General features: G+C 44.6%; 2 protein-coding genes across 3 annotated transcripts; one reads left to right on the top strand and one right to left on the bottom strand.

Annotated features, from left to right (window-relative positions):
- Positions 1 to 6,184: 6,184 nt before the first annotated feature.
- On the bottom strand, positions 6,185 to 11,835 carry LOC135373633 (sterile alpha motif domain-containing protein 3-like). 2 transcript variants are annotated; one of them, XM_064606729.1, is made up of 10 exons: positions 11,600 to 11,835; positions 11,197 to 11,283; positions 10,964 to 11,034; positions 10,555 to 10,647; positions 9,734 to 9,821; positions 9,443 to 9,610; positions 9,183 to 9,386; positions 8,936 to 9,107; positions 8,652 to 8,737; positions 6,185 to 7,296 (listed from the first exon to the last, which is right to left on the bottom strand). In XM_064606729.1, exons 1-10 carry the CDS (start codon positions 11,750 to 11,752, stop codon positions 7,015 to 7,017), a joined length of 1,404 nt encoding a protein of 467 aa, XP_064462799.1. In that variant the 5' UTR covers positions 11,753 to 11,835; the 3' UTR covers positions 6,185 to 7,014. The 2 variants fall into 2 exon arrangements, with proteins under 2 accessions (XP_064462799.1, XP_064462798.1); XM_064606728.1 differs by having other exon boundaries at positions 10,555 to 10,710; positions 11,600 to 11,834.
- A 7,291-nt stretch (positions 11,836 to 19,126) lies between these two features.
- On the top strand, positions 19,127 to 50,889 carry LOC135373636 (uncharacterized). The gene is made up of 8 exons (XM_064606731.1): positions 19,127 to 19,212; positions 19,480 to 19,520; positions 31,571 to 31,688; positions 39,919 to 39,990; positions 40,325 to 40,454; positions 42,145 to 42,255; positions 44,906 to 44,938; positions 50,624 to 50,889. The coding sequence occupies exons 1-8, from the start codon at positions 19,193 to 19,195 to the stop codon at positions 50,741 to 50,743; spliced, it is 645 nt and encodes a 214-aa protein (XP_064462801.1). The 5' UTR covers positions 19,127 to 19,192; the 3' UTR covers positions 50,744 to 50,889.
- The last annotated feature ends 21,200 nt before the right edge of the window (positions 50,890 to 72,089 follow it).

Here is a 72,089-nt window from a genome sequence, read left to right as displayed (position 1 = left end):
GCTCTTTTCCCTTTACCGCTTTCGTGCCACTACACCCATACTGTCTCTCTCTTTGACGTGCGCTGGTTGGGAACGCGCACCATTCAGTATCGCCGGCTAGCACCACTCCACCCGTTATGCGCCTTTAGACGCAAAACATACCGATCACTTGGTAAGACGATGGCAAAAAGTGAATGAACTGAAAAATTACTATTTGGCAATAGAAATCGATATCGATTAGCTGTAGTCCGTTCCATCAAATTAACGCATCAATGTAACTCATACCAAATTTTATTTTCACTCATAATTCACTTCCGGTCATAAAAATCCTAATATCTGCATAAGAACGAATCCTGCACCAATGGCGGGAGAGTACAAATGTTGTGCTGCTGTACAACTGTTTATGCACGTTGGCCCCACACAGTTCCCATTGAATCCATTTCACGAGGCGCACTTAACCTTCAACATGACAAACAAATAGGAGCTAGAGTAACACGTAAATATGAGCAGAGTGCCACTGATGCTTTCATATTCAATTACAGCTACAAGGCGTCCCCCTGACCGACGAAGAACTGACTAAACTGGCTGAAACGCGTCCTATCACAGTCCTCTTCGTCGGTGACCGCAGCTACAGTACGATATCGAAGGAACAATTCCTGATATATGCACAAAGCCAGCTTAAACATGGTAAGTGTGAAATAGATGTACGTACTGCGTATGGTGGGAATGTGTAGAGAGAAGGGTATGTTTCTCACATTGTGGGAGAGGTTGTCTTCATGATAGAGCTTGCTGTGAAAGCTATAGAACTCTGTACTTTTTTTTAAGCAAATGGATACGAAATACTTGATTGAGTCCACTTCCTGAGGTTCACCGGACCCCAAACTCAACAAAATGAACTTGTCCCGAATTCATCCACTAGGATGCATTCTACTTGCTGGGTGATTGTCCTGCTTGTCCTACCGTTTCAGGAAAACAACTTGATTTGATCATGATGATGATGGTGATTACCCAGCCAAATACGCGCCCTCCACTATGCAAAAAAACACCAGAGTACCTAAAGTCAGGTGTAGCAGGGATGCGTCTGCTCTACAGGGTGTTTAACGAAAGGACCTCGGCTGAATAATTCGTAAACAGGTGGTACCAAAGCGGACCTTTCTTTTTGGTTAAGACATCTGCCGTGAACTGAGTTGTGAGCGGCTCATTTGCATACTCTCACGAATAAAATACACATCCCATTTTTCAATTTTATTTCACACACCTACGGTATATCTGTTTTATGTATGGGGACCTTCAGCGAGAAAACATTCGTTAAAAAAAAAACTCGTCGACGCATAGGACTTTTTCGAGCAATTAATCGGTTTCGGTTTACATATTTCTTGCGCGGAGTAGTGCACCAATGTGCTCTTTCAATCAGCTATCCGGCTGTCTATGTCGTGTTCATCCGATTAGTACATAACACGGGGCGACGGAAGATTAGGAACAGCAGCAAGATACGCATTGCTATGCTTGGCATTCTATATGAACGTGACACGTTTGTTTTTTGTTTCTTTGAATATGTTTCGCTGAAGGTGCCGATACGGGAAACAGTTGTCTTGAATGCGTGCAAAGTAAACTTTAAAAATTAGGATGATTGACTACTTAGTGAGCGTGTCCATATGATCCGCTCACGACTCAGTTGATGACCCATGTCCCAAGCATGTTTACGAAAAAGAAATTTCTTCGATGGCCCCACCTCTTTACGAAACTATCAAGCCTGGGAGACCTTCGTGAATCAACCGGTATATGCCGCACTGCAAGAATGCCGTCTACTCTACACCCTTTCTTCCTGTAGGACGATATATGTGCAACTGACTTCCCGCTGTCTTAATGACCGGCTTCCTGACCATAAACGAAGCGAGAAAAGCAGAACTCCGATGTCTACTACCTTCATCATCTAAGTTTCCCGGTCATGTAGACTAACACGAGTACTGTTTGCCATGAGACCATCGACAAACAAACAAAAACTCTTGCATTTAATAAGTTCTTTGCTTCTGTATTTACGCGTGAGGACGCGTCTTCTGTGCCGTCTCTCCCTCCTCTTACTCATGAAATGATGCCACCCGTCGTGATTAATGCTGATGGAATAGTGAATATCATTGACAGATTAAAGCCCTCTGCCGCAGGTATTGACGACATTAACGCAAAAGTACTCAACAGCATTAAAAACCCCTGCAGTAGGCTTCCTGTCCCTCATTTTCTCCCAATCATTACTAACTGGAAGCCGTGCCCAGGACTGCAAGGTAGCAAGCTCGCCCCGATCTTTAAATCTGGCGAACGTAACCAGCTGACGAACTATCGTCCCATTCGCCTTACTAATGTCTGTTCAAAAATAATGAAACACGTCCTATTTTCAAACCTAATATCATTCTTGGAAACTAATAACCTTCTCGCACCATTCCAACACGGATTCCGCAAAAATTTCTCGTGTGAGACACAATTATCTAGCTTTTCTAATATCTACTTTCTAACATGGATCATAACTGCCTAACTGACGCCATTTTTATAGACTTTTTCAAGGCCTTGATCGTGTGCCTCATGAACGATTACTTTACACGTTAGCCCGCCTACGTATAAACCCGCCCGTCGTTGCTTGGATTCGCGATTTCCATGACAGACATGAATACACATCTGTCAATAATTGCTTCTTCCCCTGGGTCACGCGTTATCTCAGGCGTCCCACGGAACTGTCTTGGGCCCACTCCTCTTTTTGATCTTCATTAACGATCTACTGATGGTCTGTCTATTGCCGACGACTGTGTCATTTACAGAAAAATATCTTAACTCCTCCGATCAATCACTGCTTCAGGACGACCTTCGCCGCGTTCAGAACTGGTGTTCCGGATGGCAAATGAAACTAAACAGCTCGAAGTGCAAGGTCGTTCATTTTACGAGAAAACGTTCCTAGCTTTGCTTATTACATTAACGACCTCCCCATTGAGTCCGTAACCTCCTTAACTTATCTTGGAATCACCTTCACCTCTGATATGTCCTGGAAGGAACACAGAACCAAGCTCACCGCCAACGCTAACAGAACCCTCGGCGATCTCAGGCGCAATCTTAAACATGCTCCCATCACAGTAAAGAAAGTGGCTTACGAATCACTCATCCGCAGGTAAGTTAGAATAGCCTCATCCATCTGGAACCCTCACCAAGACTATCTTTCGCGTGAGCTCGAGTGGTTCAAAACCATGCCTGTCGCTTCATATGCTCTAATTATTCTCGTCATTCCAGCATAACAGAAATGAAATCTAGTCTTCATGTATCTCTACTTAACATCCGTCGCAAGGTCGCACGTCTCACACTACTGCACAGAATTTACCATCACCTTCAATCCTTAAGGACATCCTCATAACACCGCCTGACACGTGTCATCTCGCATTGATCATCCATACAAAATAAGACGTCCTCAATGCAGAACATTAGCTTACTCTAACTCATTTCTGTCTCTCGCAATAAGCGAATGGAATGGTCATACCCGAATCACAATTAAACATATCAGGACAGTGCTTCATTTGGGCGCACAGGTTTGTCATCATATCTCCTTTGCTAATGTGTTTTTACTACGATGTTCACTTTTGGATTCATATTTTTTTTTTGCATTAATGGCTTATTATGTACGGTGGTACTTTTTGTGGCTCTCATTTATTTTGAATTATTATTTTCTTTTTTCATGTAAATTCAGGTTTGCATCATGTTTGTAAATGTTCATATTTTGTCAATTTATCCACTCCCTTCTGTAAAGCCCGCATGGGCATTTAAGGTGAAATAAATGAAATTAAATGAAAAAAATTCCGCATAGCATTGGCGATTGTGTCGACGGCAGGTTGTGTCAGGCAGGTTGTGTCAGTCTCTCTGTGGTCCTCGCCCCGGGTGCTTCGCGACTTCGTTTGTCTTTTTATTCTGTCCTAATTGAATGTTCCGCAGATTTCCCTCTCTGCACTAGATTATCTTTCTACTTCAACATTCGGGGGAATAACTGTACCATAAGGGGAAGCGAAAAACAAAACCGTAAAACAAACCTTGTCTGGTGCGGAGTTTTCTTCCGTGTTTTGTTCATTTCTAACAGTTCAATGAATCACAATATCGGCCGACATATTCTCTTCTGAAGAGCTGTCTATGCGACTTCCTCCTCCCCGCTCCAAATCTCTTGACCATTTATCAGACATATTGCAGGGGTAGTGATTTCTGAGCCGATTGCGCATTTTTGCGCCGGGCGATGTCCTCCCTACATCCTGTTAAAAAAAGTCAAAATATTTAATTTCCTGCGCCGCTGTGCACCAATTATTCCCCCCATATTGAACAGCAACAATGCTAAAACAGAAGTGCGTGCTTGCACTTGCGATAACCTAGCTCACGCGCTCACCTAACAACAGTGGCTTTGTCGACTATCGAGTCAGTTCAAGCCATACTACGCTATTTATCTAATCCAATCCGAGTCCACATGGTTCCGGTTGTGCTTTCTGGTGATACACGGTCTGCGGGCCGCGCTCAAACACGTATTGCGGGTACCTACATGGCTTGTGGTATTGTCGAAAGTAACAGGTAACACAGCCCTGGAAGCTGATATTACAGTCGTACCCACTGAGAGAGACTCCTTCATTAACACATGCCGTTGATCTTCACCCGCCATCTCTCGGTTCTCTGAGAAATATTTCTACTTCTAACGAATCGTGTACGTAATACGTTTCTAACAAACGCTAGAGAGTCGTTGAGAACGCTGAAGCGTCATAACAACAATCCGGCTCACAGGTGCAGCGGCACAGTGAACTACGCAATGGCCAGACTGGGCCCGACCGAACCCCAAGCGCATGCTCTCTTAATCTGTCATTCACCCACCTCGCAGCGGGCCAATATGGCATCATCCACACGACAGGTTGTATCTAATACACTACTACTGTCTGCACTAAACAAAATCCCCTGCATGCTTCTTCCCGCAACACGGGCGTTAAAAACTCGACACCGTCTATGAAGCCTGGCACCACTGACGCGTCCTGCTCCTGACTTATCTTCTTAGGTTGATGGGATAACGCATGCACTTACGGTAAACCCTACCATCTCCTCTCCCAAGCTCACGCTACGCTTCCCTCCCTTCCCTTATCAGATTGTCGTAAGCCTTCTCGCTCACACAATTCAAAAATTCTGAGTGTCAGCCCGAACGAGATCAGGTCCTTCTGTCCGAATAAAATTAAAAAGGAATAAGGTGCAAAAAGTGCTGCAAAAGTTTACTGGACGGGCAGAAGGTGTCACACAGAAACAAGCGCCCAGTGTGTTTTCAGTGTTATCTCTTTCCGAAGCGCAAAACAGATCCTATTAATTGCTTAGAAACTCGACCAACCGTAAATTCGAGTGCCTGCCTCGCCTGCGACACAAAACCAAGGGGTGAGCTGTACATGTTTTCTTTCGATTACGGTGGGGGGGGGGGGGGGAAAGAAAAAGGAAATACATCGAAGCGAGGAATGATCGAAGTATTAGCTCTGGATCACTATGTCTATGTTTCTTGCAGTGCAACATAACCGCGTCGTTGCTGTACTTTCCACGATAAATACTCCATGTATCCTCAGTCATCCTTTTTGAAGCCAGAGAGTTGGTACGTTGGAATACTCTTTATTTAAGAGAAATGTCATCAGGTCTCAGGTTCGGCCGAAAAAGGCAAAACAGAACAAATGTGTTAGGGAGTCTGAGCATGTAAATTAAACGAAGTATCATTACTCGCCCCGCTATCCACCTATAACTCTAAACCTTTTTACACCTTAAAGGGTGTAAACCCAAATGTGCAGGGCACGCACCTTTTAAGGTGTAGTTTAACACCATGAACATTGCGGGGGTGTAATCACGTGCGGGGGTGTAATCACGTGCAAGGGTGTAATTATATGGAAGGGTGTAATTCACAACGCAGAATAAGAAAATACACAGAAAGAGTTGTCAGCTTGATGCAAAAAAAGTACTTTTTTTCGCATCGCGCTGATAACACTTTCTGAGTATATTCCCAGGACTATCTTGGAAAGAAGAGCATTTGTATGTCATTTTGATTATCACAAAATTTTACTGCATCTAACCTATTCAGTAAAAGCTGCTCTGCTCATGCAGCATGTCTATAGGAAATTCATAACTATAATGCGATCATCTACGTGTACAAGAATACATTACACGGCTAGAGGCCAGCATGACTAGAAAACTTATCCTTTATTAGTATGGCTATACATAAAGTGTGGCTATACATAGGAAATATGGCTATACACAGACTAGATGAAGGGACTAGAAAACATTTCAATGAGCTATATGAGCTGTGTCGTACTCCGGCACGTACATGACACCACCAGCACTTAAAAATGGTATGCGTGGCTTATATACTCTGAACAGTCTTTTGACTGAAAATTTGCGATAGCAACATGTACATGCCACCTTTGCACATCTGTAATGTAGCAGATTATTTATGAATGTACCCTACCCAGTGCCTTAGCACTAATACTTTTTTTTTTTGTTAATGGCTTTCATTGAAACGTAAGACCGCTACTCCCGTACTCTTCAGTGAAAACCAGTAATTCAGAACAGAATTACTGTTTGCTTTTTTGCGAGTTCGCTTATGCACATATAATCTACTTGGCTGCTTAGCGCACCGCCCGAGGGAGCTCTGATAGCCTCAAAGAAGCTGCTGAATGTATAAAAAGCTGAGAGCTGCTCTGAATTTTTATACAAAGGTCCTGTAGATTACGTTAGAAATACTTGCAATATAAGAACAACAGGAGTAGCAAACTGGTCTGTGGCTGAACAACTACTTGTGTTCATTCGTTCCTGAGGCACTCTGCTTTGAATGCATTTTGATTGAATGCGATACAATAACTATGCACTGAACATGACTTTGTTCAGAGTTACCGCACCTCACAGTAATAGCCATGCTTGTGCCATGCACTGGACAAGATGCCGTAGATTAAATTTGCAATTACGTGCTTGTCACGGTAAAGTTTCCAGGCTGCTGTTTGTTGAAAAAGATGGCTATTACCGCAGCGCATTGTACTTTTTCAGAAATGACACTACAGGCTTGCAAAGGGGTGTTGCCTGTAATCCTACTACATTTTCAAAAAAACTTATCGTCTTCAAGTGCTGCTGGCAATAGGACGCATTGAATATCCAGTATGCCGAGATAATGCTGGAGATGCCTTCCATTCCCTCAACAACATGGTAAAGGGGGACGTTTTCCACAACAAGCTTGAGCATGCTGCCTTCTTCCACAGATGACCCAGTATATGAGATATGGGGTGTTGGCGGGGCATTTGCAGTCTGTGTGCCAGAAAGAACAACATATAAGTACCATTGTATATTACTAGCAGCTGACGAACACAATGGCAATAAGGTGGTGCTATGCTACAGGGCTTTTCCGTAATCATGTCTAAACAGCTATCATAAAAAGTAGGCATGACAAAAACATGAAGTCAATGGCGCCCACTTTCATATTGCTTTTGTTACTTGTTGATGGTGCCTTTGTTTTACGTTAACAGTGTTTGTGAAGTCAGATGTTGTGGCATTTCCGATCTGAACTCAAACTGCCGAAAAGCTACCTAAAGCCGCATAGAAACACCATCAAAAGAGAGATAAAAGCGAACACCACGGACTGCATAGCTTTTTCGCACATTTGCTTTTCTTAATTTTTTATCATTCATATTTTCTGTGCACTGCACGTGCAGGATGAAGTTAGGATGTAAAGGCCTGCTTTGCATAATAGGTACGCCACGTATGCCTAACCGCCCATGATTGTGGCAAACTGGCCCTGATAGTATCATTGAAAAATTTTGGCGTGTATACAGACACATGGGTCAAAGGTCACACGCATACTGCAAAGGTTACTCTTTACTACTGCTATAACTATGGTTGGTAACATTATTGGAAGAAAAGATGGTAAAGTCGGGCAGATTTTCAGGTGCACTATATTTTGATACAGGAGAGCTTTTAGAAATAAGAGCAGTAAAAGGCGAGGAAAGTGGGGCCGTCCATGACGCTACTAAATGCAGCAAAGAGCTTTAGTAAATAAGGAAATACAGAAGTGCAGTAGTACAGCCCAGTCCATGAAAGACCTTCGATTTGAGCTGGTACTAATTTGTTAGAAAGAAGGCTCTTACTGAAAGATCCGGAGTATCGGGGAAAACGTCTTGGAAAATTAAATACTGAAGAAGATATGTAGGAAGCTATCAAGATTGGAAACAAGAGGAACTGGGACAAGAAGTCATATCTGAAAATGTATCAGTGGATTCGAGATGTCAAGAGATTTTCAATTTTAATGGTCATGTATTTGAATGTATAGGAAGCTTTAATTTTTAGTTTTTACCTAAAAAAACAATAATAATTAATAAGAATATGTGAAGGAGGAAAATTAAGGCTCTGGTGTTACTGCACACGCTCCGTTGGCTGTGGCCCTGCTAACCAGTGGAGTTTATATTGAATTTTATTTTTTTCTCCCTTTCCCTGAGACACCTTGCATGGGATGGGTTGTTACTTACTCCTCTCCCTTTCCTATAATTGATTTTATCATTCAGTCTATAGTTCTTCATTGTAAATAAGTAAATAAATTGCTCAGTTGTCTGGTGACGTAAACCCGCAATTATTAAATTAATAAATAAATTGGAAGACACGGCACTTACCGACTCGTGAACAAACAGGCTGCCAATGGCTCTGGTCTCCTTAAACATGTCAGATAGGGCTCTGGTAGCAAGCAAAGCTTGGAGATCTTAGTAAGAAAAAAGGAAGAGTAAATTAAATCTACACCTTAATAACACTAACTTTGCAATACCTGCACAGGATTTCAAATTATTAGTTAAGACGGTAGCCAGAGAATGGCGCTTGGCAATAATTTCAAAATGAGTTAATTTTAGTGTCTATTGGAGTATAATAACTGAACCACAAGATGAAGGCAAACGCTACTTACGTTTCTTCCGCCTCTGACATCCTTGGAACCTGTCGAGGCCCAGAATGCTACTCCTGATATCATGAGCACAGCGTACGTCTTTGTTGGTTACAATGTGCAGCACTTTGTAGATTGCGTCCTCTACTGCTTTCACGGCGTCCTTTTGTGTTAGTAGTTCAAACTCATGCATGAACTGAAAGTTAAAAAAAAAAAAAAAAAACGAGACCAAATTGCTTTTTTTCTGTTTCCATGTATCCCAATTACTTACTATCTTAAAGTCCATGATGTAAGGGAACTTCCTTACAGAGTCCAAAACCATGGTTGTTCTCATTTGCTTTGACCTTTCTTGGAAGCTTTGTTCTAAGCGCGTAAACATTTGAGGAACATCTGGTTGTTGCTTCAGGTATTCATCCAAGAGCCATTCTTCGTGTTTGTTAATATCTGACGTGCTAAACGTGCTCTGTGCGTTCTCCTGTGTAAAATGCATAACTCAGTGTGGCAGGTTTAACATACGCCACAGATACTTACAGATGGTCTTGGTATCTTGTTGCGCTGCAACATATTTGTGCCATCCATGTCCTTCTCTGCATCCCTTTTAACACCATATTTGGCTCTGGATTCTTTCACCATTTCATTGTTAGTTATCTTACGTCGCTCATTTTTAAATTTATTTCGAAGGCTTATGACCCAAGAATCCTTAAAAGAGAAAGAAATTAGTCTTGACGTCCTACCGTATTCAGCTGCTTCAGTTATTTACAAAACACAAATTCTGAAAGAGCAAGCTATATCGTACATAAAGACATTATGTCAGCAACTCACAAAGCCACTTCCTTTGTCATCAGCCAAGTTACGGTACTCTGTGACAAGCGAGTTGGCCACCTTCGAATAAAACTTGGCAGAAGGGTATCTGAAAATGTGAGAAATTACTTTTCAGAGAACGCCAAAATATACAGGGTGTCTGGCGAGGAAGTGTCAAAAAATTAAAAAAAACAAAACAAAAAACTAGGGGTGATAAAAGCATGGGACTTGCTTTATGAGACTCCTGAAGGATTTTGCCACCTACTGTAATGATTTTCGTTAGTGTGATTAGTGGAATTTCGCTAATTAATTTTTGAAAAATGCCAAGGAAACGTCACGTTTTTCTGCCGGAATTGGAAAGGCCATGTCTGGAAAAGCGTATCCCAGTCAAAACTGGTTGATATTGCGCAAGGTTTTTCAGAGAAAAATTGCTACCTGAAAAGCACCCGCAATCCTGTCGCAAGTTGAGCGCTCTGGCGGCCTTCGCTTCGAGGCGGATACAAGCTCCGCCCAAGGGCCCTCTGAAAAACATGCGCAACATAAACTAATTTTGACTCTGATACGCTTTTCCAGGCATGGCCTTTCCAATTCCGGCTGAAAAATGTGACGTTTCCTTGGCATTTTTCAGAAATCAATTAGCGAAATTGCACTAATTAATTACACTAACGAAAATCATTACAGTAGGTGGCAAATCCTTCAGGAGTCTCATCAAGCAAGTCCCATGCTTTTATCACCCCTAGTTTTTTTTTTAGTGATTTTTTGACACTTTCTCGCAGGACACCCTGTATACAGATGACATGCACATGATCAATGCCAAAGATTGTTTTAAAATATATACATACAGTGTGCATCGAATCATCGACTGGTACAACTCCTCTACGATTTTTTTGTGTACTGAAGGTGTCAGTATGGCTTCTTCAAGCTTTACGTTCATCCTGCAGAAGTCCGGAAATGTGTACTCTCTGCCATCACGATCGTCACTTGGGCAATCGCTGCAGCTGAAGGGATTTGTTATGTTTACAGTGTTTAGACATGTTGTAGATGCGGGCAAGCTGGTGGCCCATGTCCATGGTGAATAACGCCTGAGTTTGGGTAACAAAGAAGGTAATAGATGACACGCATACACATATGCATGTGTGTGCGTGTCATATATTCCCTTCTTTGTCACCCAAACTCATGTCTTACTCACCATGGTTACAATGTCTATTTTACATTCGTCAGAAAAGTAAAATTGTAAAATCAGGTAGTCACCTCTCTGTGAGAATTGATGAATGTACAACGCCTGATGACGATTCTTTTGGTTCCAACAGAACTGGGGTTTCCTGTAAAAATGGGACGTATAAATTAGTTGGTTTTACCCTTGGCGAGGTTACAGCAAGGTACTCCGCCAATACGCAGCGATTGACGAACACCATGAGTACTGTTTATCACCGAATGCGAACCGGCAGCATTTCCATAAACAAGAACAGACATGTGATACTCACTGTGGCGACCACAAATATTTCTGCCTTGTCAGGAATAACGTCATCGTCCGCAAGGTCGATGTTTCTTTTGAAAACGTCGTCGAATACCTGTTGAAGATGGGAAAAATTTACGATAAACGCATCTCCGGTTGAGGACGGGAAAACAGCGGGAAAGTACGACAGCGAAGCTGTGACATCCGGCAATTATGTTGGGGAGTTGGGGGCTAACACATTCGCCGACCATACGACCGTCCAGCACTGCGTTTCCACGACCACATTATCACACGTGCACAAGTTCGCGTTTGCGTGTATGACGGGAGCAAACGCGAACTCCACGTCGTGTAACGCAGCCCTTATCTCTACGCACACGATTAAGTTCTCCAGCATAAAATAAGAAAACACATGCTCAGAAAACGGGTATTACCTGAAACCTGTCTCTGTCCAAGTTCACAACTGGTGCTAGCAGTCTGCATGCTCGTACAGCGTCTTTCAGGGCGGCGAGATGGGGATCTTGTAGTGTTAGTTTCCGCGCTATATCCGCGCTTTGTACGACGACAAGGCATGAGACAGATGCCATTCGTACAGCTACGAGGCTCTGCAACCTGTGTAGTTTCAACGACTAACGTTTGATTCGTGATGAACGCACAATATATATCCCTCACCTACGAAGCGTGCAAATTCAACCACCGCGCGTTGTCCCACGTTGGCTCAAAGGAGCAACAACACACACCGACAACGTATCCGTAGGTGGCGCTATAAGCCTATTTTTTTGCGTGTTTCTTGCTGGTATCACAATTTCGCTGTAACATAATTCTGATTAGATATATTCTAATCAGGTATCAATTACGTAACTGGAAAACACATTACGTTATAAAATGCAAAGAAGGTTACAAAGCAGGAGTGATAAAATCGGTCTTTCCTAGCAGCCTCACAAGACCGCGCCGAGTGCGCGAAAGTATCATTGCTTCATTCTCACGTCTTGTCAAGCTCAGCTTTTCAACTTGGCAGAACGGTGACAGCCTAATGTAACCAAGCGTGAAGCGATGTAAAGGGTCATCAGTGAAAGAACCGAGGGAGAGATGTTCATCTGGAAAAGCCCACCCGACAACCTCCTCCAACACATTTCTGCGTAGCCATGTGACAAGGTCCGTCCACAGAACGAACCAGCCGCAGTGAAGGACACGGTACGTATTCTGAGTAAGCTAAACACGCACGAACGCACAGTTACCATCTTGTTCATTAACAGCTTTACGTGAAAGGGAATCTTTGCGACGACGGTAGTCCGAGCTAACTGAATCCGAAAGCAGGCAGGAATGAACTAGCAGAGATAAAGAGATAAGATCTTCCCTACCCGAAAGATTAAGAATATGACAGATGGAGGTTACAGCTCCGACGCAACCATTCTTTTTCTTCCACCAGCGCAATAATTGGGCGAAAGCTAATTTATTTTGGTCAGCAGCTTGGTTACAATTTGTGTTTTAAGAAACTGAAGCCTAATGTGTCAAGTTTAACTTTTTAAAATTTATTACAGATGCCAAATCTACGCTACTTCCAGTGCCCCAGATGCCAACACAGGGCATTTACTTTGAACTCACTGCTGCGTCACCTATCCTCATCTCATGGCTGTGAGAGGAATTGGGCTTGTGATCTGGGAAAATGTGCCAGAACCTATACATCGTTGTCTCGTTTCCGAGAGCACCTACTCAAAACGCACAGTAGTGACCAACCTCAGTGCGTCGATTCTTCTAGTGTGCAACCTGATACCAACGTTGAGCATGTGGACAACATGGAGAGCAGTGATGATGATAATGCAGAAGCTATCCCTCAATCGGCTCAACAAAATGCTTCAGCTGATCTACCATCCACAAGTACTGCAAGCACAAGTACTTTGCGGCCAACCACTGAACGACAAAATCCTGTGAAAGAATTCGCAATGCTCCTATTGAAATGGAAAGAAGCAAAGAAGCTACCAGAGTCAACGCTTAACGAGATTGCAAACGACATGTTCAATTTTTTCAATGATTGTGGGCCACAGCTTTTTTCTGCACAAGGTAGTGATGTGGAACCATCTGTGAATAGTGAAATGGGGCAACTTTTGACAAAAAAAGGTCGTGAACGCTTTTGGACTGGTGCCCTTCCATATGTTGAGCCAGTCACAGTGACCTTAAATGAAGCTGGCGAAGCACGAGTAAGCTTCCAGTACGTGCCCATCTTGGAGGTGTTGAGACACTACGTCGAATGGCTTGACAATTCATTCACCAGTGACCCATGCAGGTTTGCTGACACCTTAAGCTCAGTGTTTGATGCATCAGCCTTTGCAAGCCATGAGTATTTCTGTGGGGATCGGGAAAAGTTGTGCATCCAGCTTTACACCGATGAATTTGAGGTGTGCAATCCCATCGGTGCACAAAGACAAAAACACAAGCTCATGGCTGTGTACTATACTTTGCTAAATGTACCATCACGCTTGAGAGCACAACTTTCACACATCCATTTGGCTCTCTTATGTAAAGAAAAGCACATTCAAAAGTACGGGTTTGACAGAGTACTGGAACGGCTGCACCAGGATATTGCCCACCTGGAAACTGAAGGTATCACGGTTCACAAAAAATTACTGGAAGCGTATTCTGCCTCTCAGGTGACAATCTCTCAAGCCATCGGATTGGTGGGTTCAAGGCAAGCTTTAACCACGGACACATTTGTCGATTTTGCATGGCTCTACATCATGAAATTCGAACAAAACACAAAGAACAGGACTTCGTGTTGCGCACTCCAGCACTCCACAAGTTCCACTTGGACATGCTTCGTGGGGGTGTTGCAACGTTGCCTCTTTATGGCCTTAAAGCACCATCTGCAGTTCACACAAAGGGATTTCATCCCACTGAACACTTGCCACCTGACGTAATGCATGACTTGCACGAAGGTGTCATACCGTTTGTGTTGCGCCACTTTATAAGATACTTCATCTCCCAGAGACTGTTCAGCCTTGATGTACTGAATGAGCGCATCTTAAATTTTGCTTATGACCAGTGTGACAAGAAAAACAAACCTGAGCCAATCTCCCAGCACTTTTTGTCTAGTGGAGGAGTAATGAGAGGTACAGCCTCACAGAGGTTTTGTCTTTTTAGGAACCTAGCATTGTACATCGGAGATTGTGTTCCGCACGAAGATGAGACATGGCAACTATATACAGCATTTCGTGAAATTGTCGATATTATAATGAGCAAGTGCATACCACGAGTGTATGTTACTTATCTGGAGCGCTGCATATTTTCTTTTCTGGAAGGTTTCACAGCACTGTTTCCACAAGTGTCCGTACCATGCAAAATGCATTATATTGTGCATTACCCGAGATTCCTCAGCATGTATGGTCCCCTTGTAGATATCTGGTGCATGCGGTTTGAAGGAAAACATCAATATTTCAAAGACATTGCAAGAAAAATTCGTAATTTCAAAAACATATCCTATTCATTGGCCAGAAGGCACCAACTCGGTCAGATGTACGTGTGGTCAAAGCAGTTCATGAGTCATGTCACCTCCACTGATGGAACAAGAGAGGTGCTACTTGAACACGTACCCGAACACATAAGAAACTATGTTTCTGACAATCGCATGGTTGTTGGCACTGTGATGTCTGTCAGAAGTGTTACGATTGATGGCCTTACAGTTTCTGCAAGCTGTGTAATCGTAAAAGAAATTCCTGAAGATGACTTGCCGGTATTTTCAGAGATCTTAGGAATATATATTGTAAATTCTGAGATTCTTTTCATTGCACAGTGTTTAACCACCGTTGGATACGATAGCCACTTGCATGTCTATGTGGTAACCACCAGTCAGGAAACGACTGTTGTGGAAAATTGGAACAGCGTTTCACCTGACGTGCTGAACCTGCACAAACTCCCTGATGGCAGGCACGTTATCAATCCACGTCATGCGCTTCTGTAATGTGCCTTATTTAATCAGTCAATTCATGTTATGTGCTCTTGGATTGCCTATGTTATACCCAAAACGCACTGACGCAGGATCCACATCGCGCGCAATCGTGATTAGGCAGACATTGCGATCGTCCTGAGGTGCGGACAAAGCGAGTATCGGCGACAGAGATCAACGACGCAGACACTTGTCCCGCGCTCGCGAACATGATTACACACTTCAAGGAGGGTTGGCACAGGCGCAGTGGCTTCCTTTCACTTCTTCGTCTTCTCTCTACTCGCACTGCCGGTTCCGGGCGTTCCGGGCTGGCACGAAGGCGGTGATGGCAGCGGCCCGAACGAAGAAAACAACATTGACAAATGCTGAAACAGCTGAAACAGCATTTGCATTAATGTGAATATATTTCAAGTAGACATCCTGGACCAATGTTTTCTTTTAATTTGAAACTTCAGTGGGTATTGTGGAAAGCTGGTGCGAAGCTCTCACCAGACGGCGTCAAATGAAAACCTGGATCACGAACGTGAAGTGCGGACGGCGCAGCGCGTCCAGCGGGATTGTGTCAACCAGGATTGCGGGTCGATCCAGATTGTGTGTGACAGTGCGTTTTGGGTATTACTTCTTCACTTATGTCAAGCTTTCCTTTGCCTGAATTAATCCACGCCTCGCGGTTAATCATGCCATGTGTTTATTATTTCTTCATGTTGTGCGTTCTTTCAGTGTTTCATACGTAATTTTAATGCGCTCATGTATAATGTTCCCCATTTATGTTAGCAGTATTCGATCTGCTTTCAGTGAACAAAATAAATGTGTGTTCAACATTCAAATACACCTTAGAATACACCCTGTATCGCACCCTCACCGAAATTTTTCAGAAAAGGGTGTAATACACCATTCTTACACCCTCAAGAGCTCTGAAACAGATTCTTGGGGTGTAAAAAGGGTGTATTGCTGCTGTGTACAGCCATTCTACACCCATTTTACACCTTTAGGGGTGTGAAAAGATTTAGAGTGTAGGGGCGGGCACAGGACGAATCTGAATTACTCTTCAAGAACAGTCCACGAGCGTTATCCATAGGACGTTCTGGGGATACAGCTCGATACATGATGACACTGTGAGGACGTCATGAGGACCGTGTGTGTTCTCGGGCATAGCATCAGCTGTAGGAAGCGGAAAATGGTGATTTAGGGCATCTGGGATAAACCACAGGATAAAAATGACCACTTACTTGGTTTCCCGGTTGAAGGTGAACAGTTGCCGTATTATGCAACCTTGAAATGCATTCATTGATTTATTAGTTGCCTAACAACAACTACATGAATGACAATGGGATGAGGAGGTTCGCCGCAACAAGTTTAAGAGCGATTACGGAATACATAGGGAAATGTTTAACCTTAGTAATTTAATAACAGTACAATATTGACAAGAGCAGGCACAAAGATTTACAGAGACCACATGAACAAAGAAATTAACGATGAAAGTTGAAAGTCGCGGAAAAGGTTAGCCTGCTGTTCAGCTGGCGTTTCGAAGGCATCTATCCGGCTGTCACGCACCGCTATTTTTGTTGCCTGGTAACTGCGCCTTCCTTGTACTGAATACGGGTAAATGTCGACGTGTGTACGATAGTTAGGGATCGGATCATGAGAACGATTTCCTGCAGAGTACTCAGATTTCGCGTTAACCATTTCATGGCCTCTTTAATGCCAAACCCGCAGCGTGTTATCCTCTCTAGTAAGCTCCTACATTTGACCCATATTGGCAAAGCATTACACGCAATTTCAAGGTGTCCTCGCATTTTATTTGTTTTGTTTTGTTGAAGTTCAAGGATTGCCATCGCGTTAGTCCTGGGTGCCCCGTATTTTCCATATTATGAAGTAGATGAGGTACACCTCAGTTCACCGGAAAAATCAGGTCAACTAGTAGAGAACAATTCAAAAATGATAACGGGCATTCCAAAACGTCACTAAAAGCTTTCTCGTGGTCAACACGCGAAAGTTCAAGCTTCAAAAGGAAGCTTCATTGCTGTTTTTCAGTTATGTGCTTTACAGAAAGTCGCTGAGAGAGCCCACAGCTACCCATATTTGCAGCGGAAAATGTTGCAACGTTGCGAGATCTCTACTCACAAACTGAACACAGAGCGGTATATGTCCATGTCCGGTACCGCCATGTACAGCTTGAGACAATAGTTGACATGCACGGCACTGGCGCATGTCTTCATCGCAGTGGTCATCTATATTATGCCAGGAAGAGGTCAATTATGAAACTTTTTCTATTCCGTATGAGCGCCGCGATGCAACTGTGGCTATGAGCGGCGTACAGATGTGGACAGGTGAACCTGAGACAGCATAAAGAAGTTGGGGGCAGCGGAGTTTGTATGCGTCGTGGGGCCGACTTCAGGGGTAACTTGGCCGACATTCGTCATGAATGTCTCCGGAAATCCCCGGGAAAACCTCAGACAGAGCAGTAGGCGGTACTCGAACCCACCACAATCCCAGTCAAAAACGGGTGACATGGACTATTCTATTCATGTATCAGTATGTATGTCTGCCCTTGTTTTCGTGCTTGGATGTCACTGCAATGTAGAGATGCGGCACTGTGCTGTTCCGTGAACTCTTGTCCCAAGCTGTACAACACTGCTTAAACCCCACCCAATGCGGTAGTAAATTGATTTTCGCTCTCAATGGAACTCGCCATTAGCCACACTATACGATGTTGTTGGAACTTATTCTTGGACGAAGTTGATTATTTTCTTAATTTGTACCGCTATGTAATCTAAAAATCACAAGTTCGACGCGTATGACAAAAATCCAATAAGGTATGGCAAAAACAGTGCATAACATACGAATTAACGAACACTGTCTATCTCTCTTCTTATGTTCCAGATGAATGCAGCCTTTGCAGAAAATAAGATCAAGCTGAAGATGAAAGTTTACGACACCTATGTGGTACGACCTTATACTCTGCTTCCAGACATGCATTAGCATCAGTGGGCCTATTCCTAGAGAGGGAATATAGTGAGCCAAGGTGCTGGCATGAAACCAGGTTGAGGGCAAGGCAATTTCACAGCAGCAACAAATTATTGGAACATGTTTCCAAGGGATGTTGAAATCGCGGTATTCCGTGTTTCGAGTTCAGTACATCATTAATGGGCATAAATAAGGCACGAACTTTGGAACGCTATATTCGTTTCCGACCTGTCTTTCGCTCCGACAGAGAACCTTCCACCAGTTTCAGACTATCCTTCCCTTTTTGTCTTCCGTTCGCAGACACTAAAGGGCCGCATTTACAAAGGTTGCTGATGACATTTCGTTTGAAGTCTCGCCTTCCGTCGACACGCTGTCGGTTTTCTTGTTTTACAGCAGGGTCTTGTAGCTCCTTATTGGCTCAAGCAGGACCACTGCTTCATCTATTGTGATGTATTAGTGTTCATGATGCTAAATTTGACAGCATACTGTATCCTTACAACGTCAATGTTAACACGTGTCAAAGTCATCGAAAACACAATCAGCAATTCTACGCGTGCTTCATTCAGCACTGGGATTTCTTGCAGTTGACCATTCTCAAACGTATGTAGCGCAACTCAAAAACATTTTTAGGTTCAAAATATTGGACGATAGCTTGTCTTTAGGAGGCGGTTAGTAAAGATATGATCTGTACTCTCGCAATCAGACGCACTGCTGCAAGCACTCAAGATTCATTTCGTCAGGAAAACAGAAGCAGAGTTCCACTATACTATAACTAGGTAAAGAAGGCGGCCGTCTGACGACAGTACCTTTGTGGGCTCTTATGGAAAGGAACGAAAGCATTGGAAGGACAGTCGCATTCAAAAATTTTAGCCTAAGTCACGGTGCGACCACAGTGGCGGCACTGATGATGATAATTACTGTCATAGAAAGCCCCAGAATTTATGACCTAGGGACACATGAATGACTTTGTTAACCGTCTGTATTTCCAGATGAATGAGGAACAGGACAGGACCCACCTCCAGGAACTTCCTGGTAGACAGGTTCAGTCATTGACCCATATGTAGCCCATGTGACACTTAAAACAAAAATTGTTGAATACCCTGGGAGCAACGAGTCCGACATGGTCTTCGTATTCACGAGGTGGGTGTCTCGGGAATAGCACACGACACAAGTTGCCTCTCCTAGGTCGCTGACCCCTTGCATGAAAATTCATTGCACGCCGAATGCAAGAGAATGTGTTTTTAGGCATAAAACAGTTGCCCATTGTTCAACGTGTCTACTACCTTGGTTTTCACCAAAGCTATCGTTCTGTTTATATGTTCAGCTGTGTGCTGCGATCGTCAGTGCGAAAGTCAGTTTATGGTAATCAAAATGGTTCCATCGAAACTAAACAGTACTCGTTTTCAGGAAGGTGCTCAGGAACGCAACGAATGAGGAGACGTATTTATGTAAGTATACAAGGCACAGCAAGTAATAAGCACAGCCTAGTAGAGACAACAATGGGGCAATATGTGGGTTTTGCCGGCCTATAATACGCTGACACGAGAACCCATCAAGGATAAGCGTAGCACCGGCGACGAGACGGAAGCAAAATAGCAGCAATTGACGCATCTATGGAACAATTTTGAGGTTCAGGCTGGGCTATATAGGCGGGACGTCTGACCTCCGTCTGACACGTCTGAGATGTTGGGCGTGCCACAGGGTAGGACTGTGGATAATTTCGACTACCCGGGGTTCCTTCGGATCTCCGACACATGGTGCTATAGGCAACGTTCCCTCCCCCACATTCCTGCCCCGCGCGGCTGGGTTTGAAACCCGACCTTGAGCTCAGCCAGGCAACACGTTAGCGACTCAGCTACTGAGCAGGGCAGCCCAATACTGAAATTCCAAAATTGGCGCTCATGCTCAAACTGTATAGGCTCGCACGTTTTCGGTAACTAATTTGAACGATTGTTGAAAAGGGGTTCATGCTACATCGCATATTGTGGCCTATGGAGGATCAGACCTATTTGGGATCCTCAGTGGCATATTTCCAAACCCCGCCCCTGTCGCCGCCGCTTCCAGTCTACGCGGCGTCACCGGCGTTAGCGGCCGCAGAACGCCATGAAATGTCATTGTGGCCGCTACGCTTGTATTCAGGGCGTGTTACTGGACGGATGATGAGCGAAAGGTGAGACAGATCTGTTTAGGTGCCTCTGGTTGATAAGGAATGTAGTATCTACTGGGACATTTATGCATCTTGCTTCTGAGAACATGATATATTCGATAGTCAACGTTTTCAGTGAAGGTTACGTTGTGCTGCTGCTTCGTGTCTCCAGTTGCGATTGCATGAATACAAGGATCATTCAAAATACTTTGAAAAAGTGCCAACAGAGTAAAGCAGAATATGGGCTGAAGCTTTCCTGCATGTAACCACCTTTGATGGAGTGGAGTGGAGGAGTATTATGCACGTGAGTTTGGATGACATGTTCGTGTACGTTTCAAGACGACGATGAACAAAGAAATGCGAGGTGGCGCATGAGTGGCGTAGTGATGGTAATTTAAGAAATCACCGTAGATCGGCTTGGTTTCTCTGGTATTGTGCCATATCACGAAGCCATCAAGAATAAGCGTAGCACCGGCGACAAGACGGAAGCAAAATAGCAACAATTGACGCATCTATGGAACAATTTTGAGGTTCAGGCTTGGCTGTATAGGTGGGACGTCTGACCTCCGTCTTTGAAGCAAATGGAATTGAAGACCTCGTGGAGAAACAAGCTCAGCTACTCACGAGACGTGAATCTAAAACGTTTGCAACAATCTGACTATTGTTCGAGTAGTATATAGTCAGCTCAACTGGCCACAACTCACACATTGGCCTGGACGCCATTAATGAGCAATTAGAGCAATTTGGGACCCCCCACAGTAATTAGGATCATTCAGGGAGTCATTTCACTAATTGGGGAGCATCTGAGACGTGTCCAGACCACTGTGTGAGTTGTGGGCTAGTTGAGCTGATAAAAAATAAAAAAATAGGTAGAAAATAAAATAAAAAGATAGAGATAGAGTGGAGATAAACGATGCCATCTCGGAGAAAGCGGTCCGGAACGGTCGCTGACCATCGCCGGGCGACGGAGCACAGAGGCAGGTTCGGAAAGCATCGCAGCTATGGCCACCAGTTCCGGACATCCTGTGACGTCAGCTGTGACGTCATCATGGCATGTCTGGGCATGGCATGGCATGGCAGCTCTGGACATGCGAGGAGAAAAACACTCGTAATACAGAGGCTGGGAAAGCAAGGGTATGCTAACCATCGATAGCTAACAAGAAAAAGAATTAGTTACACAACAAATGAGCCCACCACTACAGGAGCGCAGAACGATGCGACTGCTCCATCCGACAGCCAGGCAGAGAACTGACTCGTAATGTTTTCTTTTCTCCTATATAAAGACCCGCATCTGCACCCCCTAGCGGTTACTTTCTCAACTAATCTACGACAAAATTATTAAGAATCACGCCAGCGCTACTCCCCTTCCCAAGGCAGAAGAAGATAGAAAATGGCAGGGATGCCCGGACAGCAGCAACCAGCACCCGACGTGCACCGGCATGAAAATCTCAAACAAAGCGGGGACAAAGTTGGCAAAATAATTAGTTACACAACAAATCAACCCACCACAACAGGAGCGCAGACCGATGCGACTGCTCCATCCGAGAGGCAGGCAGAAACTGAGCGAGCGCGGGTACTGCAGAGCAACCGAGTGCACGTCTGCTCTCCGCGACAGCCAGCGAGCAACTGACTGGGGCGACAAGCGCGTCCGTTACGCATGCGCGCGCGCTCTTAGGGCCCTCTGCGGTGACCACCTGCGAGAGGCTAAAAGAGAAGAGCATTCCTGCGCCCTCTTGTTGCGTTGCTCATTGGTCGTGACGTCATCCCATTGTCCCAAGGCTACACCGTTTTTTCCCACTAATGCTCCTTTGGACAAGGTCAATCTGCAATGAAGCCGCGGTATGACGTCATCATGCACCTGCATGGCTCAAGGACGCTTATGCTCTAGACAGGGGACCTATTATTTATTGAATCACTATCCCAATATTATTTCCTTTATTCTTCTATAACGATTTCATAGGAAACTATTGCAGAAGAGCACCATGTATGAAAGCTGATCGTAGGAATTCCAAAGTCTTACTAAATGAGACTTGCAACAGAACAAAATATCCTAACACGTAACTCCATCAATGGCTAATAAGAGGACTAGGCACTCAACAAATCAACACAGAGTACGGGTAACAAGGAGTGCAGAACGATGCGTCTACTCCATCCGACAGCCAGGCACGAATTGAATCTCAATGCTTTTTCTCCTCTATAAAGTCATGCATCTGTCCCTGTTGCGGTTGATTTCTGAACTAATTTAACCATAGAATTATTAAGAATAGCGCTATTCCCATTCAGGGCAGCACTATCGACATCGTCAAGACAAGAATGTTCCTTGTCAAAAAAAGAAAATACGAAGCGTCAACTAAGGAAAGCATGCATGTCAGGACACGTCAGGACAAATCGTACGACTGCTGGGCAATGGAGGAAAACAAACACAGACACTTGAACAGAGTGAAAAAGACACTCACCATCATTTTTCACGTTCACAGCATTCCCTCATTGTAAATCCGTTTCGTCACAAAATCCACCTGCATCGTCGAACACCATTCGCCAGTGACGAACCACACATCCGCACCCCATCAGAGGCAGACAGAACCCCACCGAAGCTACGCTCTTCCACTGACGGCCAACACAATTGCCAGGAGCAGAATTAGCGTGTCCACACTCGTCAGTGTCCAAGAGAGAAGTGAATCCTTGCGCTCCCTGCAGGCAGTGTTGCCAACTTTTTTTCGGCGCTCCCTCCAAGTCAACCCCAAAACCCTCTAGAATCTGGACAAAAACCTCCGTTTCTAAAAATATCGTGTATTTTCAGTGAAACAATTAGATATTGATGATATGCTGATATATTCACTTGCGCGGAACAAGATATCACAGGTTTACCTTTACCGAGTAACGCCCCAACTCGAGTTGAGGGGAGAGTAGTGAGAAAATAAAAATAAAGAGTGGGGATCGAGTCTAGAAGTCTGTCAGAATGCATTGCTTTGCAATGCTATGCTTTGGGATACCTCTTCAAGCCAGTCTTTGAATTCATCAAGTTAAGCCACTCCTTCGAGAACTTCTGTCGGTATGGTGACTTCTTCTCTGGATTGGAAGGCTTCCCCATTATTGTGAGGAGGGATATTGTGCCCCAGAAGTAAACAGACTCGCGAAAAATCCAAAGAGCTTCACAGAGCATGCAAAAACCAACACTCGTCCGCCGTCACGGGGGGAGCGGACGCTTGGCCGGAGCAGAGGCCAGCACACGAAGCACGAAAAAACCCCCGAGTCAGCCGCATAAGGTGTGCAACACGCTATTTTCTAAAACATCAGGCGTTCTGAAACTTCTGCAGTTTGTCGTCTGACATTCGTTGATCCTGTTTTGGGGTCGTATTAGCAAAAATTTTATGGGTACATGACGAAAGTTGAAATTCCTCTGAAATCCCTCCGAAGTGAAACCAAAACCTCCAGATTTCCTCCTCCCTCCAAATCGAAGTTCTTCCCGCTAGGCTCCGGCACAAACCCTCGAGATTTGGAGGGAAATCCTCCAACTTGGCAACACTGCCTGCAGGATTGGTCGTGACGTCATCCTATTGTCTCAGGGCTACACTGTTTTTATCCACTAATGCTCCTCTAGACAAGGTCAACATGAAACAATAGTGTTGCGGTATGACGTCATCATGCAGGTGCGTGGCTCAAGGACGCGTACGCTCTAGACAGAGGACCTGTTATTTATTGAATCAGTATCCAATATTATTTCCTTTATTCTACTATAATGATTGCATAGGGAACTATTGCAGAAGAGCACCATACATGAGAGGAGATTGTAGGAATTAAGCATTTCATTCCCAAAGTCTTACTGTACAGGAAAAATAGAATAGTGGTTCAGCAAGACATGTCCATCCCATCCGACAGCCAGGCAGCTAACTGAATAATGATGCTTTGTTCCTCCTGAATAAAGTCACACACCTGTCCCCCTCACGGTTACTCTTTGAACTAAATGAATCGCAAAAGTATTAAGAATAGCACTATTCCCATTCAGGGCAGCACTATCGACATCGTCAAGAATGACTCTTTTCAAAAAGGAAAAACTACATGTAGAAGGAAAGCATGTTAGAACAGGCCCAGGCATGTCAGCGCATGTTTGTCAGACAACAAGGTGGAAAAAAGCGGAAAGAAACACTTGAATAAAGAAGAAAACCAGTATCAAACTATTTCTAAGCACACGCACTCCTCTTATTCAAAAACAGTGCTCATCATAAATCTGTCCAGGGCAATACGCACCATTTTTCTATTGCTACACTTTTTTCCAGTAACGGTCAACGCATTGCTACAGACTGCGTGACGTCATCACATCCTGTCTGAAGAAGACAGCGGCAAAGACTCCTATTAATTATTGAATCGCAAGAGTATTTCCTTTGTCCGATTCTTAATGACGTACATTTTTACAATAAAATTCAACAAAAAAGCACCATGCATATTAGCGATTTTCACCCCAGAGGCTCATCATGGTCATTAGAATCATATCACCAGTAAACTACCACTGCTCTTTTAAAATAATAAGTGAGACCACTCAACATCATTACCAGGCTCATGTAATACATGACCCTTTCTATGCTCATACATTCGTTGTCTGAGGCTACACCTGCGAGCAAAAAGTCGCGAACGCCGGGGGCAAAGTTTCGCGCTCGACGGAAGACTAGACAAAACGCCTTTACGGGAACATGATGGCATTCCTATATTATATTAATGATTATTGCATTGCAGTTTAGAAAAGCTACTACAAAGCTAATTTTAGGAGCCTATTAAAATTGTACTTTTTATGGAAACTATAATTGCCCTATTACTTGGATCGCCATTAATGAAGCATTCCAATTTTTTCTCTTCAAATTTCAGCCTTGTCATGCAGTGAAGCAGACTCACATCCACAATAATTTACACTGAGGGTGCCGTGCTTAAGGAATTCCTATCCTGCGCTCAGATGCAAGCGTTTCTGCACAAATACCTATAACAGCGTACTACTTCAACATACCGAGGTCCTAACAACATCTAACAAACAAGCAGAGAAACCCACTTCTCAGCTGTACCATGCGACTTTCTTCTGCGCAAAAGCAGTGATTTGAGGAAAGAGCAGCAAAAATTGCGCGCACTTGTGCTTGACTTAAAAAAAGTGAAGCATATGCTATAAACTAAGAAAAAAACACCCATTTCTGGTATCAGATAATTCTTGCATAATGCTACATGCACAGCCGCATTGTCGCAAAGAAAGCACAGGACAAGGGCACACAAATTCCTTGAAGCGAGCAGGGAAAAGGCTTAAGACCTCAGGAATAATCGCAGAGTCACCACACATCGCTACGCGGCTAACCCAAGATACAAGATAATAGCGGCGGGTACAATTGCAACACTGCTAAACAAGCCCCAACATGCCGTGATGACGTCACAAACCAGGAAAAAAGCATGCACACACAGTCATCAGCTCAGGAATGCACAAGGAGAGGTGCTATACTGTAATTTCTCCTCCACGCTCACATACCAGCATTTCTGCGCAAATACTTACACACACAACAAACACACACAACACATACATACAAAACAACATACATACAGACATATGCATATACATACAAACAAATTCCATTCTCATGAACTCTCCTCAGCCGAGCGGCCTTCTCCTGCTCTACCTGGATGCTGACTTTCCCCCTCACCTACATTCTGAGTAAAAGCAGCGAAAGAAGAAAGAACCGCGAAAAATTACACGGCATTTGTTCCCCACTTGCTGTAACAGCAAGAAACCGTAGCGCACGCTAATAAGCTGAGAAAAAGACACCCATTTCTGCCACCTGATAATTCTTGCATAATGCCACATACAGAGTCGCATTGCCCTTGCGTAAAGGAAGCACAGGACAGGGATGCAAATTTCCTTAAGTGAGCAGAGAAAAGGCTTAAGTCGAACCGCTCAGGAATAATCCGAGAATCACCGCTTATCGCTATACGCGGCTAGCACAACATGACAGCAACAAGGTATTAGCGAAGGGTAAAATTTGCAAGACACTACTGAATAAGTCCAGACATGCGACATCACATACAAAATACTGCTCATCGGGGAATGACCTAAGCCTGCGACAGAAAATCATATAGAGCGTACACAACTTCATTTTTCTATTTTGCGTAAACTAAACGCGGTTTGCTCGGAAAACGACGTACAAAGTTTCTTAGGGAGCAGAGAAATATAGGAATTTCTACTCCGTGCTCAGATACCAGCATTTCTGCTCAAAAACCCATGACTGCAAAATTAAGCACTGCTTACTTCATCAAGGTTTTTGAACTCCCAACAAAATCAAACAAACAACCCCACTTCCACTGATAGAACACTATTCAGCTTTTACCAGGAGGCTTTCTTCAGCGGAAAAGTAGAGAAAATAAGAAAAGAGCAGCGAAAATTACATGCACTTTTGCTTGCATGGCTATAAGAGAAAAAATAAAATAACGAGGCACACGCTAAGAAACTGACAGACGCCCATTTCTGCTATCAGATAATTATTGCATAATGATAAATACTCAATTGCATTGTCCCTGCGTGAAGAAAGCGCAGGAAAAGGACACAATTTATCTTAAGCGAGCAGGGAAAGTCACTACTACTCGGACAGCTTAATACCATAAAGTTCGAATTTTCGCAAAGAAACCAAAGCTTGAACAGCGCCACGAACGTGACAGATACATACTAACAAACAAACAACGGTAAATCAAACGACGATCTCCCGAAATCACAAACACCCCAAGAAGGCGAGATGCGGCTGGTAAGGATCGTCAAAAGCAAGCGATCATGGATATATACGGGCATGTAATCAGAAGATTAGGACTCCGGCCATATATACGAATCATGTTGACAATATGTAGTCAGCGTTGCTACTTCACTCGCCTCGCAATAAGAAACGCCATCCACACATTTTGTTGTTTGGAGAGACACGTTCGGTGTTTTTGGCCAATCTAGTATTGCTAAAGTTGATGACACATTACTTTCCTGCCTTAACACACTGCGCAAGGAGCATTCAAATATCAATTTATTGACCATTTCTGGTGTCAACTGCATGCTGTAAGATATTCGCTATATGTCTGATATGTACATAATTCCAGATTTGCCTGCGTATCTTCGCATAATGATTGTCACTTGAAACTCAACAGGCGGTCCTCTCGCACACTTCATGTGAACCTGCGTGCCCCTTTGAGTGGCATCCATCCTGTGAGAAGATGCAGGTGCTTCGCTAGATCATGCGACGCCTTCTCTTGACTTGTCACGCGACCTGTACAGATAAGCTGAGAGCTTCGCAATAGAGGGTTATCAAACGTTCGCATAGGCCAAAAAATATTTGGTAGGACAGGTTTGAGATATTTGAACGCGGTCAAGGAGTGAACTTCCCCATTTTCCATGCTGCTTTAAAGGGGCAGTAAATACGTAAACAAGGTGCGCATTTCTCTCCTTTAAATTAGTGAAAGCTTAGGCAGTGACAGCTCGTTGTACTTACTATCGCCGAAATCCGAAATGCGCTTGCATGCGGATGATATATACAATGCACTCTGTCGCTTCTTAGCTCCGCCCTGTGATCTCACTTGACGTCATTTTGACCTGGCTCTTTCCTCACCAATTATGAAGAAGGGTTCCACGAATAATTTTACTTCACTTGCGAAAGTTGACTAGATGTTTGTTAATCATATTATATTCAACCCCTAAACGGTTCCATCTTCAAACTGGAAAAACGCGAATCAGTGAAACGAATCAGGGAGTGCGGACCCTGTAGCGTTAGCGTGAGGTCGCAGGCAGATCACAGGCTGGTACCGCTGTCCACCACCGTTGTCGCTTTCTGCGTTCAGTTGAGGTATCACACACGCAACAGGTTTCCTTACACGCAGCACCACACAAGCGCGAATGAATATACGGCGCTACAGTTACCGAATCTCAGGTGAGCGATGGTCGTCGTCTTGGTCACCTTCGAATGGTTCAGACGACTGGGCTGGGGTACTTTGGATTGAACCACGCGGCATCGCGTCACCAGCTCGCGCGACTCAGTGGTTAGTGCGTGCTGGCCATGTCACGTCGTAATTGGAAGGTACCCGGGTGCGAATCGTGTCATGTGATAGCAGCCCAACTACTGACTTTCGCGTCAACATTAGGCTCTAAGTATTGCTTAGTCGAGACGGAGATGTTGGAGAGAGATTTCATGACGCTTAATTTCGAAACGGCGGATGGCAAAATGTAGTTCCCCAGAAACAAAGAGAACACTCCGCCTCACCGCTGATAATAGAGCTTGTTTATTGGCTGGGAATCTGAAACGTCACGTCACGTCCCTCCAGAGCGTAGAGCTCCTCCCGCGATCGGACTGCAAAAGGCTACGTAGCCATGTGGCGTATGCGTGGTGGAGAGAGGCGTGCGAGTTATCATGTTTGAAAGCATTTATATACGTCATTGAGTAGGCAGGAGCCGAATGAAATGTATATTGGGTTATTAGGAGCTGCGTTCGTTCATGGGGTTCATTATTTGTGAAATATTTGCCTACCTGTTTCGAAGGGTTCCCCTTTTGTTTTCGATCTAAAATTTCAAAAATCATGAAAACTGCTTTTGATATTTGATAAAGGCTAGCTTCTACAAGCGAGCCTTTTTGGAGGTGCTTCTACAAGCCATACCATTCCAGCGCTGTTTTGTGCTCGTAGAAGTTGTTTCTATTCATCAGTGTGATCTGAAATTTTTGTCTATTGTGTTTCCGGAATGTTACACGGCGGTTGCGACCGGCGTGGTATACTGTGCGGTGTGCACCGATGACGAAGACTATGTGCACCTGCTGCCACGCACTGCTGCGCTAGCTTGTCAGTTCTACCGGCACCGTGCTAGCGTGAGGTCACGACTATCTGCCCGCTGGGACATTCCATCATCGCCGGTCAGGACATGTGTAATGTGTAGAGGAAGACCATCGTCCTCTACATTTGGCGACCCGGACGAAGAACACCAGATTCGGCGAAATTCGGCATCTTACCAACCCAAATTTGGACAACCACCGTCAATATCAGGCATCAATTCGGCCCACCTCACCACCACCAAACTTAGTGCTGACAGCAGTCGATGGCGCTACGGCAAAACTCGTGAGTCCCCAAGCACTTCGTTACACCGGGGGCTCGTAACGTAATAGGGGCCACCATCTTCTCACTCGGCTTCGACGCCCCGTACCGGTTGCGGTACGCCGTGGTCCATCACACTTCGCCAGGCCTTCACGTATATCGTGATGGTATTCCCCGGATCTACCAGCGGTACCTGGTCGAGCAACGTGCTCCCTCACCGCATCTCCGAGCCGCTGGTCACTCGCCCTGACGACGCGTCAGCTCGGCAACGCCAGAACACGCTCGTGACTACGGCTTACGTCGCCCCCATCGCAACACGCTCTGCGTGACTTCGCCACCCTCCCCGACGCTCCGGTACTCTTAGCCCACCAGCGTCCGCCAAGTTAGCCGTGATTCCTGCGCCGTGCCTCTTGTCACCGTGTCTCTACCCGCTCCGAGTCTGAGAGGGGGAGTACTGTGTACTGTGCCCTGTGTCCACCGATGACGACGACGATGTGCCCCTGCTGCCACGAGCTGCTGCGATGGCTTGTCAGTTCTACCGGCACCGTCCTAGCGTGACGCCACGACCATCTGCCCGCTGGGACACTGCATCATCGCCGGTCAGGACTCATGTAAAGGAACACCATCTCCTCTACAACTTCTGCGCGGTGGACCTGGGGAGGAGCAATGTCTCTAATGGAGGAGCCTGCAACCGGGTGTTTTCCCTCTGGCTCCTCCATGTCTATGGTTTCTAGTTTGTGATATATTTTGTGTAGAATGAAATACAGTCAACCCTCGATTTATGAACCTTCGATTTATGAATTCCCTCGTTTTATGAACACTAGCACGAGGACCCAAACTTTTTACATGCATTTTTCCCTCGTTTTATGAACCTCGGTATTCGAATAATGAATGGAATTTCTGGCAACTAGCAGTTGCCCAGCGTTTTTGCCCTCAATTTATGAACGGGTCGTTCCGAGGCCAACAAAAACCTTCAAAGGGATTATTCGTGGTCTCATGAATGACGCTTGAACAGACAAAACGTTTGCCAGGTATTGCACCCTCGGTTCTTAACCCCTCGAAATCCGAACAACAAACGGGTTTTTGCAGAAGTGTTCCTGACCTCAATTCACGAATAAGGTGTCCGCTCTCACCCGGAGATTAATAGACATAGGTTAAAAAGCCCAGAGGAAATCCGAGGCAGTTGAGTGCGAACGTGCTGACATCTCCTCTTTCCAAGATTGCCACAGCGGAAGGCATGGTCGAAAGCAAAATTACACTATTTAGTATTGCATAATAAACAGAGTGTGAATGCGATAACATCTGTGCTTTGTGAGATTGATACAGCAGAAGGCATGGTCGAAAGCAAAATTACACAATATATTGCATTATAAACAAAAAACCAACTCGGAAATACTGTTCCATTTGCTCGATAGTACTCACCTAACGGAATTTTCGATTTATGAATCGCTCGATTTATGAACGATTTTTCGGGGAACCGAGGGTGTTCATAAATTGAGGGTTGACTGTAAATGAAAATGAAATCTCTCCAGCTTCCTGTTTCGGGTTCATTCCATCCCGATTTGAAGCCGAATTTGACACAGGTGGGAGAAAGTCTGTGGTGTGAAGGCACGTGCCTCACGACGGGGGTCGCCGATATTTCAAACAGTGATCGTTGTTGTTCATTGTCTCTGACAGTGTTTGTACTTGTCTCGTCTCCATTGTCACTTCACTCAACTCTTTTTGAACTTTTGAAACACTTTCAAACACTCCACGGCTATCGGGGGCTCTCGTCCTGAGCAACTTCCCTTCATATTTTCTTACGGATCCGCCAGAATCCTACCCACCAGACTTATGGTACGTATAAGCGGATATTATTCGGCAGGTATGACGTGCATCATTTTTTGCCCGATCGTTCTGAACTCTCCCTTTAAGCCTCACAACATACTGCTGTGTTTGTGAAAAACAAATCGAAACTATTTCATTCAGCTCACACACTACTTTACTTGAAGGTGCTAGTGGCCATCTTCGGTTTCGTTCAGTTCCGAATTTCAATTTGAAATGCGAAAATGTTATCTAGAACTTGCCGAGTATGTTTGGGTCAGGCAAGATGTGTCTAGCGAAGTGAATTGCTGGCGGAACTTTAGACTGCAACGGCTGTCTCTGCCGGAGCGTTCTAGTGCGGAAATTCGTGATGCTTCAATTGTGGTCGATCAACTGTGGTCGATAGAGTATCACGATATCTTCATTGTGTCCTTCATTGAGTCTTCATTCTTTCAATGTACTGACATCTTTCAGATTGGTACTACACAGGAAAAGGACCCTGTGGAGGACGCTTGGAGCCCAACATCTTCTACGACGCTCCCTTTTCATATAAAGCTATTGTACAATCTATGTGGATCACCACCCTGGTCAGGTACGTCGATCATGCGGGAATATCCAAATTCAACGGAGTATACACTAAGTACACGCTATACAGATAACAGGACACGCACAGGAAAGCTTGTCCGCAGGGTCCATGACGACGAAGCATGAGCTTATAGGCACAACTACAAGGACGCGACGTAAGAACACAACGCGAGCTTGTGTTGTGTAGTTACTTACATCCTTGTAGTTGTTACAAAGAAGTTGTAGTTGGAGCTGTTTCGCTGTAAAAAACTTTTCTGAACGCAATGCGTGTGTTACGAATACGTATTCGTAACGCATGCATTGCGTTTGGGAAAGTTATTTCAACTTTGGAACTCCAATTGCGAATGCAGTGGGAGCACGAACTGGGTCCTGAATAGGTTCATTTGATTTTCAGTCCAATAGGCGGCAAAAGCACAACCGGTCGACCAATTGGAACACCAGTTTGGTGTACAATGGGAAGAACAACTGTTTTTGGAACGGGTCCAATTGGTCAAATGGGTGTCGAAAACACAACTGGTCGACAAACTGGATCCAATTGAAAATTTTCCAATTGGACCCATTACTTTTTTTTCGACTGGGGTACGATTATCCGAACTGTACTACCACTGCTCCGGTAAGCCAATTATGATGCACCTCCTTGATTTCATCACAAAGGATATAGCGTGTTTGAAACACAGCTGCTACACCCTTGTCTTGGGGCTTACACATTGAGACTTCTGGTATACACTGTCTTGAAACTTGCGAAACTTGGTATGCGAAGGCGTTCCGTAATAATGCGATGACCAATTTTAGTATGCTAAGCGATTAGTTGTCTCAAGTCAAGACATGTACGTTACTCATAACATATGTGATGCTGCAGAAATATGACCGTCCAAGAAGATATACAACAAGCAACGCTTGTCGTGTATTTTGTGTATTTTGTGGTCAGTATGGGATGTCTGACGTTGCATGTGCTAACAGCGTGCCTGTGAATTTGTTGCTCCTGAACCAGCAGAACTTGAGGATCGGGTGTTGATGGGCTGAACGAGTCCCCCGACATCACTCGACGTTCTGTCAACCCTGTCAACATTGGACTAAGTACAGCAGGTCTTCTGGACAGACTTTTAGACTTAGTGGGAAGCATATGTCTCAAGTGACGAGACGGATTTTTTTTTATCGCACGAAGCAATCGGACCGCCGGAATGGAAAGGAGGTGCGGTGCCATGAACTGCTCGTGTTTCTAGTGAATATTGCCACAATTGCGACTACGAAAGAGAAGCTGAATATGAATCGCTGAAACAAGGTGCAGTGCCATGAGAAAACCTGTCCACACCGGTGAAAGAACATCCACAATATACGGCGCAAAAGCGTGATTGCTTTGTGTTATTGGGGCTAACAAGGTCCGTGTGTTCCAAATGTTATCACATAATCAGGATTGTGCAAATGGGTTAATTATCTTCTGGTCAGCTTGGAACCTTGCGGCCGCTTATGACACACAAGAGGGAGAGAGAGTAAAAAAGACAAAATACTAGTTACAGAAACTAGTCACAAGACTCAGGTGTGCACTTTTTATAAAAATACATCTCGCTCAGCATGATCTTTCACTCTCAGAAAAAAAAAGAGTATGAGAAACTCTATTGGGGGTGTTCACGCTGGTCACATATGCCTCCCTTTGTAGTCTTTGGTCTACTCCCCTTCTAAGGATGTTCTACTGACTCCCTTGATAAAGTAGTCCTCGACTCCCCTCCGTGAGGGTGTTACCCTGGCACCATTCCCGCATGTGCTTCCTTGACTGCCTAACAAGCACATCACAGAGAACACTAAGCACTCTTTCCTACCCTGTCATTAAGTGTTACTTCATTGGACTTATTTTGTGCAGGTACCGATCTGCGCTACACCGCGTTACAAAAACGATACTGCCCGCGCCCCAAAACACGAACAACAGGCGCAGTGCCTCTCAGTCTTGCTCAATAGTTAAGGTAGAGTCCCATAGAACTACGGAAGCAGAACACTCCTCAGAAGCATTCATTGCGATTGCAGCACTATGCACTTTACAACCTGCCCCTAGAGCACAAAAGTCTTGTAATGGTGACGGACATACGCCTCATGAACTCGCACTGCATCTGCAGTAAAGTGCATCTGCATCTGCATCTGCGCTTAGCGTTGCAGAACACATATCCCTTTGTACCGAACGTTCCATTTCTTAGTTCTTTAGAGAGTATTTCCACGGACATTTTCCCTCCAATGAAACGACCGATCCAAGTGTCAGTTACAATTAAAGAGAAAAGAATACATTGTAGAATCTCTTTAAGAAACTTTATGAGCACAAGGAAACTTCCTTGTGCTCATATATTGTGCGGTAGATATATAGGAAATAGGCACCAGCTTGCTCGTGAAATTGCAGAATCTGTTCCTCGGTGAGTAATGTTGGATACTTTCCAAGAATATTTGCCGCAAACGGCTTTTTTTGGTACAGCCAGGGCTTGCGAAATGTAAATGCCTTCTGCAGGAACAAAACTACTTTTGCCATGCTAGACACAGGCTTGTTCATCTCTTCTATTATTTACAGGCGTGTCTCGGTAAAGTTAACAAATAAATAAGGATACCAGACTGTACTGTTGCATAGTCTGGAAGAACCTCGTTAGGGGAGTGAGGCCAACACCTCTCCATGAAGGGAGTGCACCTAAGACCCCACATTAAATACGAGCGAGAAAAGGTGTCGCTGCAACGCTTTCTGTGTTCGCGACGGTGTCCGAGCATTGTTTGACACCCTTTTGACTCACTTTTTTTCTGAGAGTGTAGAAACCATATTTTATGTAATCTATTGAATATTCTCTACTTTCATGTTTACAGGAAACATGTTTGAGAGCACAGCATAACCAGTGCAGCCCACTAATCAAAGCAGACAAATTTTGTGCAGCCGCCTCTTTGCAGAATTGCATTTCATTGCAATATTGGTGCAAAGTTACTGCAATAATTTGTGCTGACTGTGTTGCTATGTTTTCTCCCGAAATGTTCTTTGTGTTTTATTAAACAAAGTGTGCTCACAGCACCTTTCAGTAGAATAGTTTGTTCCCTGGCCTCTTGAACTCTCTTTAAAGAAAGGACTGAAAGATTCGAGATTCGTAAGTCTCGTGAATTCGTAGAACCTTCCTTGGATTCGAATTCCGATTCAAGAAATTCTAGATTCGTCCATCTCTTAATATTATCAACACAGAACTGTATTGATAATATTGAGAGGACGAATGGGGTGTTTCATCCACCATGGTCGATGGCAGTCGATGCTCTACCCTATTACCGGATCCCCAGGATCGGTATTTTCCGTAATGATAAACGCAGGCCCATTATTGTCCGCTTCCCGAACTTTAAAGTAAAATATAGTGTGCTACAGTTGCGGCACAAGCTAAAAGAGAGTGAATTCAGCATTGCAGAAGACTTTTCTCTACCCACTCGTCTTGCTAGGAAAATGCTATTAGAGTATGGGAAGAGCATGAACAGTCTTTTTAAGCTTCGCTACAATAAGTTATACATTGTCAACAAATGTTTTATGTATGATAGTGAAGCTGACTCTGTCTCCGAAAATACTAGTCCTTCACGGTACGAGAACAGAATGAATTCAGGAGAAACGCTGGATTCTGCGAGTTCGAGTAATGAGGCACGCGGTTCGTATGTAAGCGTCGTCGAACGCACGCCTAATTGACCACTCGCAGAGGGTGATGGTCATAGTTCTACAAATGAAATAACTGTTTTGTACACCAATATACGGAGTGTTGTAAACAAGCGTGACGATCTTTGCTCAGTTATTGACTCATGTGATGCATCTATAGTTGTGCTGACTGAAACGTGGTTATCTGCATTAATCTCAAACCGTGAGTTATTTAGGTGTGAACGTGATTACAATATTTTCCGCGCTGATAGAGGCTCACGCACTGGTGGTGGTGTCCTCGTGGCAGTAGCCGTACACCTCAACGCAGTTATCGTGAACATTGATTGTGATCTTGAAATACTTTGGGTTTTAATATGTTGTCAACACGTCCGTTTTGTTTTGGGCGTCTGTTATCGTCCTCCATCGATGGATCGTTCATTCATGTGCAAACTTCATGATGTCCTTAATACGGTAGTTATTCGTTATCCAGCATTACCTTTATTCCTGCTCGGTGACTTTAATTTTCCTAATATAACTTGGGAGCGTGAATCACCATGTGTTGTACCATATTCTTCTGACTGTAATGAATTCTTAGACCTGTGCTTAGACTTTAATTTAACTGAACTTGTAAAAGAGCCAACTAGGGTAACAGAGGTCACTTCATCAACATTAGACCTCGTCTTCACTACAACGCCAACTTACCTGTCATCTATGACGTGCTTACCTGGTCTCAGTGATCACAAAATCATCCACTTTAAGCTTAACATGTCTACTCAGCGTCCAGTAAGGCAGAGTAAAATAATTCGGGATTACAAGAATGCTGATTTCACAACTATCAACAGCTTGCTTGAAGCATGGTCGTCAGACTTTCTTCAAATATGTTACACGCGGTCAGTAAATGAAAACTGGAACGCGTTCAGAAACTTTGTGGAGTTTCTCATGGAAAAATACATTCCGCAACGCAGAATTTTCTCGCGGTCTGACTCCCCGTGGTTCAACACTCATCTCACGAGGTTGCGAAATAAGAAAAAAAAAGGTTATTTCGTGCCGCTAAGCAGTTTGGCAACGCAGAACGTTGGGCCGTATTCTACTACACTGAGCAAAAATATAAAGAGGAAGTTTTAAACGCAAGGAATACTTTCTTCGAGCAAACTCTGCCAACCATGCTAAAAGAGAATCCCAGGAAGTTTTGGAGTGTCTTCAGAGATGGGGGCGAACATGATGTTAAGCTGCAACAACCAAGTGGTGATGATATTCCGCCTGATCAGTGCGCTTCCGTGTTAAATGATCAATTTTCTAAGTCATTTTCTCACACTGCATCTGTAGATATGTCATATAGCATATCAGTTAACCTTCTTCCAATGAATCCCCTAGTGTTTGACATCGTTGGAATTATGAAGGTGATTGACCCGATAAAACTGTCATCTTCGGCAGGCGTTGATGGAATCAATAGCAAATTTCTTAAAGCAACTTCACTTTCATCCGCCGCTGTACTTTCGACACTTTTTCAACAGTCACTTGAAGAAGGTTGTGTTCCATCCGATTGGAAGGTTGGGAAGGTGATTCCGCTGTACAAATCCGGAGATAGAAGTTCACCATTGAGTTACGGGCCTATATCGTTGACCAGTGTGCCATGTAAAATTTTCGAACATGTAATATTTTCACACTTAGTCAATCACTTGGAACTTCACTCATTTTTTTGTCCTCATCAGCATGGATTTCGTAAATTTTTCTCTTGTGCTACGCAACTAGTTTCACTGACTCATGAACTTGCCCTTATCCTTGACCACAGCTCCCAGGTAGACTGCGTCTTTTTAAATTTCGCTAAAGTATTCGATAAAGTTTCTCATTCTCTGCTCCTGTACAAACTAAGCAAACTTAGCATTGATCAGAAAATCTTAGTATGGATTGAACAGTTTCTTTCCTGCCGCGTTCAATTTGTATCTGTCAATAATCATGATCCATCTCCCCTTCCGGTTACCTCTGGTGTACCGCAGGGGTCCGTACTTGGTCCTCTGTTATTCCTAATCTATATTAATGATCTACCTGGCTTTGTCAAATCGTCTCTCAGATTGTACGTCGACGACTGCGTTGTGTATCGCGAAATCGAAACAACCGATGACGTTGAACAGCTTCAGTCCGACTTAACAGCGATCTCACTATGGTGTCAGAAATGGTCAATGGAATTAAACATCGCAAAATGTAAACACATGAGAATAACACGTAAACTGTCGCCAGCAGAACCATACTGCATTGATAACGGGCCACTTGAGCAGGTATCTTCTTATAAATATTTAGGTGTAATCCTGTCTTCAAACCTCTCATGGAAACCACATGTTTGCTACATTATAAATAAGGCCAATCGTACGCTCGGATACCTTAAACGTAACTTCTCTCGTGTCCCTAGTAGCCTTAAACTAAACTTGTACAAGTCGCTGATTAGACCCCATCTTGAGTATGCTTCAGCTGTATGGAGCCCTAGTAATCGTACCCTGATTAACGAATTGGAGCAAGTGCAGAACCGAGCCGCGCGATTCATTCTCTGCAACTACCATCGAACATCCAGCGTGACACTAATGAAGAATCATTTATCATTACAATCATTACAGTCCCGACGCGACTTTTCTAGCATTTCTCTGTTTCATAAAATTTATTATCACAACATGTCGCTAAAAAACGAACTTCTTTCCTCTGCACATTATATATCCTTGCGAGTAGATCATTCTCACAGTGTTTGTTCCCATAGCTGCAACTAACACACTGGCTGATTCGTTTATCCCGCGCACAGCACGTAGGTGGAACCACCTTCCTTCTTCTGTTTCCAACATCAGCTCTATCACTCATTTCAACAATGCACTTAGCGAATATAGTATTTGATACCTGTTTTGATACGTGTGCTTATTTGTCCATGAAACCTGCATTTTGATCAACTGCATTTCTTGTTCTTGTTTTTTGTATAACCATATGTGTATGTCTATTTTCAATATATTACCCACTCCCCTCTGTAATGAAGAACCCTGAGGGTAAATAAATAAATAAATAAATAAAATAAATAAATAAATTACTTGTGGTGATGCGGGGAATGAAAATATGAGATCCGTCACAATAAGGATCTATGTGTTGTAGTACCCAGAGAGGTGAAGAGAGCTTTCGTGGGTTGAGGGGGGTGGGGGGGTATGTGGCCAGGGACCAAGCAATTTTGTGTGTGAGAGAGAGGGAGGAGCGCAGCTCGTTAAGGGATCCGGAGAGTACGGTTCGGGAAGGTGTTTGCAATGGAGGGGAGTATGTTCTGTCTGTAGTTTTGTCAGTACGACATACTGGCGTGAGCAGGGGAGTCATAGGCAATCCATATTATCAGCATTGTCGGTGCCATCTGTAATTCACGTTACAGAATGGCAGAAACACAAAATATTTTCAAGTGTACACCCATGTACTATATGCATGAGGTAATTGCCGGCGCAGGGGGAGGGTTGGCTGCGCATGACTGCGGTGCAAAAAGAAAAAAAAAAGGTTGCGCCCCTAGCGGCAAAGTCGACCGAAGGAGTTCACAGTATGCTGCTGCTGTCGGCAGATAGCCTTGTGCGTTTTGCTTTCATGTCAAGTGGCTTACCAGAGAGAACACAGTTGTGTGCGTGCATATACAGAACACCTTTTTTATGCATTAAACATGCTGTTTTCACTATTAGCTAGGGGCCGGCAGACGTTCTTGGCTTTATGTTGCTCAACAGTGAAACTACAAATTACCTAAGAATCGTTAAAAAGCTACGAAGTTGTCCCAAACAGAACATCCGTTCCTTACGGTGACCTGATATTGTAGCCGTTTTGATTTTTAAAAAAATTCCGCTCGGTACATCGTCCATAAAAAAATTGTAGAGGAACACCTTTTTCTTTATTCTGTTCACTGCCCATCTTCGGAGACACGTCTTTCCTTCACCCGAAATATGAGAGGGCGAAGGAACCTCATGCGTCGAGGTTGCCGTCACAGTGCCGCCTCATGCGTGGAAGATGAGCTTTATCTTGCAGAAACACAACAAAAGCACCTGTATGGTGTGGCGCTATCGGAACTGCCTTTATCTTGGGTTGCATTTTCTGTTTTGTTTTAATCTTTTTCCAGGACGCAACAGGCGACAGTGTGCTCTTTCTTCCTCTCGCATTGGGGGTGAAGGAATGACGGGTCTCTCAAGATGCGCAATGAGAAAATAAAGAAACAAACATGGTGTTCCTTCACATTTTTTTTTTTTTTGCCGGCGAACTAAGAGACGGATGAAGTCTGTCTCGGCAGTTCGGAGAGAGTAAGAATTAGATTTGAACTAGAGAGTATAACAGAACTAAGTGAACGCGCGTCAACGCACAGGTGGACGCATCATCACAGTATCATGTGCGCAGGAAGAAATCGAAAATATTTGAAAAGGAAGAAAAATGCACAAAAGTATTTCGCTGCGCTGAGCATTTCGGGATTGCCGTTGTTTCCAAGTCGTTTTCTTCAGCAAGGTGATCTAAATGTATGTGAAAGTATTGCACGCTTGCAGCAGTTGGAGATTGCCGCGTGTGCGCCACGAAGTCTCTGAGGCAGTCGATAAACTCACATGACCATATGACTCTCGTTTTGCAGGATAGCGAAGGAGGATGTATGTGATCTCGAACATACTGAACAGTGCTACCAACATCTCATCCCTGCATATAAGTAAGGGTCATCTTTCATAATGGCTTCTCTCGGCGGATGAGTCGGTAGATTCCAAGATAGCGGATTCAAAGCAAGCCGATGAAGGTGGTAACTTTTTTGGGCGGATACAAATCGCTGAGGTCTTTCGCGACTGACATTAAATGTGCTGTGTCATATGCGGAGATTTTTTATTCTGATGGATGTCACTAACGTCCAGTATTTCCGTCCATTAGACGTGCTCAGACATGTGGATGGGATATACATGTTTATAGTACATCCCTGAAATATCCCGTGGATTAAAATGGATATCTATTAGACGTGCACAATATCTAGGACTACACCTGTTTATTTACAGGGAGGACTTGAATAGAAGCCTATGCCACACAACGACAGACACGAAAAACGCGCCTACATTTTCAGGAGTAGTGGGATTCCGCATAGATGAATTCTGTAAGACAAGCGCTACTGTGTATGGAAGGAGAGCGGTAAGCATCACTACGTGAAAAAAATATCATATACTTGGTATTTTCGTATTGTTTAGATTATGAAAATGTAGACGAGGTCGTAGTGCGGCGAAGTAATACAGCGATTTTTTTTTTCGATTCTTAGAATGGCTTTAAACTTTTTTCCATGACAATACGTTGTTTTTCATTTTCCGGTAACCGCATTTCCAAGGAAATTGGTTCGCGCGTGACCAAAGAAGTGGCGCAAGTGGCCAGAAGAATTGACGGCATTAACGTTTTTAATGGCGATCGATAGTATTAATGATTGATTAGTATTGTGCGAGCTCCAAGCGTCTCAGCAGCAGACTATTAGTGATGAGGTACTCTGGTACTACGGACGGACCGCTTCTTGATAGAACCAAAGAATAGATCCTACACTCAGGTTTAAGGCAAACCTAGTGGAGTGGTTGCCAGGGTGTCCACATTCACGTATGATTAGTGATACTTTACTGACACGATGAATACACCACTCACAAAGCAAGTCGTCTACCTCAGGCGGATCCTTGACCTCGCTGAGAAACAAAACTCCTGGCGTGTATACATTTTTTCCTCAACTCAAGTATGTCAGTGCTATTTCGGTCTCAGCACTAAACGGTTCATTATTTACTACACCTGAAGGCACTTTAGGAAAAGCACGATTCATTTATATGGGAGTACTACCGGTTTCAGCTACAACACCGTTTCAGCTATATCAGCTGAAAGATGTGTCCTCTGTGTGCGTTTGATAGAAGCCCAGAAAGTGGAAAATACGAGGTCTCTGCTTAGACACCACGTTAGGAAACACGCGTGAAGCAAGATTACGCGTGGCGTCATAGCATTGACAACATCATTTTGAGGTCATGTCGTTTTAGCGCTTCTCGACATATTCCGATTGGCTTCAAGCCAGAAGACGAACGTATTTTGCCAACGTCCACTATACGATGCTTCTTCCCAGACATAGTAGCAGATTTCCCCGCAGTTTAAGCCAATCGCATCGACTCAGTGTGTAATAGTAGGTCGTCATCGCATCCTTGAAAGTGGTCAACAGTAGGAGACCTCATGTAGAAAACGGGTGTCATGTATCGGGTGAATATAACTACCGAGGTCGAAAGACGCCCGGAACAGTGCACAAAAAGAGTAAACGGACTGTTTACAAACGATCACTGGTGCGGCCACATTTATGGTCACGTGTGGGTTGACATTTGCTGTGACGTGCGACCAGGACCTGTCCTAAATGCATTGCCTTCTCCCAGCACGTTTTCGTCTATGGAGCAACGTTGGACGCTGCACCTGTGGCGTCGAGGCAGACGAATTTCCTTGCGTGTTAGGCGGACTTCGGCAAGAACCGTCCTCATATCCATGCCGAAAGTAGAATACTCTTTTAAACTCCACACAACTGTGCCACATAAGGTGTTGAGTAAGAAAGACTCAGCCGTAGGGATGATCACATGTATTTCATTTCAGGCTTGATCCGACGCACGCGTCTGGCGTGAGGCGCTGCGTGAGCTCCTGGCGCTAGTAAACTAAAAATAAAACGTTATAGTTCAGTCTAAATAAGGGCTCCATAAAAATTCATCAAATGCTTTTGATTCTGAAACTTTACTGAAAATGCTCATGGGTGTCATTTTCATGTTGGATGTGTGACAATGATATGGTGAGTGATGAATACACATCTCGTCTGTCACCGTTCTAGGGCAAAGTCTCTGTAGTGAGCCAATCATGTACCACGCAGTGTGGGATTTCGGTGGGATATGACATTATACATCACATCAGCTTCCTTGGTCCATGCAAGGCTCCGCAGACTGTAAGTGCACAGAGCTGAGTGAACACTACCTAGATGGATAAAGCCTGCTCAACCGTGGTCGTGGCGTGATAGTCAGAATAGTGTTTTCCGCAGCGGTAGCCAATCCAGATTGTGAAACACTAAAGAGATATACGTCTTCACTGTTTTTTTCCAAATTGGATTATGAATTTTCTGTGCACGGTTCACACGGCCGTCACAGTGGATCCAGTACAACGCAGAGGACTACGTTTAGTTAACGGAGATTTCAGAACTTCGCCAATACATAGAAACATAGAACAAACATACATAGAAACAAATCAGTGGTCCTTAGAGCAACGCGGGTTTTACCTGGCTGCTTCATATGTATTAAGAATCAGGGTGCACCCCCAGAACCATGCCTATCAATGTGTGAAAGGTACACAATTCAGGTACTCAATTTCTTGAACAGGCCTTCAGCTGTGCCTTCTTTTAGCATTCTAATGTAACAAGCAGTTGATCACTGTAGCTTTCCAGAGTACAACTCTATCATCCTTGAGTGAAGTAAAAAAAAAATATCCGTGGCAGCGCCCTCCAAAATGGAACATGTACCTCTTCAGATACAGCAAACGTGAAACTGTGAAACACAATACTGCAACAGGAATTTGATGTGCTAAAGAATAGCTTTGGCGGCCATGTAGAGCTGTACACGGATGGTTCAAAGACCGAGGTATGGTCACTGGCACTGTTGTAAGGTCACGTCGTTTGAAGGTAACCATGTCTGTCTTCACAGCAAAGTGTATGCCATAATTTTAGCCCTTAATTATATCTTACAAAATCAAATCATCAGGCATATACACAGATTCTTTAAGTTGCTTACAGACTACCTGTGTCATTCATTGTCCATGGTGCAAAGAGGCTAGCACGCACTGTATCTAAAGGGGTTATCGGTTACTTTTCTGCTGGGTACCCAGCCATCTTGGTATACCCGGAAATGGCCGATCGAGCAGCTCCTGCTGCCCTAAGAAACGACATAACGCCCTTCGACATTCCATCAAAAGTCTATGTTTAAAAAGCAGCAGACACTGGCAGAGCTTTTGGGACCAACTGACAAGGAGCACATTACACATTATAAAACCCAGGATACACTCCTCCATCTGCATCCAATCAACGGTATGAAGAGCTATCCTGTCGGCTCCGCCTGCGACACATCTATTTAACACACGGATATCTCTTACGGGAAGAAGACCCTCCCGAATGCAGTCACTGTGGGGAATAACTCAATCCCTCACATCCTCATTGTAAGCCTAGCATACCAGCATCTTTGTGAACATCATTTTCTTTCGTTCTATAGAAACTTCTTACCACTGTTCCCTGCGCTAACCCAAACACATCAAATCAAAGCTCTCAGCCGTCGTAACCACGGCATGAAGCAGTAACGTCTGCGAGCAGTCCAGGCGTACTAAACGGGAAAACTTTAAAATAAAGCTCAAAACTGTCCCATATTTTTCTTGTGACTAATTTTGTGGAATGTGTTCTACTTTATATCTACACATTCGTCTCTACAGGTTCCAAGTTAGTTGCAATCATTTCGGAGTTTCTGGATTCGTAAAAGGGCGAGCCGCAATCAGACGGGCTATATATGACCACGTAGAGAAGGGAGAGGAGGTAATAAGCAGACTTTCTGTAGCTAAGAGGCGTTGGCAGAGGCTGCAATAATGTGAAAATGTTGGAAGAGCGCAATACAGCGTAACCGGCGCGGATTCTTTCCCCGTGCCATTGTTATATGGCGTCTAGTTCCGCTGCACCGTTCTTGTCATTAGCGATGCGACGAACACCATGCGCGGAACACGGCGATAGTATATGATCAGTGTTTTCCTGCTGGGTCATAACAATCGTGCCGTTTGAACGAATCTGCTGCTGTCTTTTGGCTGTTGCCCTGTCAACTTTTCAGAGCGCTTTTAGAAAACAGAACACAAGACTTTTATGTGCAGCTTTACATACCAGAGAATAACGTTGGAACGGGTTGCACACTTGCAATAGAGGGCGATATTAGCGACACTTCCCTGTTAACGGCTCAAGCCTGGCAATATGGGGCCCCTATTGCCAAGTTTAATGCAATATGGGGAAAATCCTGGCAAAACCTTGAGGGGGTGCTGAGAACCGTTCTGGGCCATGTCGAACAGTGGGAACACATGTCAGAACGCTTTTTCAATACAGTCCGGTGCACACAATACATCGACGCTGTGCCAGGATATTTTGAATGAATAACTACATACCCCAATTTAAGCAGGGTACATTTGCTCCTACGTGAACCCATATGCCAAGTTTTACATTAGACGGGGTACTAGTGTGTAAATATGTTGAAGCACACTGTGTGAGATATGACGGCCATGGCCACGGCAGACACCTCCGTCAGTGAGACGTCTACGGATGACGTATCGTCATGCAGCGTAGGGTGACGTAGCGTAGCGTCCTAAAGGGAACAAATGCGATGGCCGATTTCCTATCTGTTCTCATATCAGGGGTTGGTGCCGAACTTTGTATGATTATGTATCCATCAAGCTATGGGGCACAGAAAATGTTATTCTGTAAAATAAAAACATTTCCCTTTGTACCTTTCTGTGTGCTATGAACTGATGCAAATGTACGAGAGCGTCACAAAACTGATTAACATTTCGTTATTGCCTTTCAGTCCGGACAAGCATGCTTCGACGACGACCATGAGGTACGTGCACTTTTATCTTATAATTCGACAACCGACTTTATTAGCTACGCTATGACCGGATAGATTGACAGAAAGCACCAGAATCTTTCGTGAAAACTGGCTGCACCATTCGGCATTCCGTCAAACACTCTTCAATGCTTTATGGTGTCACTATAGGACATTGATGCCACAATATTAATCGAAGTGCCAAAAACAACCCAAAGGACGCACGCTTAGACACAGACAGACACGACGCAGACACTTAGCTTCTTGATGTCTATAGAGAGAACTGCCTGTTTCATCTCCGATGACGCAGCTTGCAGCTCACGCACCCGTTTCAAGTGTCTTAAAAACGTCATCCCTTCCAGAGCTCGGTCTGTCCTTCAATCTTCATTCGACTAGCATACATTCAAAACATATCTAAATATAGAGTTGATGAATATGTAACACAACCCTCAGGATAGCCTAAAATGTCTTGCACTCGTGCGCTACCACGCTCCTGGCTGTGTTAAAAGCGGCTGTGCTACGCTAAAATGGCAAATACTCGTATAATACTATAATACCACGTATTATAATACCACGTAGTTGATACTGAGACTGAGTTATTGAGTTTACTGAGACCAAGCTGATGGGATGATCTCACAATCACAACTTAGCAAGCAGACACTTCATGGACAGACCGCCGTTCTTTCCATCACCCCATTCAAGATACTGCAGGCACCTGTGAAAATAAACAGTAAATACATGAAACAAGTACATTGATGAACAATTTGTGCGCGTGCGTGTGACCACTGGCAGTTTCTAAAACAAGTGAATTACGTATGCACTATTTACACAAGAAATTTCAGCTACAAAATTCTGCTATCCCAGGGAACGGGTTCACTGCGAAATTCGAAGTAGGATTAATGAATGCATAATTAATGCGGCGGAATGCGCGTGTTCTCTTGTTTTTTCGCTTATCGCGGACACACCGTACACCCACTACCACTACGCAACGCTATCCACCTCTACCCACACCTATCCACCCCTAAGAATCACTATCAGTAACTGCAAAGCGACAACAAGGGCGGCAGCATTCTCCCCCCCCCCCTCCCCTGGCCTTGCTGCCGTAGAGAGGTATTCCATCTACCATTGTGCTTGCAAGGCATGCCGGTATTGAATAAGGAAGGGAGCGGAAAGGTTTTCCTCCGGCCCTTCACACATCACATCACGGTTTTCGAACTCGGGAATTGTAATGCTAAAGCATAAAAGATATTCTACTTTGTATGGTGTTGAAAGATAGAATAAATTAATTAATTAGCATAGTAAGTGCGAATTTAGGAGTAGTTCCTTCGTAAGTCCCTCTTGATTCCCCCTTAGTATTCCAATTTGTCTATTCTAACCTTCTGTTATTTTATCATTTCATTTATGAGTTTAACTTTTGCTAATCCCTTTTTAGTACTCGAAATCAGTCCCAAACGTTCGACCACTTCAGCAACAGCAAAGTCGTACGACTGCCACGGTTCTCGGTTCTACATTTGTGGCTGTAAGCGGGTCTGTCCCCAATCCACGTAGCTCATGTGTCGTGTTACTCCCCGTTGGGGAGCCGAGTGCCGCGAGGATATTTATCCCATTAAGTTGTCAGTTGCAACGCATTCGCAAAATCAACAAGCAAAATTACCTGAAGCTCTCCTGTTACATACTAAACCGGGACAAACAGAACGAAGTGGGGAAGAAAACAGTAACAAAAAAAAGAAAAAAAAAGAATCTAGCTCTGACTGCTTAGGATTGCTACGGTTGCGAGCCTTGCAGGAGACAACGTTATTCCACGCTCCACTTTTCGCGCTACCCTCGCATTAAAGCTTCACTGCTGGTTTGAGTCATCTGTTGTCTTCGTATTCTTTGTTGTTCAGATTCAACGAAATCTACCTCTTTCATTAATATCCCTGGAACATGTCTACCTGGTCACGAACGTCCTGAATATCCGGATATCCTTGTGATCCCACACTGTTAAGAAAAGAGTGTTCTTTAACTCTTTTCCTTGTAGCATATATCACTCGCTTTTGGACAGTACAATTACTCTCAATAAGGGAGTCTCCTCACAACCTGTAGGGAGTGGGGATACGCTCTAACGCCTTACTGGAGAGTAATATTACTCTCCGGTAGGAATTAAGGGAGTAACTCCTTTGTTGAGAGTGATTGTACTCTCCAAAAGGGAGTTATACATGTGGCAAGAAAAATGAGTTAAAGTACACCATTTTTTTAAGGGTGCAGTAAACAACACATGTCTCAGGTACGCCTACAGATTATCGCGCTCTGCATGCTTGCATTCCGATGTATAAGCCGCAGTTCATATATCCTGGGGAAGTTCCTGGACTATCCAAGATATAAGCACTGATTGAACGTCGCTCGAATGTCACCGGGATGTCGTCTTAGATATACACATGCGTCGGACGTTTATACAATTTCTTTTTTACTGTCAGTCTTATTTTTACTGAGTAGTATTTCGATGGAGCTGGGAGAAAGCAGAAATACCTTGTCTGAGCTTCCGATATAGCGTGAATAAATAGTATTCGCGTGTTGCTCGCATTGCAAAGCATTTACGTAGCATCCATAAAGAAACAGATGAATGGCCTTACAGCTCTAGATAGCAGGTAATCACAGTAGAGCTCACAGCCTGAATCGAAAACACAGTATTTGACAGGAACTGACGCTGTCAGAATTGTTGGCATACGTTGACTGGATGCAGGTGTAGCGACATTGCAAAGGCACATCCATCGTCGTCACCGCTACAAACGTCTTACGCCCTTGTATAATTAGCGTGATTTTGCTGAAATGATGTTTGAAACGTTTCTTTTTGTTTTGCGGTTACGACCGATTGGCATCGCGAAGCAATGCAAGTGAAATGATGACTCTTTACAGCAGGTATACAAGCAGAGATCCGGTGCATCTTACAGTGACATTGCTAGATATGTTGTTTCGAGCAACGTTAATAGTCTACGGGGAGTTATTGAATGTAACAACACATTGAGTAGTGCATTTCACACGCTTCAACGTCCGATCTTGCCGTGCTACTTCGGCATTTGGTATAGGTACCAATACGCATTTTCTGCATTTTCAGCCAATAGGGGGTGCACACGGGTAATATGGGGAATGTTGCAGACATTTTCACCATATTGGTTGAATCTTTGCAATGTTATCCCATATTGTCGACATTTTCCCCATTACTGGCTCGCACTTGGCAATATGGAGCCCTTGTGTCAAGTTTCAGCCAATATGGGGAAAATCCTGACAACGCTTCGCCTTTGTGGGTTAATATTCTGTGCTACCTGAGGACCTTCGTGGGATCTTGGTTGCTTGCTGAGAACACGCGCAATACATGTAACAACATTTTTTCAGTACAGCCTGGTTGCTCAATATATTTAAGAGAAATACTAAGAAGCTAAGGCTGAATATAACAATAATGAGAGGCTCAGCGAAACTGAAGTTCGAAAATGATCAGCAGAACCATCCACTACCGCCAGAACGCGGTCGAACAAGTTTGAATCTCGATGGGTGGATGCCACATCCCAGGCAGCCCCGCCACCGCCACATCAACGCAACTGCCTCGACTAGCCTTGGCTAGGAGCTTCGACTGAAGCGCACTGTGACAAAATCTGTAGCCAACGGAAGCTCCGGAGCAAGCGTTGCCAGTTGTTTTCAGAGTCTGCGCCTGCTTTCACCAGCTAAAAATACGCTACGCTCCCCCGGCTGCTTCAGTATGGCTTCCTGCGGCCGCCCACAGAGCCGTTCAGCTCCTTTGCTCCCTTTCGATCTTCCTCCCTGCCCTTTCCTTCTTACGTCTATTCGTATGATTTAGTTGGCCTTCATCGACGCATCAACATCTACGAGCTCTTTAATTCGGTCCTTTACCAACCTGAACTCGTAGTGCTAACAACGTCTTTAACTTCAATAAAAGTCGGCTTTGGTAGCACGCCTCCTGCCCCACACCTTTATTCATCAATATCTGTCCTGGCCATCAGGACCGCCACTTTGCCGTCACGCGACCAGCGGGGCGACACCGTAATCCAATTTTTGTGCCTGACATCGCGTGGTCGACAGGAACTCCATTCCGTTATGGGGCAAGATGGTTTCAGATTCAGTCGGGTCCGATTCCCTGCGGCATCTACTCTGGATCATTCAGTAGTGACGGTTGTGTTCATCTCCCTTTCGGAGCGTAATAGGATTTTCCCGAGCTTGTCTCCGAAGCTGTAGCGTGTTGGAGGTCAGCAAAGTTCCTTACCTTGTACTTTTTTCTCGTCACCGCGGAACACTGTCTAAGGCTGATTAGCGATTTATGCGAGTTTAACATGACGCATTTACGTCATTTTATAGCTTCGATCACTGATGATTGTGTTAGCAAGTTATTTTTCATTTTCAACATTAGTCTAACGCAGGTTCGGAGAACGCTTTGCCACTGAAGTCTCTCGAGAAATCGGTCGCTCTAACAGGATGAGCTCGTACTAACTATTACCGGCCTAAAGCCTTAATGAACGTCTATTTAGCCTTTCATAAAACGCCTGCTGATCCATACCTTTATTCATCAATATCAATATTGGCTAAATGGGAACATCATCTGGACTAGTGGCTACTAGCCACTCTTTCCGTTTTTGTCCCTCGAATATCCCCGCTTATTGTGTTCCTTACTGTTTTCGTTTTTTGGTAATTAAATATTGGTAACGATTTCCGTTCCTGCAGGAGATATTTCGTTTGTTTTAGTGTCTCAGCTCTTTCGGTGTCGGGTACCGTTCTCGTTGGTTTCCGATTTTGGTAAGATGATACAAATATATATATATATATATATATATTTTTTTTTTGTTTCTGTTTCTGGTATTAGGAACGAAGCCATTATTGTTATGGTTGCGTGGCGTGAAACAGAAATGCTTCATATAGCCGCGGAGATACATATTGTATTCAAATAGTGTTGTGTTTCCACAATACACGAGGAAAAATAAATCGCTATCCAAATAGGTTGGACAACCTCGCATGCCTTCATTTTTGCCGAAAAAAAAAACAATTCGCGTGCCGATGCATTCATTCTAACGACTCAGCTGAAATGGCGACAGGTCTAAAGTTGAATAACTCTCTTACGATTCATGTTGTTGGACCACAACCTGGATCCGGACACAGGTGTTCCATCTATGTACTTCCATGGTACGATCTGTTTAATGAACGGAACAACACAGCGCAGCAACCATCGAGACAAAGAAAGAACCACACAACATAGGCGCTGAGTAACAGCTGAAATTTATGCTATGCACCCCAGGGAAACAGGGAAATGGGAGGGGAAGAAGGGAATACAAGCACAGTGGCTACACATGAGACGCGTTTAGATAAGCAATCTCCCGTAGCTGAAGTTCAGTGCAAAGTGCACTGACACGGCTTTTTTTGTGTGTGTCACGGATCATGAGAGCTTCGAATAACGCTCTGGTGCGCTGACACTTCTATCTGGCGAAAACCCGAGTGCTCACTAACAGAGGCCAGTTGCCACATGCTCCTCAGTGTAGCGCAAAACTGCTTGCTGCCCCTGATTTCAGAGAAGTAGCATGTTAAATAAGCCTATCATTAACGCACCTCCCCGTCTTGCTTACCCATGAATTGTCACAAGTCAACGGAATGTCATCAAAGTACAAAATCGCTCAGCTTTCTGTTCTAAACAACCGTCCGTTTCTCCTTTTCTTCCTACAGCTGTGCTTCTTCGACCGATGTGGAAGGAAATACAGCGAGATAAAGGCGCTGGCCCGTCGTAACTGGAACCTACCAGACAGCTATTACGACGAAGATGCTGCCTGTGCAAAATATTCTTGAGGTGGCGCTCATCTGCTCAAGATTACCTGGTCGTGTCGTGCACAGTACTTCGATTCGACTAAGCGACTGCTGCCGCTGTCTTGTTTTCAATATTCCCTGCATTGAGACACTGTTGCAGAACTGCTCAGAATTGTGAACTATGTGATTCTATAACATATTGATGCTCCTTTGCCACTTGTGTGTGTGTAATTGTTGAAACTGTGCTACAAGAGCTATAACGTGAGCTTGCGTAAAGTAGGATGCAACTGGAAACAAGGCTGATCCGAGTGCCGTCAAAGTACTTTCCGAATGGTTTTAAATTTGGTTTGCGGATGCCATCGCGAACGACGGCACAGAGATAAGCACGACACATTACTCATTATAAATGCAGTAATGGAATGCCAAATAGTTCCACTATACCACCATGCAATAACACTTGTACACATGGTACGGTTGAGTTAGGTTAAAGGGAGACTGCGCAGGGATTCGAAAAAAAGAAAAACGGAAACGTGAGCGAACACGAAGCACCTCCTCTATGCCGAATACAACAAACCCATTCGTTTTGCGCTGGTAGTTGGTAAATGATGACACTAGCACACCCAGACCGAAATGGGAAGAGCAAAAGAAAAAATAATAGTTCCATACTACGATGGTTCGTCTGGAGCAGGATACTATGACGTCACCCACCAGCATTGTCGTCCGCTTGCAAACCTTCGTTCTCCCCTGATGACGTCTATGCAAAGCATTGCAGGCGTGTACCCCTGGATTGAAGCCAGGGACGTGATCTTTGACAGCACGCGATTGCCGCACATAAAGCGTTTTTTTTTTTTTTTTTTCATATGTGGCTATTTTGGGTGTAGGGTTTTTTTTCAAAGCAGCTTGCTTGTCCGGATAGTGAGCTATGTCATTCGCCAGCAAGTATTTGTACTCAAGCCGGGTGACACCCGGGGCTGTGACGCTACCTACTCCATGTGCGCTGCCAGGGAAAAACACCGGACATTCACAGCACATGTGATCTCTCAGGCGCGGTGGCCGCTCATTTTTATCAGTGGGGCCATTTACAGCAATCCAGCAAACACGCACACTATATGCGTAGCCAGGAGAAAGCGAATAGGTGATTTGCCTCATGCACCTACTTCCATCAAGGGACTGTGTCAGCAGACTGAATGCGCTAGATCGCAGTTTTACTAGTGGATTAGTTTTGCGTGCCGATAAGAGGCACCCTTCATAAACGTATTGAGTGGTTCACTGCGCATTTTTTTCTTGCCCCGAGCTTTTTGCTTGGTCACGGAGGGCAAAAAGTATAAGTGTCCCACCTGCCTACGTCCATGCATAGATTACGAACCGTGCACTTGTTCATTTGGGTCTGTTTGTGTCAGACTCGAACGTAATCCGAAACGAACACTATTACTAACCGTTACCTTTGGCCGAGTCGGAACTGAACCAAAAATACCGGTAACCGGTTCAAAATACCGTTCATACGGAACCAAGGGTGGGGCTTTGCATGTTGTCCATGAACATGAAAACGCATTTTTTTATTTTCTTTTTTTTTAATTACTGCAATGACCCGCTTCGGTTGGAGATTTTTCTCTAAAAGACGTCCATTGAAGGTGCCAAAAGGGCTAGTAGCCACATCAGTACTGACGGCGCCCTGCTTTAGAATGTTTTGGGATGAAACTCATTTGAATTTTTATTTAAATAATGACTGCCTCCCATTCATTCAGCGCAGCTTGTAGGAGGTGTTGGATATACACTTAACATAACACATGTATAGTTACATAACAACATGAATATAAATATATAAATACAGATATAAAAAACAAAGTTCTTCGATTGTGCAACGGTTCGTGAAACATCCGACATATTGCAGATAACAACGTTTATCTTTCGGCATGAAAAGGGTTGATACCAACCGCCGCTATGAACTATTTCTGTCAACTATCAACAAATTTTACCTGGTCATGCTTAGCCTTCATAGACATAGGTTGTCAGCGGTTGAGCACTTTGTTTAAGATGGGATAATGTGCCAGTTGTTCCTGCGGTAAATATGGTGATAGTTATTCATATATATTCAGATATGTTATCATACTGGTGATCAAAAATATGCGGAGGCTACAGTCAGATAATCCATCTTCCTCAAATGCGTGAGGTAAGGATGATGAACTGCCAACGTCCCCACGCAGACTGGAAAACATCGAAATTGTCTTGGTAAACGTTATCCCTGTTATTGAAGCTCACGCATCCCGACTTTAAAATGTTGGTTGAGATAACATACAGATAATGCACAGAAAACATATTTCAGAGATTGCATCTATATGTGGCATTGGCGGGGCTCTCTAGCCTGTTCAACACAGCGCATGCAAGAAGGATGAAGTATATGCTCTTGGGCTAACGGCCGGACAAGCTGTCACGTGACGATTAGCTCGGCGGAAATCCGTGAGAGGCGATTCAATCGCTCGCTATCGAGACGCATGTGGAACCATCTAGTAGCGAGAGTACCATCCTTCGCTCAGCACACCATAGCCCTATAGCTTCACAGAGGCGCTCGCTTTGTAATTCATAAATATTGAATAAAATCTGCGCAGCTTTGGAACGAGATATTTCCGATATACCACATCCTTTGTTGTGATTTGTGCCGGAGGACAGGCGACAAGGCGAGGACAGACGGCAGAGGACAAGGAGAATGTGTGCGTCCAGGACATGTCATCAAATGATGCAGCGCCGCGCATTTTGGTATTTCACATCTGCCGCTCAACGTAAGCAACTACGAAAGAAAGCCACCCTGCAAATAATGTTTCAAGCTTAGCTGTGGAAACCTAGCGTAGTATTTGCTCTACATGGTGGGATAATAGATGGCTATATGATGTCTAACCTTAGACATCTGGGATAACTATAGAATGCGTATGGCTAGACCTAATTTCAAGTAGACGTCCGCTAGCATAGCAGTAGTTGGAAATGACGTGCTAATGTAACACTAATAGCCGCCTAACCTTAGACATTGAATGTCTACGTACGTAGACATGATTTACCCCTTTTCTAGACATGGTGCCTAAAATTAGTCATGGCTCTTAGCATGCATTAGCACTGAAGTTTAGACTTAGATCTGCTTTATACCTCCATTTAGAGAAGTAGGTCTAGGATTAGACCTTTGTTATACCTAACTTTTGCTACCCTTATCCGTAGTTTATCCTTACCGTGAGTACTTCAGTCGGAGAGCACGCATTTTGTAATGAATTAATTTCAACCAAAAACTGTACAAAAATATGCAAAACTAGTCAACAAGGACAAATATTATGCAAAAATGTGATGAGCTCTGGTGGTTAAAGACTCGCTAATCTACCCATTTGTAGTGTCACTTGCTTGAAAGTACTGGCAGGAAGCACCAAGTGGCCACAAACTGGTGTGGATCCTCAAAAAAGTGCGGTAACTGCAGAATAAGCATTCGCTCTGGTACCCCTGGTTCTCCGCCTCGTGGACGCTGTTACCCAGACAAACCTGCAAAACAACCCACGCAGCACATGGTGGGATAGTAGATGTCTAAACATGTCTAGAACGAAACTTTGTGGCTAAGGCTACGTGTAGATGTCTTATAGACGTCTAGCAGCCTGTACGTTATTTAGACCTCTACAGAAAGCCGTTTACTAGACATCGCTCAGACATTGCACAGTAGACACACATTGCACATTTTTTTACGTACAATAGATGTATAATTTTTGAACGCACAGTAGAAGTCGAATTTTTGATGTCTAATAGCTGGCTAATTGTAGACCATATTGAAAAACACCTGTATATGACCACACGGATGACGTTTTGAACTTCCATGCCTTGATCTATAAGGCCAACATGGTGCCGTGCGTAGTCTTATCATACAGGCGATGTAGGACCTACCTGAAGCAATACAGAATTCGATAGAGGTCAGATATCTCAAGTGAAACATGTTTAATCCCATACCACGCTACAGAGCACATCCAAAACCATAAGGGGGACCACTGCGGACAATCTAGGCGCATGTGAGATAAACCGATGGGTTGTATATGGTCCATCGTTTTAATGCACTATGAAGGAATAACATACGGTAAAATTACTTGTCAAATTTGTCGCAACGATGAAACTCCAGTGCTGTGATATATCTGGTCACCAAAAGCTTTGCTTTTGAAGATCTGCAGTGCACAAAAATGTACACTTCAAGTGATAAAATTAAAATGATTATATAAAAACTACCGTGATTTTCAAAGTATGTACATGGCTGTATGGCTGTATTGGTGCCCTCTCAGCTTAGTGCCAATATGTTTGAATGAAAACACGGTACTGTTTGCAAAGTTTCTTGCAATCTAACAAGAGTGCATGCTAAACAACATTGCATGCAGTAGTACACGCACACTATCATTAAAGCTTCTAGCCTTCTGCTGTAAAAAAATTTATATTCCTGCAAAATGAGATTTATGCGTAAATCCTCAGGGTTTCATGAGCAACAGAAACAAGAAAAAAAAACATTCTCCCATGACTGCTTTCTGACTTGTCCATCTTTTCTGGCGTTTCGTGTCCACCATCAGTGCACAATATTGATGACGTTCACTTGCATGCATGGATCAGAACCGTTACCTTTTTCGGGTCGGTTCGGGTTCAGCTCCGCAGCAGTGCAAAATATTGGTTCAAACCGGTTCAGGACAGTGAATTTTAGGCAAATTGCCATGGGCTAAAAACAAGCACATCCTTACGATTCTCAAACAACACAAATGTACTTTTGTTGTTATTGTTACCAACACAGCATCACTGCGTGTAACAAGTCTACATTTCAGGTGCAATGCTTCGTGTACCATACTATAAATACTTCCTATGTTCCCTCATCATATACACCCCGTTACATCCTGCTCAGGGACTGGCCAGGGACATGCAGCAACCAGTCTACCATAGGACCAACGAACCATGCGACCGCCAATTGCAACTGCAAGGCAGTTTTCGTCTGATGTGGGGACAAAGTAGAAGTGTCGCTCATGTTGAAGATATTGAGGTAGAAGATTAATATGCTCGTAAAAACCCTGTCACCTGATATATGATGGACTAGACCCGATGCAACCACTTCAGAATTAATGACTGCGATTATTTACCGCACCGTCACATGTGTAGTTCAAGTGCCGTGTAAGACGCTACGTTGGGACTCATGTTCTTATCTCACCAGCGTTAGGTCTAACGCTTTGCCTACAGTAGTTCGCTTGGACAGCCTACCGCCATCGCTATCGGATAGAATAAGGTAAGCTTCTGTTCCAACACAAATTTTTGTAGATATTTCTGTGTGCATTTCTTTGACGTGTTTTCCATGGGTTAGTTCACTTGTGTTACGTGTTTGTGACGGCCAGTAGGCCGCTAGATTTTCGCGTTTCGCTGCCCTCAGCGATATCGCGTATGGAGTTCTTGCTGGCCCTGGTGAGGAAGGCCCCTAAAGGGTGTATTCGTTCCTTCCAGCACCAGGACCAGCACCAGGATAAGTGTTCCTTTGAGCTGCGGGCTATGTCCCGTGAGGGGGCTTCCGCCCTGAAGAATTTAGCTCATGTTGAAGTCGGCGGAAAGACTGTTCCTTTGGTTTCTCTTGAAACCAATCTCACCGTCGTGTCCGTGTCTAAAGCGCCCGTCGGAATGGATGATGCGCATATTGTCTCGGCCCTGGGACACTATGGCATCATCAAGGACATCCAACGTGAAAAATATGAGCACCCGGAGTTGAGTTCCATTGAGACCGGCAATCGCCGTGTGATAATGGAGATGACGTCTCCCGTGCCCAATTTCTTGCGTGTCAGGGGTAAGCGAATTATTATTCGCTACCCCGGGATGCGGCGTGTTTGTTTTCGATGTGGACAGGCTGGGCATTTTAAGAAGGCGTGCCCGGTACCTGTATGCTCTCGATGCGGCGAGGTGGGACATAACACGTGTGCGAGGCCTTGTCCAAAATGTGGTGGGGATCATTCATCCATCACGTGTTCGCGGAAGACATGGGCGAATCGTGTGGCGACCGTTACTAATGGTTCGGAGACCGATTTCGCTGGTTCAGAGTGCCGTGACAATGTCACTGTCCTGCAGGAAACGGAGGCGCCGGCAGAGATTGTTGCTACGAACAATAGGGCTGGTTCGGGGCAGGAAGCCCTCGTACTTCCTGTGCAGGAGCAGTCTGCAACTGAGGTGCAGGAGCAGTCTGCATCTGGAGTAGAGGTGCAGTCTGCTTCTGGGGTTGTACAGCAGTCTACATCTAGAGTAGTGGGGCAGTCTGCTTCGGGAATAAAGGTGAAACCTGTAGTGCTTCAGGCGAACGAGGATGCTGCGGGACAAGTTGTGCGTTTTTTCCCCAGCGATTCTTCGCTGCAGAGTGTAAACAGTTGCCATAGTGGTCCGGAAGATATGTGTGGGGTTACGTGCCAGGGTCTCAAGCGGAGGGCTTCGGATTCTGCACTATCCTCTCCTATGTGGGCAAAGAAGCAATAGACTTGGTACTTTCACTTTTACTCATGTGTCTAAAAGTTATGACGCTAAATTGTAGGGGATTTAGCAGGAGTCCGAAACAGTTTTCAGTTATTCAGTGGGCCAATAATTTTCGTGTTGATATTCTCCTCCTGCAGGAGACTCGCCTCTTATCTGCCAGTGCGATTAGAGCGTTGGAAACGGACCACACAGTTAGGGCGTTTTTTAGCCATGGTTCGCCGCATCGCTCAGGTGTGGCAGCGATTCTCTTCCCCTCTTTTCCTGGTGGAGTAAGGTGGTACGACCGTGACAATGATGGTCGGGTTCTCTCACTAGAGTTAGACGTGGGAGGAACACTCGAGCACCCAGGTTCGAGGGGCTCTGGAAACGATGACGCTATTCAGGACGTACTCAGGAGGATCACCTCTTTGAAGTTACGTGCCTGGGACCAGTTCGCGGCTTCGCAGTCGGTCGAACGCTGGTCACGAGAAGCATGTTGCTCTCGTCTTCCTCTTGGTCGTTACTTTCGCCACCCTCGAAACACTGTCGAGGAGCTACTGGCGAGTGATGGGTCAGTATTGACAGAGCCTGACTCCGTGCGGTCACTCTTTCGTGATCACTTTTCCGCCCTGTACGAGTTGGTGGTACCTCCTGATGCAGGACACCAGCCTTTTTGCCAGAGCCCAAAGACTTCGTTCTGAGCACAGCCAGATTTACTCAGGATGAGTATACGGCAGCTGTTAAGGCTTTGCGAGCTGGTAAGTCTCCCGGCTCCGATGGTCTCCCTGCTGAATTTTATAAGTGTTTCTGGGGGGTACTTCGACGCCCCCTGACCGAGTTATTTAACAACTGCTTAGCTGCCGGCCTCCTCTGCCCTTCCATGAGGCAGAGTATAGTGTCTATGCTTTGCAAAGATCCCACACGGAGTCGTGACCCTAATGCCTACCGACCGGTATCTCTTCTAAATACAGATTACAAGATCATTTCTACCACAATTCTAAATCGAGCTTCTCCAGTCCTGGGTTCTGTCATCCCTGCTTCATAGGCCTGCGCCGTCCTTGGGCGGTCCCTTGTGCTTCACACTCAGGCTTTGCGAGACGCGATTTATTGGGCTCATAGTCGCCACCAGTCGGCAACGCTGGTATCTTTTGATCAGAACAAAGCTTTTGACAGAGTGAACCACGAGTACGTGTACCGAGTGTTGGGAGCTGTCGGTTTTGATCGCGCGGTGGTATCTTGGATAAGGGCTCTCTATGCTGAGGCCTTTGCCTGCATTGGAGTCAACGGGGGAATGTCTGATACCTTTTCCATCAAATCGGGGGTGCGACAAGGTTGTCCCTTATCTCCTGCTTTGTATGCCATGGTCTTTAGCCCGCTCTTGGAAGCTCTCGCAACCTCGCTTCGTGCTCGCATGCTACAGCTGCCGGGTTCCGTAGCCCTTCCGTTGTTTGCATATGCAGATGACTTATCCTTAATCCTTAGCAGTGAGGACGCGATAGGTCAAGTGTTAGCCATCCTGGAGGCCTACGGTAGAGCATCGAACGCGCGGATAAACAGGGATAAGAGTGCAGCGCTCTTTATCAATTCAGTCCCCTCCTGTGCGTCTCCATTCGGGATACCAGTTAAAACTGAATTACGCATACTGGGATACTATTTCAATAGTCAGGGAATCGCAGTATCATCGTGGATGCGCATTCACCAGCGTAGCGTTCCCGTACTCCGTGAATTGAAGGGTCTGGTTCTTCCACTTACTTGTAAGGCCCGGCTAGCGGCGTCGTGGTTCTTAAAGGGACTATGAAATTTCCCGAACCCTCATACTTTTTTTCGATGGAAACTGTTCTTCCCGCAGAGAAACTAATATGCCACAAATTTTTCCGGACGAAATCGCTCCACTCTGCGAGGAGCGCGCGCTGGAAATGTCTCTTCCGCGTTCGTCCTCTCCCGCGCATATTTCCCTGCCGATGGTGTAACTGTACGGACCGCTCTTCGGTTTCCCGTTACGTCACCGGTGTTGCACAATGGCAAGTAATGCAGCGAGCTCGCGCTGTGGCTGCCGCCACTGCCGAAATCTGCCGATCGCGCGAAAGCTGCTGTCATGGAGATTTCCAGATTTCCACTCCCGATGAACACATACGCGGGATCCTACGGCGCATGCTCCTGGCGGGATTCCTCGGCTCGGCAACACGTCACGATGACGTGTTGCTGAGCCGGCCGTGGTCGCGTCAAGTTACCCGTTGTGTCTCCGCTCGGCAGCTCGTCACGGCGCGGCGCCAGCTGTCCTCCCTTCGCCGCTCCGTTTAAATTCGCTCCCGAGAAATCCGCTCGCGCGACGAAAGTAAAATTTCGGTTCTAGACTCAGAAAAATGTCTTCTTTCGAACGAAACGAAGAAAAAAATCGTTTCATAGTCCCTTTAAGCAAGTATTGGTACCATGGTACCATATCGCTTCCGCCACGCCAGATCTTTCTTACTGTGACCCGTATTGCTTTTCAGTTCGTATGGGGTAACAGTGTGGAATGGGTGTCGCGCGCGCGTCTGTACCAGTCGCGTGAGGTTGGTGGCTTGCGAGTGCCACATATAAAAGTGAAGTGCCTTGCTTTAGGTATAAAGGCAATTTTTGATACCCTGAGTGAGCCTAACCATCCCGCACACGACCTTTTGCACTACCTTCTTGGCCCGGAGATTCGTTTCTTTTGTTCCTTCCAGCAGAATAGGCCGCGCTCAGAGTTTACTGCTCCCCACTTAAAAGAGTACGTGTCATCAGTCCGTCGCCTCCGCGAGAGCCACGTGGACGCTGATCTTTCTACATGGTCAGTGAGGCGGTTCTATGTGTCCCTGCTGGGCTTACTTCCGGCACCCACGGGTGTACCGGAGCTATCTGTTCCGCGTCAGATCGCGTGGCGCTACGCTACTGCAGGATGGTTGGATTCTCGTCGTGCAAGTTTGCAGTGGAGACTTGCGCACGATGTCCTGCCGCTCAGGGATCGTTTGCATCGTTATGGTCTCACCTCGCCTCGATGTCTTTTCTGTTCTAGCCATGAAACTGCGCAGCACGCTTTTCATGAGTGTCTCGTTCCCGACGTTTTGTGGCACAGAGTTGAGGAGCTGTATGGGGTTCCACGGATTCGCTGGGGCACCATTCAAACGCTCCTTCAACCCCCCGTTCCAATCCGGGATAGACGACAGTTCATTCTCGTAGCCGTAGAGATAAATTACCAAGTGTGGATTGCGCGCTGCATAGCAGTACACGGCGGCCCCGCTCGGGGGACGTCACACGTTCTAAGCCTCGTTCCAGCGGGTGTTCGCAGAGTCTTACAGAGGGAGAGAGCAGTCCTCGGTGCTATGGAGTTCGGAAGGCGCTGGCTAACTTCGTCTGTGCTATTCGAAGAAACGCATGGAAGGTACGTTGTTCATTACTAAGCGTTACTTTCTTTCGTGCCGTTATCCCGTACGCAACTCTCCGCAGTCTTGGTCTGTTGCATGGCGACGACAAGCACGAACAGCAATCCTTAACGTGACGTGATTTCACAAGCAGGAGTTGGCATTGCACTAGTTCTAGTTTTAGTCCTAGCTTGTTGAGATAGTTATATGGGAGCCAGTCCTTGTGACTGGTCTTCCGCCTCGATGCCAATACACAGTAGTTCTCTTGTTTGATGACAGTACACTCCTCTGCCTCTGAACGCGCCTATAAAACAGTCGTCGGGGCAGTATCGCTTGCGGTACTGTTCCTAAGAAGGTTTTTTCTTAAAATGCACTGTTGGGAGCGTTGCCCGCTACGATGCCAATACATGTATTTCATAGATCATAAAGTCAACAAAACAATATACATTTGGAGCGTTGTTATCTGGTATGTAAGATGGACGCACAAATTCCGTGACTCATCCAATCAGTCAACAATACAACAAGATAGAGTCAGTGTATAAGGGGCTACCTCCATAGTAGATCTCTTACTTGATGACGATACATACTCGTCTTGTCGTGAGTCCCGTCCGTGCCAGAATAGCCGTTAGTTTTAGAGCACAAAATGAAAACTCGGGTTGCTGGATGACAAAAATCGCGCATAAGGAAGCCTGTAACTGCCAAAAGGACACCCCCAAGAACTGAGTGAACGCAATAGCTGTGAGGAGCAAATACCTCGCACAGTTGCAGTTTTGTTTTGTTAAGTTTCCGTTTCGAATTTGTTTGGCAACACGGCTCAGTCCGCTGTGTAAATCTTACTTCCGATCTATCACAACGCGCATTAAGTCTGAATCGTTTCGCGAACTGGTAACTGCTTAAATTTATTCCAGTTCAGTTTAGGTACTGATCCCTGCCTGCATGAAAACAGTGTAAAAAGACAACGAGGATGAAACAATCTAGACAGACATGCACTCACTTCCAATGCAATGTTACTGCATGCAGACTTGCTTGGTACTGAGGATCAGCAGCAGACAAAGGTCGGTTAGAACACGCATAACAGACACCACTACTGACATCTGTGCCAAGTGTTTTATGTGTTCTAACCCATGACTTTGTCTGCTGGAGCCCCTCAACTCCAAGCACAATTAGGGTTCTTCGTTTTTGGGCTTTATGATTTTTGAAATTCGGGGGGTAAAAATCGGGTGCTGTTGACAAAAGAGAACTCGGGAGAAATCGGGCACTTTGATCTCTCATATGTCATCGGGAAATTTTCGGGTAAAACGAAAGGCATATGAAACAACGAGAAACAATAACTTTTTATATCCGCGCTCGGAACTGGGGCTGTGAATGACCGTGGTATTCAAACGCATGTCCGAGTTCCAAAAAAGTTCGTCTTTTTTCTCCTGCAGGAGGGGATTATCAAAGGATTACAAATAGGTTGACACAAATAGCTCTCTTTGCTGACTTTATGATTCGCTTTTCCGACAGCTTACCTACAGCCAAAAGTTGAAAGACCCCAAGGATTTTGGGTAGATATCGGGTTTTACCCGGATAATTGAAAACTTGTTTAGGAGGGAACAATCGTGAAAAATTGGGTTTAACCCAAAAAACGAAGAAACCTAAGCATAATGTACCAACTATCCCAGACTTATTCCTGCCTCACAGACTTGCTCACGCATGCATGCATAAGACGGGCCACAGCTCCATTCTTCAGTAAGGGACTTGAAAGGATGGGCTTCCGCATTGCAGTGTTGGTAAGACTAATCCTAAAAATAGATTGTCAAAAAAGAAATAAATTAAGGAAGTACAGACAACAAGCGGTAACTGAGGCACCGCAGTGCAAACAGGCTATTTGCACGCATTAATTAAGTTGCATAATGAATCTCTAAACATTGCTCAGCAAAGGCGGCATTTTTTTCCCCAGAATTCAGAAGCCTTTGGGGACAACAGTCTATAGACCGCTACCAAAGAAGTGTCACCGTGATGTAATCATGACGCTGACAATGTAATTATAGACTGCTGATGTAATCATAGACATAGCTGATGTAATCATAGACACAGTGAAACCGAAACGGCGTGGGCGGAGAACACTGCTGTTTCACGAAGCCATATTCCTTGATGAAGGTCACTCGTGGCTTCCGCATTAGTGGTACACACACATGGGGTCACGTTTTTAGTCACTTTCTTGTCTTTATTCGCGCTCCCAGTCTACCTTGGAAAGAAAAAGCGGCTTCATCCCAAGAGTTGCATCGTCTGAAAGTCTATGTCATAATCTTGTGCTGATTTTTTTTATTATTACGACTTAGTTCGCGCTTGCTTTGTATAGGGATACCACATGCAACTCCGAGAGAAACTCGTGCTCTTCAGGCTCAGAAAGATAGCCCGGTAGCCAATTTTAGAAATGCCTACCGAAAAGACAGGGCTTCCGGTAGAATGGAGCAGAAAAAGGCCATACAAGAAATAATATGTAAATAATTGCAAAAATCTTACAGTATCAGAAGCCACGTTTAAAGGTGGCGTTCTTGTGACGTTGATTTTTTGCTATAGTAGTTCCACTGTACCAAGTTGGCAGCACTGTTGTACCACCTGATGTCATTTCTTTGTAAACAGGGATAGGCTTATTCCGATCAAAACCACCTGGTTTTTCACAACATTTCGACAAAAAGATTTGAAAGCTAAAATTCAGTCTCTGGGCAAAAGTGTGCCTGCTACTCTCCGAATACACTTCCTCATGTGTAAATAGAAAACAAATGATGCCCCAGTCATACCTTTCGCCTTTATCAGTGTGTCTGTTATCAGAAGTCAGCCACTGATAATGATGGGCTGTGTCCCTTGGAGATCTTGGTCATTGCTTTCCGCTTTGTCTAAAGTGGACTCAAGAGTAAAAAGGTGGAGCAAAGATTTTCGCAAACACAAATTTCACCAGACATTCTTCATCCAGCGACATATTTTCGGCTGTCTTCAGCTTTTAGTTCGGTAGCTTTTTTTCACAAGCACCTTGCATGCGGCGATAAATTGCTGCCCTATTCTCTTTCGGCAAATCAGCTCTTAAAATTTTAACAATTTTAAGAACTGATTTACCAAATTTGTTAAGCAGTTTCATAATTTTCTATTCTTCTTTTTCAGCTTCGGCTCATTTGCATATCAAAATTCGGGGGTAGATATCTTCACGTACGTGCATGTTTCAGGATTTTTTAAGCGTGGAATGGCTTTCAACTATGATGGTCCCTCATTCTGATCTCCTGCTTTTGCATGAAACCCCATAATCAGTAATGTAGTTGCATACTTTCTCGGAGAGGATGTCGTAGAACTCGCTGCCAAAACCATAGCTGTTTTGCTCTGCTGTTTGTTATAAAACTTCCGTAACAAATAAAAAAAATCCTGTATATACGCAAGAGTGCATACATAGAATGCATTTAGACGTAAATATTGTCTCTTTCTTGATGCTGGGGAACTGTCTCTGCCTTTGTTAACAGCGTGGTTGCCAACCATCATTCTATTGTTAGGCTGCTCTATATGAATGATTATGGCATGTGATTGAATCTCAGCTTCGTGCTTTGCCCACATTTGTAAAAAGGATAAATGCACTGATGTGTACAGAGAGCCAGGTACATCCAATCAATAAACTCAAGGTATATGCTATAGGTGTTGGGTATAGGTTTGGTCCGTCTTGCGGATATGAATATACTCGCTAAACTGGTCGTTATACGAACAGGCAGTTGAGGAAACATAACTACTTTCCTGAAACCTTTCTGCTGCCGGTTCACACGCTTTGATTGGCTTCAATAAAGATTGTGTATGTGCGCATGGCTATGCTTGATAATGGCACATTTCCAATGGAGCTCACCTGCTGCTCGTGGCTGCTGAGCTTCCGAAAGGTGCCTGTAGAACGCCGCCGTATCAGTCTTCGTTGTCTTTCATTGTCGTCATGTTTATTCCAAACAAACATGCTCTTCACCACCTTGCATAGAGATGAGAAGTTCAGCTTCAACGACAACGGACAAGAAAACACAGAACAAAGCTGCATGTAACAATAAAGCAATAAGGTACTCATGGAACGATTCGACAGCACCAGAGGACACGTGTTTCGCCGTGTTTGCGGCTACACTCTTAACTCGGTACCCTTTAGTAAAGGGTAAAAAATCGCAATATTTCACCCTCTATTTCAGAAGCTACCAGGTACCCTCTGAGCGGTACCTTTTATAAAAGTTACAAGGAAACCCGCTAATTAGAGGTTACGGCCTTCAATCCAGCACCTGCCCGCCAACGTGCGGCTTTTTATACAGGATGTTCATTTTTATTCGCAACAGAGTAGCGCTCATTTGGCAGGTGGGTTATGTGAATTTTTGCTAATTAATCGATCCGTAGTTACAAACACATGCGTCAGGAAATGTCGGAAATGTTTGTAACTACGGATGGGTTAATTTGCGAAAATTAACACAACCCACCTGTCAAATGAGCGCTGGTGTGATGCGAATAAAAACAAACACCCTGTGCGTGGGATATGGACAGATATTTACAGAACACACCAAGGTACCAAAATGAACCAGCAGAAAAGGAGATCTTGAACATATGTATATTACAAAAACAGAAGTCTGTCGAGAGGTGACACAGTGTGCACAAGTGCGATCCTGATGTGAGGAGAAACCATGGTCGCTTTACCATGTATGTGGAAAAAAGAACTATCTTCTAAGTGAGAAGCAATGCATAAAAGTGCGAGGAAGCCAGCGAGTCAAAACAACTGACCTATGTTTGCTAAGCTGAACACACCCAACGAAATGGAGAATTGCAGCAGAAAAAAATTTATTCCACATTCGTGTTGCAGAGGCGAGCGCAAATAGCAATACAGTATTACATAAAACGCACACAACCTTGAGGAATATGAGTGTACAGTAACGCAGGAGACACTACATTACTGCGTTATCAGCGTTGGAGGCGCTCTGCGGGACGAGTTTGTGAGGTACTGCATTGCGCTGGTGACGGTATGTGAACCTGCATGTGGGATCCTGGGAACAAAAGTTTGGGCAATGAGAGTAACATTTACGGACCATTCAAATCCGTACAAAGCACAAGGTACAAAGCAGCATAAATGCGGGAAGGCGTTCACTCCGCGATTGAGTCGTAGAATATCGTAAGAATACAACAAGTAGGAAGCTGCGAATTATATATCTCGATGCATATATCCGCAGCTCGCAAAATGCACGCCGGTGTATTGACTTGGCGACCAAGTAAGAGCAGAAAAGTAGCAAGCGTAAGTGGCGTTCATATGCAGGACCGCAAAACGCTTGCCATAATCACAACAAACATGCGCTAAGAGCTCTTGCTATCAAAATAACGCACGTACCTAGCACAAAATGTACACTTACCCAGTGTATGAAGTGTGTGAATTAGGGCTGCGGTGGTGACGTTCGTTTTCGGTTATATATTCTTTGCAATCTTCGCACTCACTACACTTTCCCCTGAGAACACCGAAAATATACTTGTTTGCTAGCGACATCTAGCTTTTCCGTTGTTCCTCACGATACTATGATAAACGCGAGGAAAACCACTGATTAAAACAGATTACACTTGTTAACGGACGGACGACGAGCGTTAAGCGTTTCAAGGAAACCGCTCTCAGTGTGGATAGACCTAGACCAGGCTCGGCTACGCAGCGAAATCGGAAATCTTGGTGGTTGCGGCATTGACAATGGTTTTCCATCCTTTAGAAAGAAACATACTATCAGTATTTCAGGCTGCGAACTTACAATCTGTGTTCATACAGCATTGATAACATGTAGTTGACGTATAGGTGACGCTGGAACAGATAAAAAATAACATCCTAGATTCGCAACTGTCGTCTCGAATGGGAGGCTGAAACGCGGCATTATGCTGAAAGACAAAAGGAAAACAAACGATAAGAAACTAACAAAGAGATTATCGTTGGAGATTTCGCTTAGAAGTTACAGTGTCGGAGTAGAGGGTACATTTATAAGTTACAACAAGCTGTTTTTGTTTTTTCCGAGATGTAACTTCTATTCGTTTTGTAAAGACATGACTTTGGTCGCTTTTAACCTCTAAATATACGTTACAGTGGTGTAACCTATAAGAAATCTCGAAATCTACGTCTATACAGAAGTTACATGTTTCTAAAAGTTACAATAAAAGGTACGGGTTTAAGAGTGTAGTCAGCTCTGGGTAGCTGCGCATCGCTAGGAATTGGCAAACCACGGATCGCTCAGCGAACGATATACACCTGCGAGGGTGACTGAGCACTCCTGAATGCCACAGTGCGAGCCAGTGAGTTATAATGAGGAAAAAAAAAAAACACTACAGAAACAAGTAAATAAATTTCAAACACGTCTAGTGTCATTTACTTGCTTCTGTAATGTTTTTTTCCCTCATTAATAAAGCAATAAATATATACCAAATACACGCTCATGATCTCAGTTGTCTCGCGACGTAAACACCCAATTATTTTTATTAATTATTATATACCAAGTACATACATGTAGTATTCTGCGAATGGTATCTCCAAAGGCTTCTCTTTTTAATTGCGTCCGGGAGCGGGGCAACTTTTCTATGTATTTCAATGTATTTTGCCAAGGAAAGTCAGCCAGAAACGGCTTGCTATTCCTTGTTTCCGAGGTACATGGTATAACCTTACCTTTCTTCTTGCGTGCGGTTTTCATTGTGTCACGTTGCTGCAGTTGAATGCGCTTGTGATGTTCTAACTCGTTAAGTAAGCACCATGAGAAAGGCGGCACCAAAGGCGATTCCATTCTAGTCCAATTCTTAAAGTTTACGTTACACCCATTGCAGTTGCATCTTTTTCTCTTTTTTTTCTTGATGACTTACGACACTGCTTTGGTACTGACTGCGGAGGCACCGCACCATGCATGGTGTGAAATCAGGCCCTAGAGGTGCTAAGGGTCGACCAGCGGCATGGCTGCTTGTTGGTAGTAGCCAAGGTCGCGCTGATGACCGGGAGGTTGTGGGTTCGAATCCTACCACCGGCTGCGCTGCCTGAGGTTTTCCCTTGGTTTGCCGAATACTTTCCCATAGAGTTCCCTCTGAAGTATGGCCGGGACGCATACTAGCCCTCGTCCCCCACTCCTTCCTGCTGTCCTCTCTCCATGTGTCCACATTTGTATGCCACTCATAACCACAGTTGCTTTGTGGTACTAACACATAATTAAAAAAATAGTTGCTAAGGCTGGCCCTGCCTTGATGTGTCCATGGGTAGCATGGTATATATGTGAACCAGTAACAGGGCATCAGCAACAAAACCAAGTTCACTTGCAGATAACAACATTCTCCGGAAAGAAGGAATATGGGTGTTGGAATATCAGTTTGTGGTCCCATATGCTCCGCATTGCATATTGAGTGCAGATGCAAGCACAATGGAGTCACACTGTGCAGCGAGGTATCCGTTGCTCACCTAGAGATGTAGATCTCTCAATGCGGGTGGATGAATCAAGCTAGTTGCTCTATGAACTGCCATGTAACTCCCTGAATTCCAGGGCGTAAATTATCCACGTATTCAACTATACAGCAGCCTACACGTCTGCTTAGAAACGATGACCATTTTAGTCCATTCATCTGTGTTTGTAACCTCATGTGAGCTCCATTTCCAGGCTAACACCCCCGAAGTCTCCTCCACTGATATCTCAGTATAGATATCGAATCGTCTTTCTGCGATGCCAGTGTATGTAACAACAACAAAAGAAAAAGAAAGAAAGATGGATTCGAGGCAATCTTTCTTACCGTCCTAAAGATTTCCTCATGTGAGGCACCAGGGGCAGCCGAACAGGCCACTAATATGTCCGTGACTCCCAACACAAACACAAGTGGAATGTTCTTTGGGGCCCACAGCGAATGTTGTCACGTTGCCACACGAGTTCGCCGACAGTCTTAATTGCCGAACTTCCACACGAGTATCACCATGTGGGTACCTCTTCGGATGTTCTTCTGGTTGGCGTTGCCATTCCGCAAGTTGGCTCCACCGGCTTCATCTCATTATCGAAACACATTTAGTGGGGCAAGGCAAGCTGCCATGGCCTACAAACTACACAGCTGACTGCGTAATATCACAACACATAGTTTGAGGTACGTCATAGGCTGAGTTAAGATGATGGCTGTAGATAGCTTGAATTCCACTACCATCACCGTCACAGATTTTGGCAGCGTGGATCTTTCTATGATGCCGTCGGCTGTCGTCACATGAATCTTGAACAATCAAACAGCGACAGTGCAAAAGGATTGGCGGCTCGAACTGTCGTCTGTTCTACCATAATGTAGATCGTGGTACGACAAATGGCTCATTGGATTCTAAGTTTGCCTACACTGCACTAGAATGCATATTCTAGTTCACCATAGTTTACCATGTTTTATCAAACAGGCCACCTTTCGAGCCTTTTGATTCCAATAAACCACCATTACGCGTCGCTGAGTTGCCCGCCATTGGCGGAGTCCGCTAGTTCTGGCGAAAGAAATTTCAATAATATTAGGGTTCCTCTTTCAAATTTTAATTTACATTTTATGACAATGCTGAGAATGGATTTAAAAATTATATTACTGGTTCAGTGGTGGTTGCAGTTGTTGAGGGGGATGAAAAAGCCGTGTGTAGACAAGTTAATCCATCCGCAGTCTCCTTTTTAAACCGCGTATCCGTTAACCGTTTTCAAAGTTTCAAAGCGGATAAAGACAAAGCGATGTAGGCGATGCGATGTGATGCCATGCCACCTCCATGGTCTTTCGTGATTGCATTTCATTTCATTTCTACGTCGCCGATGTTGTACAACTAGGGGGTGAGTACTTTACTGTGAAACATAAGTCCCTGTATGGTATCAGTGCAGTGCGGAATATCAAATATGTAATGGAGAACTGCGACTCAGTATCCGTTACGTAGGCTAGATACGCGGCTGCGTAAATTAACTTCATCAAGTCGTTTCTTTAGGTGACAACGTAGCGTGCTATGCCAGTGAGTTAAATCGGCCTTCGGCGCACTCATATCAAAATGATACGACAGTATATGCAATCAACATAGCCGCCTATCTTTGTTCCCCGTTCCCGAAACTACGATTCCCGTATTGGGCGTTTACTACCCGCCGAGCAAAATGTTAACCTCATGATATGTGTCGTGTTGGTTGGACATTTACCAAGAATCTTGTCTAAGAGTTTAGTGGTTTTCTCGGGCATTACTCATTCGTATTTCTTGACCTTTTGCTGTGTAATACATCCTTTTGTTTGTCTACCTTGTGCTTGCAGTTACACAGGCTGGCCTTACTCCTTCATACAGTGTACCTGTAAGACGCAGCAGAAATAAAGAGGTGTGTATTTTCAAAATATGCCATTGTGACACAGGTAAGAGCAGTCATGATGAACGGAGCAGCTATATTGACCCTTAGGGAACGTACTTTTTTTTCAGCAAAGTCTAACAGGGCTGAGCTACACCCTGCGCTAGTTCCTGCTGGAATGCTAGTGTGCAATATGGCTAGCGGCTGAATACTGTCTAAAACTGACTTGTTCTACAGCGTAACCTGAGTAAGTGTCCATGTGCTACAAAAACTGGTTCTTATGGTACAAAAGGGAAGTCTTATTAAAGAAGTTACCAGACTTGATCGTGGATCTGCTGTACACCGTTGATGCTGCAGCAGTGGTGCTTACTGACATCTGAGAAAGCTTTCAGGGATTCGTTTTATTAACAGCGGACTTCTCGAGTACACAAGTGCATACATTTTATTCAGTTCTTTTTCTTTCCAGTGAAATCTAACAGGGTCGAGCTATGCCCTTGGCTGGTAACGGCTGGAATGCTTGTGTGCAATATGACTAGCGGCTTAGTGCTCCTTAAAATTGTTTCTGCAAGTAACCTGGGTAGCAGTATCCATACGCCGGGAGACCAGCTGCTGGGATACAAGAATGAATCCTCCATTTACCAGACTTGTTCAAGGATCTGCTTCACTCTGTGGCTGCTCTCTGTGGCTGCACTCTGTGGCTGTTCTAACAGCTGACACTACAGACGTGCTGGATAAACGTGCCTTTATCCCACAAAACTGGAACCAGTAAGTGCCTTATTCACACTTGTATAGCTATCCTCGCGTTGTGGGGATGGGAGGCATCGGTGTGTGTGGGGGGGGGGGGGGATGATCCTGGGGCAGTGCTGCCGAGGAAAAGCAGCCTTTGTTTATCAAGGTAAAATAAATCATTTGGTGTTTGATTGACTTGCTTTGTGTTCCTCCTGTTAAATAATTCATGAATAGGTGGCACCATCAAAGAACTTTTTTTAGAAAGATCCCAGGGACATTTGCTAAGAAATGAGCAGCATATGCATACGCTCACTAATTAAATAAGCATTATACATTTTTAATTAGATTTTGGACGCCTTTGGTACCTGTTTTGTGCATACAGACCTTCTGTGAAAAACGTGTCCACAATTAATGATTTTTGCGAAATTGATTGCTTTCTGTTTACCTATTTTTTTACATACATACGCATTCTCTTGGCTGGGTCACACAAACAGATCGAGAGAGCGAAAGGAGTTAAGAAAGACGTGGTGAGGAAGCACTTATTGCACGAAGTGTACCGAGATTCTCTGTTCAATGGAAAGATGGTCTCTCAGAAGCAGTGCACCATCCAGAGTATAAAGCAAACAATGTGCACCATTTCGAGACTCCAGACGAGCTTGGTCCCCTACGACGACAAGCGCTATCTCGTGGATGCCGTAAACTCCTTCCCTTACGGAAGTGGTGATTTGAGGCGTATAGAATTACGATAGTACTCGCTTTCTCTCTCTTCGTGTAGCACCGAAGAACACGGAAGACGGCCCGAGAGCGTCGTCGTCAGGCATCAAGTGACCGTGGAACAAAGAGCAAGTCTTATTGAATATATATAATTGAATTCTAGTCCAGATATGCTTCTCTCTCTCTCTTTCTCTCTCAGACAGGAGAAGCACGGGTTGTCGTGGCAGTGTGGTAGCGGAATGTATGTACGAGAAGAATGACCATTCGGTCATCGTGCAGGTGCAGTAATCTGCGCAATGACGACGCTACGATGAAGATCCCCCTTTCCTTTTCTGGCACGTCTGATCATCTCGTAATGTTCTGTCCGTGAGATCAGACAAGTCAGGGAGGGTGCAGGTATCTATCGACCAACACAAGAGACGTCTTTGTATGTATTCAATAAAGATGTGTCAGTGAAGAAACACAGAGTCTCGTCAAAGTTATTCGGACTGTTTAATGCGTCGCATTTCGATAAACAAACGGTATTTCCATAAATCGGTTACAAAGTTCACGATGTAGACTTCTTGCAAATGTCGCCGCTTCCGCAGGGCGTACCTAATATGAGCAATGGCACGAGCGACAAGGTCCACGATGTCTGGAGCGATGTAGTTGAATTCTGTGTTGGCCAAGCTCACAAATTCGCTCATCAGTTCCAGGGGTCCGTCCGGAACCGTTATACAGACGTTCTTGTAACGGGCGTAGATCCGACGCACCATCTCCTGCAGCAGGCCCGAAGAGATCTCTCCTATATTGCCAAAG

The sequence above is a fragment of the Ornithodoros turicata genome, unplaced genomic scaffold (genome assembly GCF_037126465.1).
Source record: "Ornithodoros turicata isolate Travis unplaced genomic scaffold, ASM3712646v1 Chromosome28, whole genome shotgun sequence".
NCBI lineage: Eukaryota > Metazoa > Arthropoda > Arachnida > Ixodida > Argasidae > Ornithodoros > Ornithodoros turicata.
This window is presented reverse-complemented; position numbering and strand designations above follow the sequence as displayed.

What these genes read in the sequence shown, in the direction of transcription:
- LOC135373633 (XM_064606728.1), bottom strand. Translation starts at nt 11,752, where the DNA reads ATGGCATCTGTCTCATGCCTTGTCGTCGTACAAAGCGCGGATATAGCG. An exon ending in TGGACAGAGACAGGTTTCAG is followed by an intron (nt 11,284 to 11,599) that starts GTAATACCCGTT and finishes CATCTTCAACAG; the next exon opens with GTATTCGACGACGTTTTCAA. An exon ending in ACATCATGGACTTTAAGATA is followed by an intron (nt 9,108 to 9,182) that starts GTAAGTAATTGG and finishes TTTAACTTTCAG; the next exon opens with TTCATGCATGAGTTTGAACT.
- LOC135373636 (XM_064606731.1), top strand. Translation starts at nt 19,193, where the DNA reads ATGGTCTTCGTATTCACGAG. An exon ending in GAATGAGGAGACGTATTTAT is followed by an intron (nt 19,521 to 31,570) that starts GTAAGTATACAA and finishes GACATCTTTCAG; the next exon opens with ATTGGTACTACACAGGAAAA. An exon ending in GCTTCGACGACGACCATGAG is followed by an intron (nt 44,939 to 50,623) that starts GTACGTGCACTT and finishes TTCTTCCTACAG; the next exon opens with CTGTGCTTCTTCGACCGATG.